Source organism: Balaenoptera acutorostrata, chromosome 20, assembly GCF_949987535.1.
Source record: "Balaenoptera acutorostrata chromosome 20, mBalAcu1.1, whole genome shotgun sequence".
Lineage (NCBI taxonomy): Eukaryota > Metazoa > Chordata > Mammalia > Artiodactyla > Balaenopteridae > Balaenoptera > Balaenoptera acutorostrata.
The window spans coordinates 46,775,106-46,845,970 of record NC_080083.1 but is presented as its reverse complement, the minus strand read 5'-3'; the positions used below and the strand labels follow the sequence as shown (position 1 = coordinate 46,845,970).

At 48.8% G+C, this 70,865-nt stretch overlaps 1 protein-coding gene across 5 annotated transcripts; it reads left to right on the top strand.

Annotated features, from left to right (window-relative positions):
- Window positions 1-28,293: 28,293 nt before the first annotated feature.
- On the top strand, window positions 28,294-47,374 carry GOSR2 (golgi SNAP receptor complex member 2). 5 transcript variants are annotated; one of them, XM_057536788.1, is made up of 7 exons: window positions 28,331-28,383; window positions 32,132-32,220; window positions 38,211-38,275; window positions 39,893-40,001; window positions 41,009-41,141; window positions 43,660-43,800; window positions 46,959-47,374. In XM_057536788.1, exons 3-7 carry the CDS (start codon window positions 38,236-38,238, stop codon window positions 47,118-47,120), a joined length of 585 nt encoding a protein of 194 aa, XP_057392771.1. In that variant the 5' UTR covers window positions 28,331-28,383; window positions 32,132-32,220; window positions 38,211-38,235; the 3' UTR covers window positions 47,121-47,374. The 5 variants fall into 5 exon arrangements, with proteins under 5 accessions (XP_007175914.1, XP_007175913.1, XP_057392771.1 ...); XM_007175852.2 differs by lacking the exon at window positions 32,132-32,220 and having other exon boundaries at window positions 28,294-28,383; window positions 39,896-40,001; XM_007175851.2 differs by lacking the exon at window positions 32,132-32,220 and having other exon boundaries at window positions 28,294-28,383.
- Window positions 47,375-70,865: the final 23,491 nt, after the last annotated feature.

The window sequence follows — 70,865 nt, the reverse complement described above, 5'->3', positions numbered from 1 at the left end:
ATCACCCTGCAGGGTAAGAATTGCTACCCCCATTTTACAGATGAGGAAATGGAGGTTCCGGGAGCTTGAAACATTCACTGAGTGAGTGGCAGAGCTGGGGTTCAAACTCAGGCCTTTTTCATGCCTGAGCTCATACCCACTGCCTTCTAGAATCTTCTCCAATTCCTGGGTTTCTTCTCTGATGACTTAGCTCTGAGCAGGGGGGGAGAAGCCATGCCTTCTCCTGATGGAATTCCTGTAGCAGGTGGGGAAGGCGTTTAGAGTAACACCGGTGGGGGGTCAGGAAGGGAGATTTCCATTCTTGCAATCATGAGACAGCCTTGCTCCAGCCTCCCTGACCTGCCTTCCACCTTAGAGGCTCAGCAGTGCCTCAGCCTCCCTCTTTGCTGCCCCTGGGGGCCCCTCACCCCTGCCAGCCCCACTCTGTCCTTGCTGGGCTCCCGGCGCTGTGGAACATGACTGTGGTGACCCCAAGTCCTGGAGCTGCTCAGATGGGCCCAAGGTTGATGACTGCCCAATGACTCCTAAAGACACGTGGAATGATCCCCTATGTCCGATTTCCATTGGGGAGATATGGTCACCGTCTGGCCAGCAAGCATATCCTGCCTAAGCTCTGCTCTAGAAGAAAGGCCAGAGGGATGACCTGTGATCGGAGTGGGGACATTCTGGAGGGAGAGTGGCAGTGGGGTCCCCTGCCTACCCCGACCCTCCCCTTTCACTTATTTTATTTTTTAAAAAAAAGTTTATTTACTTTATTTTTGGCTGCGTTGGGTCTTCGTTGCTGCACGCGGGCTTTCTCTAGTTGCGGCGAGTGGGGGCTACTCTTCAGGGGCTACTCTTCGTTGCGGTGCACGGGCTTCTCATCATGGTGGCTTCTCTTGTTGTGGAGCACGGGCTCTAGGCGCGCGGGCTTCAGAAGTTGTGGCTCGCGGGCTCAGTAGTTGTGGCTCATGGGCTTAGTTGCTCCGTGGCATGTGGGAATCTTCCTGGATCAGGGCTCAAACCCGTGTCCCCTGCATTGGCAGGTGGATTCTCAACCACTGTGCCACCAGGGAAGCCCCAACCCTCCCCTTTCATTTCCCACTCTTTACTTACACATCTCACACCTGGTACCTTCATGGAAACGCTCACTCAGCGAACACTGACTGGCCACCTAAACAGTGTGCCAGGCACGTGCCAGGGTGCCGTGGTGACAAGACTTAGGCCCGGCCTTCAGGGAGTCACAGACAAAGAGACAGACAAGGAATGAGATCCCTAGTGGTTAAGCACTGTGACAGGCGCCCGACTACACCGAAACCCTTGCGCCATCTCCCTGTATTATCTCATTTAACGGATATGGCAACCCTAGGGGTACGTACAACCACGACCCCATTTTATAGAGGAGGAAACTAAAGCTCAGAGAGGCTCCCTGACACGCCCAAAGCCCTACAATAAATAGCAGGGCTGAAAATTAAACGGCCTCTTCGTGCGTCTTCTCCCACAGTGTAGAGCACAGTTTGTGCCACGGCCTGGACGCCAGGGAGCAGGTGGCATCGGGGAACTGCAAGGATTCAGCCTGGCCGGTGGCATCTTCCTCTCCTTCCCTCTCCCTCTCTCTCCTCCCTGCATACCTGCAGAGCTGAGGCTGACAGCCTCTTGGGTGTCTTATCCCCTCTACTCCCATCCGTCCTCGAGTCCCCAGGGGCTGTGGGGCCCACATTCCTCCCTGGCTCTCTCGGGCCCATTAGAGTGTTTACGCTGGAGCCATCCCGGGGGAGCAGAGCCGGGGCACTCCCACCCCGCCCCCCACCACGGAGAGCAGGCAGTTGTGAGGTGGTGGCTGGTCAGAGCCGCAGGAGAAGCTGACCCAGCATCCGAATTCCTGCCCCCCTGTCCGAACAAATCCCGGGCGGCCAACGGTAGCCCCTGGGGTCCCCGCACCCCTTCCCACACAGCCCCTCCCCTGGCTGACAGGCCCTAATCTCAGCTGTCTTCGTGCAGCCGGCCCTCCAAGCCTGGGGTCACCTGATGCCGACACATTTTAATTCAGAAGCTGATTTCTGCTTGTTGGCAACATGTCATTTCTGAAATTGCTTTCTCTGCCCAGAGGCAGGAGATGTCAGAGCTGCGCAGGTGTTACAGTGGTGCCGCCCCTCACCCCGCACCCAACCCCCCCAAGTTCAGGAAGGATTAAGGGGCGTGGGGGGCACCCATTAGATCCTCAAGCTCTGCTTCTCATATTTCCCCAAGGGCCAGGGGGGCCAGGGATGGGGGATGATGGGAACAGCCTCTGCTTTCCTCTCCGCCCAAAGACAGAGGCCCAGACTTGGGGGGAATGAAGTTGCTGCCACTGCTGATACTGACAATATCAACAGCAGATCATTCTGAGCATGTGCTATACAGGGGCCAGGCACCCTGCAAAGTGCCTCTCATGCACTGTCATATTTGAATCTCACGACTACCCTCCAAGTCGGCGTCGTCCCTACTTTACAGCTGAGAAAATGGAGGTTCAGAGAGGTTAGATCACTTCCCTGAGGTCACACGACAAGCACGTAGCAGAGCTCAGACTCAAACCCAGTGAGGGCAACAGCTGGACCGGGATTTGGAGGTCTGGGAAGAGATGGGCCACAGAACCGGGGAGGACTTGGGGCCTGATTTCTCCTTTGCTTGCTTCATGGCTTGACCTAAATGTCTTCAGTGAAATTTGCCTGCTCCCTTAACTTCCCCACTCCTGCAACCCCCCAAAGAGTTATTTGCTCCTTCTTTAAACTTTTGTCGCCTTTTGCATATACCTGTATCTTGATTAGCAATTATCACAACACTGGCATCCTTGGTTTTATTGGATGAATGAAGCAAAAGATGAACAAATGAATTTATGAATCTTGCTCTGTGTCCTGTTCCCCCCTTCTCCATTTCCCTCCCCAGCAGCACCTTACCATAGCAGGCTTCCTGGAACCGTGTCCCTCCCTGACACACTGGCTCCTCACTAGCCATGCTCCCTGCCTTTTTCTCTTCTCCCTTTCCTTCCCCTCCCTCCCTCTTTCCTCCCCTACCCAATCCCCAGAATCCCTGGCTGTCTCAACCACCAGGAACAAGGCCATGCAGAAGCCTGAACCTGGAGTTTCCACAAGATGCGGGCTGCTTGCTGAATCCCCAGGCCGGGAATGAGCTAATCTAGCTGGAAAGCAGCCTACTGGTCCCGTGGTACAACCCACCTTCCCCAATGTGGTCCTCACCACTCAGCTCTACCTGCTTCCCCAGGATGAATTTCTCCCTCCTGCCTCTCCCTCCAGCTCTTCAGAGGACCTATGGCTGTGTGTGCTTGACCCTTGACCTGGGCCAGAGCTAGGAACATGGCCAGATTGGCTGACGAGGAGAAAACTGTCCTGACCCACATCATACATTTGTTGCCTTGGTATCAAATATTAGCTTTAATCAAAAGACTTTCACAGCTATCATTTCATTTAGTGCTGGCATAAAACAGCATCAGCCGGAAGGGGTAAAGACAGAGAAGACCTAAGAGATCCATAGAACTTCAGACCTAATGGGTCCCGTCCCATTTTACAGAAGAGGAGCCTGAGGCCCAAGATGAGTAGCCACAGCAGCAATAATATCCTGGGGCTACAACACTGGGGCCAGGATCAGGCAGGACCAGGGAGACTTCTGAAGTATGCTGATGCTCTGTTTCCTGAAACATGGCTCTTTGCTCTGTGATAACTTATCGAGGGGTACTATTTCTGTTCCAATTAAAAAATTAAACTTAAAAAATGAAATCATTTCACAGGACGGTCAAAAGTCCAAGAAGAAGGGACAGGTGGCCTCTAAAAGTCAGATAGGGGCTTCCCTGGTGGCGCAGTGGTTGAGAATCTGCCTGCTAATGCAGGGGACACGGGTTCGAGCCCTGGTCTGGGAAGATCCCACATGCCACGGAGCAGCTGGGCCCGTGAGCCACAATTGCTGAGCCTGCGCGTCTGGAGCCTGTGCCCCGCAACGGGAGGGGCCGCGATGGAGAAAGGCCCGCGCACCGCGATGAAGAGCGGTCCCCGCACCATGATGAAGAGTGGCCCCCGCTTGCCGCAACTGGAGAAAGCCCTCGCACGAACCGAAGACCCAATACAGACAAAAATAAATAAATTAATTAAAAGTCAGATAAACAGGGAATTCCCTGGCGGTCCGGTGGTTAGGACTCCGTGCTCTCACTGCTGAGAGCCCGGCTTCAACCCCTGGTCTGGGAACTAAAATCCCATAAGCCGCATGGCAAGGCCAAAAACAAAAAGTCAGATAAACAGAGTCCCTGGGTGAGCCCTGTCTCGGGAGCTACAGCCAAGCAGCCAACTTAACTTTCTTCTCTGAGCCTCATTCATGAAAACAAAGCAAAACAACAAAAAAGTCTGTATAGATATCTCTGAGAGAGAGAGAGAGATTATATACGTAGAACTTCTACTATATGCCAGGCACTGTGCTGGGCCCTGGGGACGAAGCAGTTAACAAGACAGGCCTAGTCTCTGCTCCTAAAGGACAGAAGACAGATAAACAAGTCATCACTGTTCGGTGTGATGAAACTGACAGCCCTGGGCCTCAGGCGGCTGAACTCAGTGGCTGGGGAACAGGGGCAGGAGAGCAGGACGACTTTCCACTGTATCCCTTGTTGTGGCTTTTGGATTTCGAATCATGCGAATGCATTGCTTACCCCCAAATAAATAAAATTAAAAATGGAATAAAAATAAAGTGTAATGAGGGTTAACAAAGGGTAAGTACAGGCTGCTGATGGGAGCCCTGCGTCGGGGGTGTGAGCAGACCTGGCCAAGGGGAAGTGAGACAAGGCTTCCCAAAGGAGTGATAGCCCAGCTCCAGCCTGAAGCTTAATGGGGTCTTGGCCAGGTGAGGAGTTTGAGAGGGAGGGGGATGCAGGTGTCAGCGGGAACGTTATGGCATGGGGTGATAAAAACAAACTTGCAGGGTCATTAGGAGCATTAGAGGGTGTCTCTAGAAAGTGACTGGCACACAGGATGTGCTTAATGCATGGTAGCCACTGCTATTATTATTCCCCAGTTATAGTTGCTGCCGTTGGCAGGGGCTAGGGAGAGGGGGCCCTCATGCTGCCACTGACTCTGACATATTCCTGGGCATCTAGGGGTCCCATGGTGGCAGGAACTCCTGGCACTGCTGCAGCATGTTACGGTTTACGTGCATCCAGCCCTGGGGCAGGAAGGCAGAGAGAAGGCCTAATCTCAGGGCACATTGTGCAGGGGGAGGCCTTGGCTCTTCTAGAATCTGCTCTGCCTAAGACACAGCACCCAAACAAGCCCAGACTGTCTGACACAGGGGACAGCTGTCCAGGTTGTTTCATTTCACGTCACAGACCAAGAAACCTCCCCAGGCTGGGAAGAGAAGGAACGGAATCCCCTCCTAGCCGCAGGCTCAAGGGGGTACATAGCATAGCAAATGAGAACCAGTGCTGTGAGCACGAATAACGCACTAACTCCTCATCCTCACAGCCACCCTCCCAGGAATGAGGTACTAAGATTACTACCCCCATTTTCCGGATAAGGACACTGAGGTGTGCAAGGGTTAAGGAACCTTCATGAGGTCACATGATCAGGCTTTGACACCCCCCCACCCCACCCCAGGCGGCCTCTTAGCCCCTTACAGGCCCTGAAGCAGAGCTCCCATATCTCAAATTTTCTCTGCTTGTCTGCTTAGCACGTCCCTGCAACAGGAAGAAAACCATTTCCTCCAACTCAGTAAGCCCACTAAGCATAAATGAAACCTTCTTTGTGTCCTGGATGTAGAACCCATGATGACATCAATAAAATTGTGAACATCTGATTTCCAGGGAGGCCAGATGGTCAGGAGCTGACTCCATCTAGATGCAGGATGGCGGAGGGGGGGGAGCTGGTACACTGCTCACTTAGAGGTGTTCCCTTCAGAATCAGGCCCCGTGGGGCAGGACGGCCTCAGCCCAACAGGAAGTGCGTCCCTCAGGAAGGGCTTCAGCATGTCTCCCCCGGTGGCTGGGGGCCAGAGAGGAAGAGCCTTGACCCCAGGGAAGCCATGCTGGTGACCATGTCCCCTCTCTCCTCGGTAGAAAGTGGGAGTCACATCTTAACCCACCACTTCAACATGGCCTTGTCAGAGTTCAGCCAACTGTCACTGGTCATGGCCTCCAGCCCCTGGTTGGCTACATGGACCTCTGACCTCTGACTCCTAAGGGCTAATGAAGACCTCTGACCTCTGTGTTCCTGGTCCCTCCTCTCCCTGGCACTCACTTGGCCCCCATCATTCAGGCCTGGGTGGTGGTTATGAGTGCATGTCCTTTCTTCTGTTCCAGACCCTGGACAGGAGGGGCCCACACAGCCAGCATCTCACTGACTCCTGAGCTAGGCCTTTGACTTTTGACCTTTAGACAGAAGAAGAAGGCCTCTGTGAGCAGCCAGACCCCAGCCTTGCAATTAGGATGGGTGTTCTTTACTGATGGACCTCTCTGTTCCATAATTTTTACACTGTAAAAACAGGGCAGTAATACTAACACCTACATCGTGAGGATTACATTCGTTAATACGAGCGCTTGGAACGGAGTCTGGCTCATTGCAGCTCTAAAGAAGCAATAGCTGCTATTATTATTATTATTATTATTATTATTATTATTATTATTATTTTAGAGCAATAAACACCTAACTGCCAATTACATAGAAATCCAATTCTCAATCATTCTTTTTATTTATTTATTTATTTATTTATTTATTTATTTATTTTTGGCTGTGTTGGGTGTTCGTTTCTGTGCGAGGGCTTTCTCTAGTTGCGGCAAGTGGAGGCCACTCTTCATCGCGGTGCGTGGGCCTCTCATTATCGCGGCCTCTCTTGTTGCGGACACAGGCTCCAGACGCGCAGGCTCAGTAGCTGTGGCTCACGGGCCTAGTTGCTCCGCGGCATGTGGGATCTTCCTGGACCAGGGCTCAAACCCATGTCCCCTGCATTGGCAGGCAGATTCTCAACCACTGCGCCACCAGGGAAGCCCTATTATTATTATTATTATCATCACCATTGCTACTGTTACAAGACTGTCCCCCAGTCTCCTGGGCAGACCCTCTCACACCACCTCAGCCCTGCCCGAGTCTCCAGCCCTGAGGTCCTGCCTGTGTCTGCTCTCTGTCTTTCGTCCCCGTTCCTCCTCCTCCTCCTCCTCTCTCCCCTTCCCTCCCTGCTATCCGCTGCTCCTGCAGCCCTCGGCTGGCTAATAATACTACTGTCAATTCAGATTAGAGCCCGTTACGTTCCTTCATCTCAGCTTAACATTTTTGTGGTTTCCCAGCTCTGCCTAAAGTGCTCCACGAGAGGCAAGGGCTGCCCCGCTGGAGGAAGCTTTGGGAGGAAGAATGCAGGTCTGTGAGTTCCCCAGGTGGGCTTTCCTGGATTCCTGCCGATCAGAGATGCGGCTGGAGTTGGCTGGGGTGGGGGGGGGGCACCAGGAGGAGCGACCCCTCTGTGGGCTGCGCTCAGGACACCAGGGAACTGGACGTCTTAGAATCTTGGCCTCATTGCCCTGGGGTAGACTCCCAGCGCAGGGTCCCGTGACAGATAGGACCCCACCGAGGACTGTGTCTTGGTCACTCAGTCTGAGAAGTGTCCCAGAGTTGTGAAATTCTGCACCTGGGAGGTTCCCAGCAAGACCACTGGTCCTGGCCCTCACTCTGGGGTCCAGCTCCTTCAGCCACTGATGTGGCTTCTCTGCTCAGACCTTCTCAGACCTCACCACAGCCTGCCTTCCTCAGGCCCAAGCTCCGGGGATCTGACCGGCCACAGGGAACACTAGGGAGGCTCCCAGGAAGTGACAAAAGTGGGCGCAGAGGAATGGGAGGGGCCTGAGCACGAGGAGGAGGAGAAGAAGACAAACAACCACTCTGGTGAGTGCTTTCAGAGCCTGCAGTCTGGCCCTGCCCCTTAATTCCCACAACCGCCCCCTGGGGTAGACACTCCTGTCATGGCTGTACAGGTGAGGAAACCGAGGCACAGAGATAAGAAGTGCCTTGCTCAAGGTCACACAGCTAGAAGGGGAGAAGCAGAATGGGAACTCAGGTTGGTCGGTCTCCATTGCAGAGCATCTGATGAGGAGAGACAGAAGGAGGGCCCCCAGTGGAGTCCGGGGCTCTCTCTGGCTAGCCCTAGACCCTAGCAGATCTGGGTGAAGAGCCCTGACCTTCCACGTCTGGGTTGTCCCTGCTCTGTGACTCAGGTGTGACATGTTCATGATCACAGCTGGCTTTTGTGCAGGGCATTCCCACTTACAAAGCATCTTCCATGGCTCTTCTTCCTTTGTTGACCCCGCCGCCCCCCAATCCCGTACTTCACAGGGTAGATAGAAACTTATCATCCCCTTTTGCAGATGAGGAAACCGAGGCTCAGAGAGGTGAAGACCACCTTGCCAAGGTCACAGGTGGAAGGTGACTGAACCAGAACTCAATCCAATGTGCAGAGTGGAGACACTGCACTCTGATTTCCCCACCCTCTGCAGAGTTCCCAGCTGTGCTGCCCCAAGAGCTGAGAGGCTTCCCGTGGGTACACGAGCAGGGGTGGGATCTCGTCTGGGCCCCTCAAACCTTCTCCTCTCCCAGTCCATCAGTTCAGTCAGGAGGCCATCAGCTTGCCTGTAGAGAACACCAGGGGGAAAATTGCCAGGAAATATCTCCCATTCCACTCATCCCAACAGCCTTCCCACTGGAAACGTCCTCACAGGTGGCCCCGTCTCGCCCTGCCACCAGGTCCCAGTTCTTCTTTGTGCTCTGCTCCCATGGGCCAGAGGATCACTCTCTGCAGGGGCTTCAGGGACCCCAGAGCTTTCTTAGCTCTAAATGAAATGGTCTCTGCTTTTAGTGAAGGTTAATTCCAGTCCTCAGAGTTTCTTGGTAGGTGGACATTTCACACCCCTGCTTGAAAACCTTGGCTGTTTATCTCCAGGCGAGCTCCTCAGCCCCTCCCTGCCCTCCCGGTCCACGCCTCTGGGCCCTGCTCAAAGTGCCCCACGCCCCATTCAGCTGAGCCACTTCATGTCTCCCTGAATGTGGCCCATTTTCCCACCTCTGTGCCTTTGCCATCCAGTTCTGCTGAGAATGACTCTCCTCCCTGTGTCCACCTGACTCAGTCCTGCTCAGCCTTAAAGACTCAAGTATAAACTTCCCACACTCCCCAGAGTGAATCACTCTCTCCTCTGAGACTGTTTTTCTTTTCCATTTGCACCAATCCCCCTGCACTGTGGGCAATTGTGTGTCCACCTCTCTCTTTCTCTCCCCCACTGGACTGTGAACTTCTTGTAAACAAGGCCTGACTCTCATCCACCTCAATTCCTGAAAAAGTTCTTCCCCTTCTTCCTTCCTTCTTCTCTCCCTCTCTCTTCCCCTCTGTCCTTCGATACATATTTTTCAGTCTTGCAATGTGCCAAGCCAGGTGCTGGGTTTCAGAGGTGAACAAAAAGACACAGTCCTAGTAGTCATGGAGTTTACAATTTAGTGGAGGATGTAGATAGATCATCAAATACTCATACAATTAATCAAAAGATTGATTAGCATTGTGGTAAGTGGTCTGTTGAAGATGCATGCAGGGTTATACGGGCCAGGACTACCTGAGCTTTCTTAAGAAGCACCTGATGGTGAAGAGCAGGTTGCTACCTTCAAATCTTTCCTAGCAATCCAGCATCCTGTTGGTTTGACTCAGAACATCCGTGTGGCCAGTGTAGTTTCAGCTTGTGGTCCTTTATGAACCCCAGATCCTTTCTATCTATTCTTGCTCAGACTCATTCATTCCCCTCACCTGGCATTTCTAGGGGATCTACTAGCCTGGTCTAGACTAGGTCAGTGGGACAGTGTATGGGAAATGCTGGGAAGTCCAGGGCCTCTTTGACTTGGACCGGTCTTTACCTACACATCGTTTGTGGGATTTGCTCACCATGGGTAGAGGTGAGAACAGCATCAAATTCGAAGTTGAGGTTAGAAGCCTTAAGAAATCAAACTGGAGAGGCTCTGGCTTCTAGAGGCTGGGAGGAGAGAAAGAAGCAAGGAGCCTAATTCATTCTCCTGGGCAAGGGCATCTCCTCAGAGCCCAGTTGGCCAAACAGGCCTGTGGATCCCTAGTGGAGCCAGATAATGGACATCATGCTTCCAGGGTCTCCGTGGGGGTGGAGAGGGCTTAGTGGACATCTTTGTCAAGACACACATAGTGAAGACTAGCGCAGCTGGATTGGCACAGCTGGCTGCCTCGACACCACCTGCCTATAGTCCGTCTGCATGTGGCACTCAGCAACCCACTCCCCACTCGTGCCTCGGTTTGTCCTGGTGACTCCAGACCATGGTACTCACCTACACCCATTCTTCATGGCCAATGAATTGGCTCCGAAGATTTGGAGAATGTTCCAAATGATCATTATGCTTCTTGGGTGCAAACTTTTTATCATCCACACAAGCAACAAATGCTCATTGAACACCCACTGTTGGGTTCAGTGGCATAATGAAGTCACCTTGGCCTTGATTACTCTAAGCTAATAACCCCAGTTCCCTTAACCTCAATACTTTAGGTATAAAGAGGAGAATTAAAGATGTAGCCCCTATCCTCAAGGGACTTACAACCCCATGGGACTAACCACATGGCTGCCTGATTGCTGAGTCCCTTTACTTCTCTGGGCCTTGGGCTCCTGCTCTGTAACAACAAGGCGGGTCAGACTCCCTGACTCTGAGTCCTTGCCAGGCCTCATATAATTCCAATGTAGGTTCTACACTTAAGGTCACTGGGTGATGTGCAGGAATCATTTAAGTCCCCCTAAGACAGGTGCCAGGAAACCTACCAATTGGATAATTAGGCTTGCCCTGACCCCTCATCCCTTGAGGAAGCAGATGTGGACCTCAGCTGCACTCCCCACAGGGGCGGAAGCGCCGGGCGCCGCGGGGGTCCCCTGGTGGAATGTGGCCATGGTGGGCGCTGGGATGGAGGGCTCGGCTGACAGATCTAAGGCTGCCGCCTGCCACCAGGTCTCCATAGGGCGGCCTCCCTCCTGTGGAATGACGAGCCCCGCTCCCCCCTACCTGGCGTTTAATCTTTAATGCAGCCCCAGCTGCCCTGGGGCAGGACCCATCAACCCACCCGCTCTGATAAAAGCGATAATTAGCTCTTTTTCAAGTTTTCACTTCTCCCCCACCTTCCACTCTGATGTGTGAGCATTGGGAGAATTCCAGCTAATGGGCCTGCCCTCAGCCAATTCTCGGGCCCATGCAGGCCGGAATGCGCGGGGTCATTAGCCGGGCCTCCCGGGCAGGGGCCTGCGCTCGGACGTGCTCGCCTGCCCGCTCTGGGGCGTCCCAGCCACCCGGGAGAGGGCCCGGCCTCGGCAGAACAGACCTGCCCAGACCTGCTGGATCCCACCTTCCTCAGCAGCAGCCCCTTCCTGTACCTCGACAGAGCCCACTGGGAGGTAGCCTCAGGCTCCCACGGGGCCAGGCCGAGAGGACACGGGACCATCCGTCCCCAGGCATTGCCCTGCTTCCAGGGCAGGGAGCCCAGCCTGGGTTCAGCCACCGGTCAGTGCGAAGGCTGCTGGTTGGGATCCCCCCGGCCCCGCCCCGTCAGTGGCTTATAATAACTAACTTGTGCGCGGGGCCTGTCCCTTACGAAGTGCTTCCAGATCGCTCAGCTCAGAAGCAGCCCTGGCCGAGGGCTTAATCATGCAGGCTCAGGAGCTGCACCCCAGGAGCATGGGGCGATTCTGGCCAAGCTCCTTTTCTCTTCTTCTCCAACCAGCCCAGGTGAATGCCCACAGACCCGTTGGTCACCTAGTGCCAGAGGCTGCCAACACCTAGAGCCATGGGGCCTCCATCACTAATGCCACTGGGTCACCAGCACCCAGATTGCCCAGGGCTACCAACATCTAGAGCCACCACCTCCTAGGGTCATAAACATGTCACCGATGCCTAGAATCAGAGGTTACCATTAGCCAGGGCCACCTTCACCTAGAAACCCAGGGCTAACTTTGCCTGGTGCTGTTGACACCTGGAGCCACTTAGACCCACAGGACACAGGCACCTGGATCCCCAGAAGGGCTCACCCAGGGCGGCCGTAAACTAGACCTTTAGAGTCATCATGTTGAGTCACCAACGTGTCGCCCATCCTTGGACACATACTGGACTGAGGAACTTTGTAGTAAGCTCCTGCTGGCACTTAGTGAATGGTTTTCCTCAGATAGGCTCTGGGAATATTTCCCTTTACTGACTCTGCTCGGCAATGAAATATCCCGGACACTCCTGGGCCACTTCTTCCACTGCCTGAACCGAAGGGCTCCTCGCCTACCTGGGTCCTGGATTCTCACTGTGAACTTTCCAGAGGGAAAAAGAGGTGGCATGTGTCACATAGGTGGACCCTGCACACCCAGTGTCCATCCCTGAGTGGGGTCTGTTCAGCAAGGGAGAGAGTGCATGGCCTCCTAACGTGGTCCCCTCTTTTTCCAGAAAGTACTTTGGGGAGTAGAATCAAAGGACTTCCTGGAGGAGGCAGCATTAATGCCCCAGAGACACAGCAGAACATTATCAGGGACTGGTCACTGGGACCAGGACCTCTCTAAATCATACCCTCTCCATCCCACCCACCCCAGGGCCAGCCCTTCTCCATACTTTTCAGCCCTGGACAGTGCTGTGACCTTGCTGAGATACCCCAGGGAAGATGTGGGAAAGGACTTTTCTCTTTCCACCTCCCCACCCTCCCCCAGCCAACAAATACACAGCTTCAAAATATCACAAATGTGCACAGAAAAAGTTTCAAGCTCTTAACTGAAATCTTAGTGATATTGATTTTAATGTACGTTTTAATCCCACTCCTAGGCATATATCCGGAGAAAACCATAATTCAAAAGGATGCATGCACCCCAATGTTCATTGCAGCACTATTCAGAATAGCCAGGCCACGGAAACAACCTAAATGTCCATCGACAGAGGAATGGATAAAGAAGATGTGGTACATATATACAATGGAATATTACTCAGCCATAAAAAGGAATGAAATAATGCCATTGCAGAGACGTGGATGGACCTAGAGATTGTCATATAGAGTGAAGTAAGTCAGAAAGAGAAAAACAAATATCGTTTGTTTGTGGAATCTAGAAAAATGGTACAGGTGAACTTATTGGCAAAGCAAAAGTAGAGACACAGATATAGAGAACAAACTTATGGTTACCAAGGCAGGGAGAGAGAGGTGGGATGAATTGGAGGATTGGGCTTGACGTATCTGCACGACTATGTATAAAATAGGTAACTAATGAGACCCTACTGTATAGCACAGGGAACTCTACTCAATGATCTGTGGTGACCTAAATGGGAAGGAAATCTAAAAAAAGAGTGAATATATGTATACGTATAGCTGATTCACTTTGCTGTACAGCAGAAACTAACACAACATTGTAAAGCAATTAGACTCCAATAAAAATTAACTTAAAAAATAAAAAATAAAATTGTACATTTTAAATAATTCCCATGTGGTGCCTTGGCCTGCTATCCCAAGGGTTTCCACTGCCAAGTTCAAGGGTTCCCCAGGAAGTGGGGTACTCAGCTTCTCTCCTCCCACTCTGGCCATGGTCTGTGCCCATGGCTGTTCTCATGAAACCTGGCCGCATCTCTGGTCCACCAGGGCCTTCAGCCACCGCATGGTGTATGAGCAGGGCACAGGTGAGAACCGTGGGGAAAACAGGATTGGGGGAGAGTTAGCGATTAGGGCAAAGAGGAAAGTAAGAAGGCGGGTGAAGGGGAGAGACAATCAAACAAAAATAAAAGTCATGCTGGGGGTTCTTGCCTTGTAGAACCTCAAAATTCAGGAGGCTCTAGTCAACCGTATATTTCAACAGTAATAACAAGAGCATCCCTCATGCACTGTAACCCTCCTACACTGCTGGTGGGAGCATAAAATGGTGCAGCTGCTTTGGAAAACACTCTGAATATTCCTCAAAATGTTAAACATAGAGTTATCATATGACTCAGCAATTACACTCCTGGGTGTTTACCCAAGAGAACTGAAACATATGTCTATGCAGAAACTTATATAGGAATGTTCTCAGCAGCATTATTCATAAGAGTGGAAAGCTGGAAACAACTCAGAGTCTACCAACTGGTGAATGGATAAATGAATGTGGTCATTAGGCCATCAAGAAAAGAAGTACCAGGACTCCCCTGGTGGCGCAGTGGTAAAGAATCTGCCTGCCAATGCAGGGGACATGGGTTCAATCCCTAGTCCAGGAAGGTCCCACGTGCAGCGGAGCAACTAAGCCCGTGCGCCACAACTACTGAGCCTGCACTCTAGAGCCTGTGCTCTGCAACAAGAGAAGCCACCACAATGAGAAGCCCGCGCGCTGCAACGAAGAGTAGCCCCTGCTCGCCGCAACTAGAGAAAGCCCGCGTGCAGCAACAAAGACCTAACGCAGTCAAAAATAAATAAATAAATAAATTTATTGAAAAAAAAAAGTACCAATGCGTGCTATAACATGGTGAGTCTTGAAAATATCCTGCTGAATAGAAGAAACCAATCACAAAACACCACCTATTGAATGATTCCATTTATATGAAATGGATAGGACAGAAAAATCCATAGAGGCAGAAAATAGAGTAGTGGTTGCCTAGGACTAGGGAAGAGGAGGGAATGGCAGTGATTGCTAATGTACAACCTCAACTCCACCTTCTACTAGTTCAAGGACCTTGAACAAGTCCCTTGACCTTCATGAGACTCAGAGTTCTCATCTGTAAAATGGGCACACTGATTTGTGTGCTACACACACAGCACAGTGCCTGGAGTGTGTAGGCATCATTATCATTAGAGATGCTTCCTTCACACCGTCCTCCCATCATTTTCTATTTCTCAAGCCTCCTGAAGTGCAATCACTCTTAGAGGAGAAGGAGAAGCATTTATGAGAAAGTCTTCCACGTGCTTCTCTCTGTCAACTCACTCCTGTGTGATCAGTATTGCAGGGTGGGGAGACCATAGTTGTAGCTAATCTCTATCAGGCACTTTGGAAGGAGATTTACATTTATTCTTTGCTGTTGTTGTTGTTTTTCATTTCATCCCAGAAAAGTGGCCTGGGCTGGAACATCATTAATTAATTCATTGTTGACCACTATCTACAGGCCAAGTTCTGTGTTCCAGGATAGGGTTGGGACCAAGACAGTCCAGGGTCTGGCCCTCATAGGGCTTCTATTCTAGTGTGGGGGGGTAGTAGATAATAAAGAAGTAAATCTGTAAAGAACGTATTTTCTGATCAGTTATAATGCAATTAAAGTAAATCAAACAAAGGTGGAAGGGACTTCCTTATCTAGGTGTTCAAGGAAGGTTTCTCTGAAAAGCTGGCTTCTGAGCTAAGATAGGAGGAGGGCATTTGAGGTAGAGGGAACAAGCCTGGCACATTTAAAGAACACCAAGAAGGCCAGGGTGGTTGTAGCTAAGGCAGCAAGTGGGACTGAGCAAGGGGAGGTCCCGGGGTAGGCATAGGTCCTGTTACACACAGCGAGCAAGTCTGCATCAGGGGCTTGATTTTTGTTTTTAGTGTGCTTGGCTGCCACGGGAAGGTTCTCTTAGACTTCCTGTGACAGGGAACTGAAAGGGAAGAGTAGCATCCCAAGGACTATATCTAGCATGGTGTCGCTTTATGCTTATGGCAACGAGGTAAGGGTTGAGTCATTCACAACAAATCTTTGGGTTTTCTCCGCAATGTCCAGCTGCCATGCACTGTCTCTGGGCTGGATGGAGCAAAATATTTTACCACTGAGATTCCTTTTGGTGCTTGCTACGGATGCAACTGGATAAGCAGCCTCCCTCCCCTGAATGTTGTCCCATAAGCATCTTCCTTCTGGATGGGCCACATGGAGCACATGACGTTAGGTGTCGTTTTTCCTTTGCTTTAGATCACGTCCAGTCTTTGGCTGTGAGTTGTTTATGAAGAAATGGAGGCTCAAAGATGCCGACTTGTGCAAACCTTGTCAGAAATAAATGGTGGTGTCTGTACTGGGGAGGGAGCAATGCACCAGAACAGGCATGTTCCTCATGTAGATGTAGGATTTAGAGTAATTCAGTGGACACCTAGATTGTGTGTGTGCGTGTGTGTGTGTGTGTGTGTGCGCGCGCGCGTGTGTGTGTTGTAAGACTGAGATGGGGAGAAAGAACGCCATGGCAGGAAGTTTTCACATGGCCAAGTTTTAACAACAAACAAAGAGCAGTTTGTGGCCAAGCAGTCAGTCTAGAGGGAAAAACAAACAGATCAGGGGCTGAGAAAGGCAGGGATGGGTTTCCCAAGCTGCTCATGGGGTGGGGGAAGAAACACAAAACGCTGGGATTTTTCTTCTGGTTACCAACAGGTACTATGAGTAGCCAACACCTCCTTCTTCTTGGTAAAGAGAACCCCAGTTCTGGTGGGATAGTCATCCTCCCTAAGGAAGGGATCTCCACTTCAGGGGTAAACCCTGATTCACCTAAGCCTGGTGTGGTCATCCGTTTTCAGAGATTAACTTGAGTTTGGGCAGGTGATGAAATGCCAGCCAATGAGAGTTGAAGGCAGTTTCTGCTGGGGTTTGTGGGAAAGGTCTCCTCTCCCTTAAAAAGGGATGCAAGAAGAAACTGTTCCTCTTACGCTTCAGTAGTTTACAGTATTGGCCTGCAGGACATGGATGTGTGGCAGCCACTTTGACACCATGAGGTGAGTTGGCAGGCACTTGGAGGGTAGGCAGGTGGAAAATTTTTTAAAAATCTAAGTTCTCAGTGAACCATTGAGTCCCTAAATTGACCAATCACAGAGCCTCCTTCCTCTGGCCCTCTTGCCATGTGAGATAAGTTTTCCTTGTTGTTTGAGCCATTTCAGGCACGGCCCCCAGGTACTTCTATCCTAATCAATGTTGTCTTCCTCACTGGAAAACAATTTGAAAGTAAGGACCATGGCTTCCTCTCTTCTGGATCTCCAGCACCCAATGCAAAGCCTGGCTTATTGTGGGTGCTCAGCAGAGGGATGGATAGATAGACAGACAGATGGATAGAGCTCACCATCTCCCACAGCATCTTTGTTCTAGCATTTGCTCTTCTAGTTTGCATTTTATCCTTGATCAAGTTCAGAGGGCCCTGAAGAAGCATAAAGTCTCAAACTTGGGAGACCTGCATGAAGCCTCCACGTGAACACAGGCCTGAGCTGTGCCTGGGCCTGCCAGGAAAACCATGATCTTCCCAGCAAAGATCTCAGAAAGAGCCCCTTGCCCAGAACTGTCTCTCCCCTGGAGATAAGGCACTCATGTCTCCTTGGGGGTCCCCTCCCAGTGTGCAGAGCAGGAAATGCCCACCCCTACCACAAAGGAACCAGCTCTGGAATCTTGGAGCTGGTCTCTATGTGTCCCAAAGCCTCTGTTGCTACATTGAATAAAGGGGAACCACAGTGGTCCTAGTTAGATGACCTTCTTAGATAGCCTGCATCCCAGCATCCAAAGGTCCCCTGTGAAGATGATGCTTGGACTAACCCACCCCCAGCCAGAGTGGGCAGCAGCAGGAAGACACAGTTTTCTCTTTCTACTGAGTCATGAGCTGATCCCTTTTGGACATGTTACACATGTGTGAGAGAGCAGGCTCTGGTGCAGGGTGACGTCTGTGACTATGGGAGAGAAGGAAATCCATGGTCCTATCTAAGGATTGACCCATGACCTTGACCTCTTGGGCAATGAACACTGACAGCTAAGCCATCACTCCCAACAGTCTATTTTGCATCCGGACAGTGGGGCCTTGCAGCCTGGGACAGCCCAGTGGAATGTCAAGCAGACGGCCAAGTCGACAACTGGTTACTTCATCCCACAGCCCCGGGACTGTGCGTATGTGTGTGTGTGGCGAGTGGGGCATTGTGTGCCTGTGAGTGTGTGCCCAGCCCTGCAGACCAGGGTCCTCCAAGGGGCCTGCCCCAGTGTGAAGGAAAGACCCCGCCCAGCAATGACGAAGTGGCTAGGACATCTTTCCACAGCATCTGGGAGGAATGGGCAGGGCCGGATGTGGGCCACTGACCTTCTCCCTTCCTCCTAGAGAGGAAGCTCCTCCTGCAGCCACCTTTGTGCTGACCACTGGGCGGTTACCAGTGTGTCCCCTGCCTGACGGTCTCTTCCTGAGCCGTGAGAAGCAGCTTGTCTAGCCCAGCCCAGCCCCCACTCGCGAGAAAGGCAGCGCAGGGAAGGAGCTGCAGGCCCTGGCTTCTGACCAGTGCTCATGGGTGGGGTGGGAGGCAAGGACCAAGTGACCAAGCCAAGGCGTTCACCCGGCCTCTTCTGGAGCTCTACTCACTCCCCATCCTATAAAAAAATAGATACAGGGTCAGAAGGGACTTCCCTGAACAGGACGGTTTCTGCAAAAGGCCTGCACGGGGGCCAGCAGATGGATGGTGAGCATCTCTGGGCAGGGAAGCTGGTCAATAAATTTCATTTGACAAAACATTGCTGCAGCTTCTATCATGTGCCCTTTATAATTCTTACCTTATTTAAACCCCACAACAACCCTAGGAGGAAGGTGCCATCATTATGCCCATTTTACAAATGAGGAGCCTGAGGCACAGAGAAGTTAAGCAACTGGCCTGAGATTGCCCAGCCAGTAAGTGGCAGAGACCAGATTTGAACGCAGGCTGCAGAGTTATGCTCTAAACTGATACGCAACCCTACCTCCCAAAGATATAAAAATAAGAGCACTGCCTGAACACCATGTGTGTACTAGGCGCTATCACGGGATCCTGCCTGGAGCCCACCACTCAGGAGCCAAGCATATAACTATGCCACAGTTACACTGAAGTTAGCGGCAATTAGTGTGATTGGAGCTATATTGTGAAGGTATCAAGGGAAGTAGGAGGGCGGGAGACAGAAGGATGAATTCCACCTGATGGCAGCACCCACTATGTATTGTGCCAGGTACTTTCAAATACGTGATTTCATTGAATCCTTGCAAAAACTTCATAAGGAAAATGAAGGTCAGAGTAGTCAAGTGACTTATTCAAAGATGCATAGCTAGCCACTGGCCCAAGCCACATCTCTCTGATAGCGAGGCCAGATGTCTTTCCACTATACTAGGAGTATACTAGGAGCACACCAATTAAGGAAATGGAGCTCAGAGAATTCAAGTAGCCTGCCAAGGTCAAAGGGCAGCAAGGGCCTGAGTCAGGATTCAAACACAGGCCTTTCTGATGCCTCAATGAGCAACTGCCAAGGCTTGGGGGTCTTCTTGGCCCTGCTGTAGTCAGGACTGCAGTCCCCCAGTCGGGGCTCCCTTGGGAGGGAAGGCGAGACGGGAAGTCCATGCTCTTGTCCTACCTGGCAGGAAGGGCCTGGCCGTGGACGTGAGCACTCAGCACATCTGAGGCCGGCTGACCCCTGGTGCTTCAGGAGGGCGAACCAGGTGCAGGTGTTAGACCGGGTGGGGAGGACAAGCGGTCCTCTGCTCTTATCTGAGGGACCCTTCCCACTCTCCAGCCCCACTCTCCAGCCCCAGCTCTTGGCATAAACAAGCCTTTGGAGACCCCCCCAGTGCAAGCCAACTCTCCTGATTTTAGAAAAAGAAAAGATAGTCAAGATTGCCTCTCAATTTGTGTGCTATTTTCTTAAAAGCAGGGGCAGACAAAAAGGCCCCACCAATTTCTATTTTGCCCTGGGCGCCTTAACCACAGCTCCAGCTGCTGGGTGGCGGGGTGGCGTATAGGAGATTTGTCCTTGCACAGTGAGTAAGCAGGACGGAGCGGGGCCGGGGGGGCGGCCCAGCCTGGGTTGCCGACCCCCTAATCCCCCACCAATGGAATGTGCTTGATTCCGGGAGGCTAAGGTTTGGGGGGTTGGGGGGTGCTGCAGAAGGCCCCTTTAAAAAGCCAAATGTTCAGGCAGGCCTGTGGCCCTACTGTTTGACGGTTCTTGATGGATGAGCCCACGACTCTCCTGTCGAGCCTCCTCGTCCCCCCTCCTCACGTGCCCCCCTCACTCTGTGAGGTCTGGCTTGTGCGAGGAAGCCTGTCAGTGTTGGGACACGTTGGCCGCATGGCCTGCAGCAGGACGGAGGCCTCTGAGGGACGCCTGCTGTCTGGCCCTCGTCTCAGAGGGCTCCTCTAGCCCCAGGCCTCGGGGTTTTGGGTGCTTCCCTTTCAAAGCTGCAAAATTATCGCCATTAATGCAGCTTGTCTCCTGGAGCGCACTGAAAGTAGGGCGAGGAGGCCCTGACTACTGAAGATCCGGGCTTGATCTGGCTCTTTGGGGCCGGCGTGGTGGCTGTTGGGTGGGGCTTTTGCCCATGCGAGGCGTGGGCTATTAGGACCACCCTGGGACGGCGGTGAGCTCCGCTGTGGACCTCTGTGGCCATGTGGCTCCTGCCCGGGTCCCACTGAAGGGACCGTATTGGAGCCTGACAGGGCTGGGAGCAGGGCGAGCAGCAAGCAGAGCACCCGGGCTCAGCCCCTGCGCCACCCTGAGAGTGAGCTCCTCCTTAAATTTTGTGAGCAGTGCTGCTTTGAGGATCTGGCTTACTGGAGGGATCATTGTACATCCATGAGTTGTCCAAGCCAATACCTGGCTTGCCTCCTCCCGCCCTGAAGCCCCCTTCGCCTCCAACAGGAAGCCTGCCTTGACTGCCTTCATACCCTAACTCTGAGACTCTTTGGATCTAAGCGGACCTCCGAGGAGCGCACATGGAGGGGCTCTTCAGTCTGGAGAACTGGGGACACAATCTGTGCATCAGCATGTGCCAGGCCTGGGATGCCAGGCTGGGAAGGGGTGAGTTGGGTAGAGGAAGAACTACCCCAAGTCAGCTCTCTGCGCTCAGGAGCCTGCAGTCTCCTAAGGAAGCCAAAGGGTATCCCCTAGATCAGCACTGTCCGACAGAAACATAGCACAGGCTACAAATGTGGGCTACGTATTTAATTTTAAATAGTCTAGAAGTCGCAATAAAGAAGGAAAAAGAAACAGGTCAAGTTCATTTTAATAATATATTTTAGGGACTTCCCTGGCAGTCCAGTGGTTAAGACTCCACGTTTCCACTGCAGGGGATGCGGGTTTGATCCCTGGTCAGGGAACTAAGATCCCGCATGCTGCGTGGTGTGGCACAGCCAAAAAAAAAAAGAGGAATAATATATTTTATTTAACCCAAGACATCCAAAAATGTATCGTTTCAACATGAATCAATGTAAAAAAGTATTGAGGTATTTGACGTTATTTTGTACTAAGCTTTTGAAAGCCGGTGGATATCTTACACTTACAACACAAGCCGATTTGCACTGGCCACACTTCCAAGTGCCCAATAGCCACGTATGGCTAACAGCTAGCGAGCGTATTGGACAGGGCAGCCCTGGACCAGGTGGCTTAGGCTATGGTGACAGCACCTTCATTTCAAGGGAAGAAAAAACCAGACAGGCCGCACCAAGGTATGGCAGGTTTAGGGGCTTTGGAGAGGGGCTTAGAGATTCCTTCTTGGAAACTTTTCAATCTGAGTGGGCCTACTCCACCTCCTGGCAGGTTAAAGGCTATTTCAATGGGGGAGGCTGGTTCCCAGGCCTGTACTTCCGGAATCCCTGCCTGCGGACCTTGACCTGTGTGTGTCACCCAAGAGATAGTGTGAGGTAGGAAGCTGAGCCCTGCACTGGAGTCAGGACATGCAGGTTCCAACCCCAGCTGGGCTTTGAACTCTGTGTGATATGGACAGGTCACACCCCTCTTGGGGCCCCAGTTTCTCTCTAGGAAGATGAGCAGGCTGAATGGTCATCAGTTCATTGGTTATCAAGGGCATGGAAGGAAAATTCCTCAATACTCCTGCTTCCCACCAGAATCCCTGAGGACTTATTGAATGGTGGAGATGAAAGGGGATGACACAGAGGCTCCTGTATGCTCAGGGCAAGCCCTATGGGCTGTAGAATAGAGGGCTTCTAGGTTGGTACTCTTGGCCAGGTCCCACAAAGTTGCCACCAGCCAAAAACAATCCCCGCCTCCATATTGCCCTGCCATGGCTCAGATCAACTCATGGATGTACAATGATCCCTCCAGTAAGCCAGATCCTCAAAGCAGCACTGCTCAAGGGGCTCACGTGGCAGCTTAGCCACTCTCCTGACTTGTAGATGGATGGAGTCCTGAGGACATCCCCTTAAGCTCACTGCCTCTCTAGCCTAGATTTGTTGAGCAGATTCTTTGAAAGACACAGACAGGTCTTTGTCCTCAAGAAGCTGATGATCTAATGTGGAGACTGGTTATGCATGGAAAGCCAACATGCCTAGGAAGTGAATGCTAAGGAACAGAGAATGATAAAGACAAGAGGGTGGAGAGGGTGCGACAGGATGGGTGGTAAGGAAGCCAGCTGGAGGAGGGATTGGGATCTGAGCCAACTTGGAAGAGGGGACAAATCTCTACAAGGAGCCAGCCCAGGCCCACAGGTATGAGAACACACAGTGTGTTTAGACATCTCAAGTAGGATCCGTGACTCAAGCCCATGGTGGGGCAGGGGAGCAGAGGCTCCAGCTTTGGGAGTGGGAAGTGAGCCAGTTCTGGAAAGGTGAGTTTCAGGTCAAGGAAGCAGTAGCAGGGAGACACTGATGGTTCCGGAGCAGGAGACATGCATAAGGTGGTATGTTATGCATGTGAATCTGAAGGCAATATTCCTGGAGAGGCAGGTGGGTGAGGAGGTGAAAACTAGAGGCAACAAATTCACTCAGGAGGTCCCATGACAATCACTGTGAAATTAACACTCAAATCACTTGCAAAGCCCTTCTCATTTAATCCTCCTTCAACCTGGTGAAATACTGAGAGTGGATATTAGTGTCCCCATCTGACAGAAAAAGAAACTGAGGCTCAGAGGAATTGATTGATTTGGCCAAAGGGACCAAGTTGGAAAATCAAACTCAGGCTCCCTGTATCAAACTCTGAACTCTTTCTATCCCATGCTCAGGGGTCCAGGAAAATGGGGGCCCAAAAGGAGGAGACAGAGATGACCAAGGAAGGCTCCCTGGAGGGGTGAAGTATATTCAGAGGAAAGCTGAACTCACTTGATCTAAGCATCCCTTGAAGTCTTCACACTTAAACACTGATGTGGTGCATCTGGTCCAACTGACACTGCAGTGCCCAGACTGGGAGTCAGCAAGGCCTGAGTTCAGGTCTCAGCTGGTCACTCACCCAGTGTTTACTGTGGACACTTAACCTCTCTGGACCTCAGTTTTCTCATCTATAGATTAAGACACCTGCCACACAGGGGGTTGTAAGGAATGAATGAGATCATTAGAGCCCAGAGAGACCAAGCTCTCAGTCAGTCCCTCAAGTCTAAATTAAGCCAACCCATTGCTCCATGTGCTGACACCCAAGCCTCCTTCTCCCCTACAATTAAGAGGAGAGCACCATTCTCCCCTACAACCGCCCCAGCCTCCTGCTACCTCTGCCTTCCTCAGACGACCTCTCTTTCCACAGATGCCTCCACATATGTCCTGCTCCAGGTGGCCCCTGGGGGGGCTCCGAAGGCATTTCTCCAATCTGGCAGAGGGCTTCCTAGAAACTGTGCCGAGCCCCACAAATGCCTAATGACCATGGAAATCACTTAGCAGGGGGAAAGGCAGACCTCTGCCCTGGCTCCGCTCACAGGTGATGGGGTTAATCGGGAATTCTCTTTCCCTCCCTCAGGGCTGCTGGTGGGGGTCCAGCTCCCCGATGACCTGGGGACACATTAGTCAGTGATAAGTGGGGCTTTCCAGCCCCTTTTATCCTGTTTACAATACACTGGCTCTCCTCGGACCAAACCCTGCTCCCCCGACCTTGCTCCTGGCTGTTATGGCTACATGAGACAATTTGCTGATGGACTCTCTGTGGAGGGCGGCTTCCCTGGAGACCTCTCCCCACCTCCCCCAGCACCTGGGGCAACATCTCCTCCACCTGGTGGGTCCTGGAAGGGGCCCCCGATGCTTGTTGTGCTCAGCTCATTGCAGCCTCTGAATTCAGAACTGTCATCCTTTCTGTCTGCTCAGCTTTAATCGAAGGGGTTAGGGAGAAAACCCAGAGGCGGTGAGATTATGTTTCTCTGGCTTTGGGGGCGGGGGTGACTAGGGTTTTGTTGCTGTCCGAAGCAGAAGCCATCAGAGGTGTTTTATTTATCTGTGCAAGGCCCTCGGAGTCAAAAAGGCAGGATGACAGAGCAGCTACCTGGAGGGCGGTGTGTGACTGCAGCCTAGACCTAGTTCCCCTCTCCCACGGTCAGCTTAGGCAGGCAAGTTAATCTCTGAAGCTCAGGATGCTTGTCTAGAAAACCAGGATGGTGATGTCTGTCCTGCCTCTGACCGGGTGGTTATGAGCACAGGACGAGAAACTGTTGTGAAATCGCTTAAAGAGGAGACATTTTGTTTAGCACTCTGCACTGATTTCAAGTGACAAGGCTTTCAACAAGAACGGCACTTCTGGGCTTCCCTGGTGGCTCAGTGGTTAAGAATCCACCTGCCAATGCAGGGGACATGGGTTCGAGCCCTGGTCCGGGAAGATCCCACATGCCGCGGAGCAGCTAAGCCCGTGTGCCACAACTACTGAGCCTGCGCTCTATAGCCCACAAGCCACAACTACTGAGCCTGCAAGCCACGACTACTGAAGCCCGCGCGCCTAGAGCCTGTGCTCTGCAACAAGAGAAGCCACCGCAATAAGAAGCCCTCACGCTGCAACGAAGAGTAGCCCCTGCTCTCCGCAACTAGAGAAAGCCCACACGCAGCAACGAAGACCCAACAGAGCCAATCAATCAATCAATAAATAAAAGATTCTGTAAAAAAAAAAGAATGGCACTTCTGATGCAGGCAGTTTATAATTGTCTAAAAGTCAACTTTCAAATAATTCTGGGCTTCTGAAATGGCAGGCAGGTGGAATACTTAGGAGAGTGAGTTGATTAAATGGAGTCCATTTCAAGGCAACAAGATATTTAACAAGCACCTACCTTATGCCAGTCACTGAGCTGGATGCTAGGAAGATACAGGGATGAAAGACACACCCCCTGCCCTTGGGCTGGTGGACAGAGAATTGGGATCCTTGTGATAAGTGCTGAGAAGGAGCACCAGGTGCCAGAGGAGCACAGGGGAGGAGTTCAGATCCAGCCTAGGTGTCAGAGGCCCTCCCCAAGGGAGGTGAAAGCAGAGCTGAGACTTGAATGAGTTCATCAGGCTTGAGGCAGAGGGAAGGATGTTTGAAGCACAGGGAACAGTGCATGCAAAGGCCAGAGGACACAAAGGCCCTTGAGAGAAGAACTACAATTACTCTAGTTAGGATGGGGGAAGTGGCCAGAGATGTGGCCAGTAAGGAGAGCTCTGTCTGCCAAGATAAGAATTTGTTACTGTGTTCTTTAGGCACCAGGGAGCTATCAAAAGGCTCAACATTGAAGAGAATGATTGGAAAGGGGAGGGAGTGGTTGAGCAATGATGAGGGCCTCTCAACAGGCTCTTAGGTTTGGTAGGGGAAGTGGGACATATTCAGAGCTGGCACCAATTGTGCAAGGTGCTGCACGAGCATTGACACAGGTGGGATAGACAATGGGGGCGGGGGGCTTAGGAGGCAACAGGACAGAAGGTGCAGTGGGAGGGGGGTAGACACCAGGGCAGGGGCAGTATAGGGGGCAGAGATGGTTTGGTAGAAGGGATAACAGAATTGTTCTATTCCATCTGATTGAGTTGACCAGAGAGACACAACAGATTAATGGCTTCAGAGAGAAGAATTAAGTTCCTCAAATTGGACACATCAAAAATACTCTTCAGGGACTTCCCTGGTGGCGCAGTGGTTGAGAGTCTACCTGCCAATGTGGGGGACATGGGTTCGAGCCCTGGTCCGGGAGGATCCCACATGCCGCAGAGCGGCTGGGCCCGTGTGCCACGGCTACTGAGCCTGTGCTCTGGAGCCCGCGAGCCACAGCTGCTGAGCCCGCGTGCCACAGCTGCTGAAGCCTGAGTGCCTGGAGCCCGTGCTCCGCAGCAGGAGAGGCCAACGCAATGAGAGGCCTGTGCACCGCAGCGAGGAGTAGCCCCCACTCGCCACAACTAGAGAAAGCCTGTGTGCAGCAACGAAGACCCAACGTAGCCAAAAATAAAAATAAATAAATTAAAAAAAATACTCTTCAGAGTATTGAAGTTTATCATACCACAAGGGGAAGAAACAGGTGGAATATGGATTAGTTTACCAAATCCTGGAACAGTAGAACTTTGGGACACCTCTTAAAGTTCAGATAAAAGGAGAAGGCATAAAGTCATCAAATTGATTTTCCTGAAATCACTGGAAACTTGATTCTATTACCCAAGGCTCAAAGCCCTCCAGATGTTCCACAAGGTGGAGGCAAAGCATCTTTCCTGTTTGTGCATATTCCTCTACTGCAGAAACCCTCTGCTCTAGCCAAGAGGAACCACACAGACTGCCTGGGACTACCTACAGCTTCTGAAAATTTCTCTCTCTGCTTGCCAAGAACTCCCTGTGCCTGCATCTCCATACATCTTAATCCTTCTTGTACTTCAAGGTTTAGCTGAAATCTCATCTCTTCTGGAAAGCCTTCCTTCATCACCAAATTGAAAGGGATCTCTTCCTTCCCTACGTTATGACAGAAACTAATTGTCTTTACTACTCATTACACATTCATACATTGTCTTGCACTGTTACCTTTTCCTAATCCCTGTACCCTGTCTCTCTAACTCGCTAATAAGCTTTTTGAGGTCAGATATCTATTGCTGCAAAATGAACTACCCCAAAATTTAGTGGCTTAAAATATCACCCACTTTACTATATCTCTTGATTTCCTGGACAGGATTCAGGCACAGTCTCAGTTGGGCAATTCTTTTGCTCCATGTGAAGTCTACAGAGGTCACTTGGTGGGAGTCAGCTGACAGATAGACTAGTATTGAGGGTACAAGATGGCTTCACTTACAAGTCTGGTGCTTGGCTGGAAGAGTGGGCTCAGCTGGGCATGTTGACTAGAACACATATAGACATGGCCTTTCCAGCATGATGGCTTCCAGGTAGTCAAACTTCTTCCAAGGTGGCTCAGGATCACCAGAGTGAGTGCTCCTTTAGAGAGCTGAGTAGAAGCTGCAAGGCTTCTTATGACTTGGCCTTGGAAATCCTAGAATTTCACTTTTGCTACATTCTGTTGCTCAAGCAAGTCACTAAGGCCAGCTCAGATTAAAAAAGAATGGAATTAGACTCCACCTTTTAATCGGAACAGTAGCAAAGAATACGAAACCATCTTTATTCTACCACACAAGATTGTCCTAAGACCTAGGCAAGCAAAGTCCCTGGCCCAGGTCCCAGGCCTCAGGGTGTCCCATGCTTTGGAGTGCTATTTTAAATTTTTTCTAAGTTCTCCTTAAGTGGCTGGGACCATTCTAGTCTGTTTCTCTAGGGCTGTGTCTTACTTGTATTCCTCCCCCCCAGTATCTGTGCCTGGTAATAGTAGGTACTCATTAATAAATATTAGAATAAGTGTGAAAATAATGTTAGGGAAAGAAGGTACATGGGTGGACAGTCCCTTGGGGCACAAAACTGGGTGGGATCCAGGATACAGGAAAATAGAAGCATCAACTTGTCAAAGGAAGAGGAACATCTCCTCCCTTGGGAGGAACGGTAGATAAGCCTGGGAGGATGGAAACGGATTAGGTCTACGTGGAGAGGCCGAAGTGTCCAAATCCTTCAAGTCCTAACTCAAATGCCACTCCTACATTGTCTTTCCTGAATCTCTCACCGGAGCCGACTCCAGCTCGCTCAACCTCTTCAGACTTTCTACCTTGTAGATGTTTATTTGTACACACATCTTATTTCCTTTCCTATACCAAGACCTCTTTGAGGGCAAGAAGAACCCGTTTCCCCCACAGCACATGTGATACATGGTAACCACTCATTCACTCTGGGTTTATTAGATGGATAAATGGGGTGGGGGACAAGACAGGAGATGCCTGCACCAGAGACTCCAGCGAAGAGCGAAATCTTCAGACCCACAACTAAACAGTTTGAGGCGAAGCCAAGCAGGAATCCTCCCAGACTTCCTCCCGCAAAGATGAACTGCTGTCCTCTGGCCTCCAAACTTGCTCTGAGGACCCCACGTCGGTACCTTGCGACTGCCCTTACCAATGCCTGACTCAATACTGGAGACAGCCTCCGGCCAAAACCTATACTTCCTCGTCCCCCATCTGAGGCAGAACCTCTGACTACACTTAGCCTTCTTCTCCAGGCCCCTCTACTCGTTTCCCTTCTCCTTTCTCGCAGTCACCACCAGTAGGGTGTGCGTTGGGGCAGCCCTAGCCGGCAGGGAAGGGCGGGTCCAGCGACCGGAAGCCGGAAGCCGGAAGGGGGCTGTGAGGACGTGTTCTGTGGAAGCCAGCGCGGGACCCGGCGGGGCCGGCGACATGGAGCCGCTGTACCAGCAAACGCACAAGTGAGGGACGAGTCGGGCACGGGCTGGGGCAAAGCCAGGTTGGGCGAGGCCTGCCCCCGGGCTGGGCCCTCGGGCGTCCGCCAGTATGGAGGCCGAGTCTTTCCGCCCGGGCGCTGCAGCGGGGAGCAGCTCGGAAGTGCTCAGTCTTTGACGGGATGCCCAGGTAGCGGCGGCCGGAGGGTCCGACCTGGTGCCCGAGGACATTGGGCCGAATGCCTCCGGGGATCTTGGAGGCCATGACTGCCCGCTGGGTAGACTAGGTGAAGGGAAAGTCGCACTTTGTCCAGCACCGGCCAACTCTATGGTCCGATTTGGTAGAGCTAGTGGGGACTCAGGATCCCGGCACAGAGGAGTTTACTGGTTAGTTGGAGAGTCAGGACGTGTACGAAAAAAGGTCTAACGTGTGGCACAATGAGGTGGAAGGTAAATGAGCAGTACCAACAGGATCTCCTTAAGTAATTTAGAAGGATCCATCACTGGGATAAGGTCGTCAGAAAAAGTTTAATTAATAGCTCACAGCTCCTAAATGATGTTAGTCCCTAGTCTTCATTGACTCAAAACTTGTTGCTTCTACACTGTGATTTTTTTTCTTTTATTCTGATGTTGGTTTATACTAAAGACCGTATTTTTATGATACAAAGAAATTGTTCAGATAGCATTCAGTATTATTACGGTGCTTGCTATTCATATCTGGTTACAGGCCACCTTTAAGGAAATTGAGTTTTGGTTTAGCTTCTTATAACTTAAATTCCTTGGTAGTGTCCTTTATTCATATTGTCCTGCATTTTTGGAACTTGCTGAAATGTGTAATTGAATATGAAAATAAGATCATACCTATCGTATTTGGGGGGATGATTTATCTTTTATGATTTATCTTTTATTGTGGTCAAACATGCATAACATAAAAATTTACCATTTTAAAGTTAACCATTTAATTTTTTTTTTTTTTTTTTTAAATTAGAAGACTATCCTTTATTTATTTATTTATTTTTGCTGTGTTGGGTCTTCGGTTCGTGCGAGGGCTTTCTCCAGTTGCGGCAAGCGGGGACCACTCTTCATTGCGGTGTGGGGACCGCTCTTCATCGCAGTGCGCGGGCCTCTCTCCATCGCGGCCCCTCCCGTTGCAGGGCACAGGCTCCAGACGCGCAGGCTCAGCAATTGTGGCTCACGGGCCCAGCTGCTCCGTGGCATGTGGGATCTTCCCAGACCAGGGCTCGAACCCGTGTCCCCTGCATTAGCAGGCAGATTCTCAACCACTGCGCCACCAGGGAAGCCCCTAACCATTTAATTTTTAATTGTTAACAGTATCATTTAGTTTGCCATTTAAAATTATAATCATTTCTTTTTTTATATTTTATTTATTTATGTATGTATGTATGGCTGCATTGGGTCCTCATTGCTGCGCGCGGGCTTTCTCTAGTTGCGGTGAGTGGGGGCTACTCTTCGTTGTGGTGTGCAGGCTTCTCCTTGCGGTGGCTTCTTTTTGTTGCAGAGCTCGGGCTTTAGGTGCGCGGGCTTCAGTAGTTGTGGCACACGGGCTCAGTAGTTGTGGCTCGGGGGCTCTAGAGCACAGGCTCAGTAGTTGTGGCACATGGGCTTAGTTGCTCCGCAGCATGTGGGATCTTCCCCAACCAAGGCTCAAACCCATGTCCCCTGCATTGGCAGGCAGATTCTTAACCACTGCGCCACCAGGGAAGTCCCTATAATCGTTTCTAAGTGTACAGTTCAGTGACATCAAGTACATTCACAGTGTCGTGTAACCATCAACATTATCCATTTCAAGAACTTTTTCATTATCCCAATCAGAAACTCATGTACCCATTAAGCAGTACCTCCCCATTCTTCCCCAAGTCCCTGGTAACCTGTTCTGCTTTCTGTTTCTGAATTTGCTGATTCTATATATCTTATATAAGTCGAATAGTATATTTGTCCTTTTGTGTCTGGCTTATTTCACTTAGCATAATGTTTCCAAGGTTCATATATGTCATAGCGTGTATCAGAACATCGTTCCTTTTTATGCCTAAATAATATTCTTTTGTGGATACACACACACGCACACACACACACCACGTTTCGTTATCCATTCATCTATTGATGGACACTTGGGTTGTTTCCACCTTCTGGCTGTTGTGAATAATACTGCTGAGAACATTGGTGTACAAATATCTGTTTGAGTCTCTGTTTTCAGTTTTTTTGGAGTGTATGCCTATATCTATCCTATTCTAACAACTTCCAAATTTATGCTGTAGTTTTGTGCTGATGAAAACACTTAAAATCACACCTCCAGGGCCTGGGAAAGAAAGAAAATGGGGACCCACCTCTCTGATGAATTCACAACAAAAGCAATACTTTGGAGCATTAGAATAAGAGGAAGATGATCCAATTATTGTTTCATTTTCTAAGTTTATGTTTCATTTTCATTTATGTTTCATTAAGTTACTCTTTCATTTTCTACTTTTCTTTCTTTTTACTTTATTGATTATGTGTTTGGTTTGAGTGGGTGAAAATGTAGAGCCTACTTTGTAATAGTATTGAAATGACAGAATTGGTCTTACACTGGGGAGCCCTATTCTCATATAATAATTATAGGAAGGAACTTTAAAAACTAGATCTGTGAGTCAGTTGGAAAAGGAATGAAACAGGAAATTATACTCATGTTACTAAGAAAGGGCAGATCTTTTACAATAATAAGGCTCAATGGACTGAGTAGTGCTTTGAAGTTGATCTGTGATGTACAGTCTCATCTGGTTAGTTAATTTGGTTAAAGGATGTTGCTAAGGAGGCCGCGACCCAGTTTATTTTTAAGAATAATTTTGTTGGGGCTTCCCTGGTGGCGCAGTGGTTGAGAATCTGCCTGCTAATGCAGGGGACACGGGTTCGAGCCCTGGTCTGGGAAGATCCCACATGCCACGGAGCAGCTGGGCCCGTGAGCCACAATTGCTGAGCCTGCGCGTCTGGAGCCTGTGCCCCGCGACGGGAGGGGCCGCGATAGAGAAAGGCCCGCGCACCGCGATGAAGAGCGGTCCCCGCACCGCGATGAAGAGTGGCCCCCGCTTGCCGCAACTGGAGAAAGCCCTCGCACGAACCGAAGACCCAACACAGCCAAAAATAAATAAATAAATAAATAAATAAATAAGAAAATCCTTTAAAAAAAAAAAAAAAAAAAAGAATAATTTTGTTCACAGAGTCTCAGACTACCTGTTGTCATTGCAGCAGGTAGCTGATCACATAGTAGACTAGGAAGCTCAATTCTATGTGAACTTAGAGGAGCAGTACTCAACGGTGTCCCAAACAAGATTTGTGGAGTGTAGATGAACTACTTACCTCTGCAGGCCTCCAATGATTTACCCTCAAACTCTGGAGACCCTTAGAGTCTATAGCAGAGCTCGCCAACTTTTTCTGTCAAGAGCCAGATAGTAAATATTTCAGGCCTTACAGGCAGTACGGTCTCTGTAGCAGCTGTTCAACTCTGCTATTATAGTGGGCAAGCAGCTATAAGACAATATGTAAACAAATGAATGTGACTGTATTCCAATAAAACTTTATTACAAAAACAGACAAGGGGCAAGATCTGGCCAACCACTGCTAGGCCTTCTACTATGCAGTCGTTCATTCATTCAGCGAATATTTATTGAGCACCTGCTCTGTGTCAGGCACCATTCCCAGTGCTAACTGTACAGCCCTGCCCTCAGGGAGTTTACTTTGTTTCACGCTGCAGTATATTCTGATCTGCCTCCTTTCCCCTCAGGGACTGAACCAGGACTGGGGATTGTGGTTCTAGACCTCTTCACCTTGTTTTCCTCATCTGTAAAATGAAGGTTTTGGGCTGATTAAACTGTAAGTCTCCTTTCAGCTCCATAATACTGGTGATTGAGTGTCTTCAAAAGGAAACACACAGAATCCTGTGCGCATCAGCAGTTAACTTTTGCAATTGCAGAAATTAATGATTGCAGCTGAATTGACACAACAGTAACTGAACGTATTAATTTTACTGGAACTTTGAACCCAATTTGTAGTTATCTCTTGCCACGTCACTGAAAGTACATTGAAATTAGATCAACATTTTAAAGTGTGTATCTTGAAAGCGCCTGAACTACCTGAACAATGAATGAAAAGAAAAAAAGATGAAAAACAGGTTAAACATTTTGCACTTAAATAATACTGTGTTAGGATGAACTTTATAGAGGAGCTAATAGCCAGGCTTCTATTTTTGAGATCCCAGTGCTTGGAAAGGTGCCCATATTTGTCCAGGATCATTCAGTGCCCTGGACCTTATTATCAACTAGAGATTCTGATTCAATAGGTTTGGAGCACAAGAAGCTCTATTTTTAACAAGCTCTCCAGGTGATTTTGATGAACAGCTGGGTTTAAAGACTGCTACCTTATCTCAAAACCAGCTTTTCCTTTTTTTGATTTTCCCTTCTGATGAGAGGCTAAATATAGTAGAGGCAAAGTGGGTGAGTGAAAATGCCCAGATGGTTCCCACAACTTTTAAGCAAAGCTAAGTAAAAACAACAAACTTCTGTATGGGTTACACAGCAGTTTCGTATTGCATTTGGATCTACACTTTAAATAATTACGATTATCAGTACCCCGTTTTACAGTTGAGAACACCGAGGCACCAAGGAATTAAGTGACTTGTTCAGTGTCCCTCAGCTACTGCACAGTGGCACTAGAACTTCAACTCAGATCTTTTAACTCCAAAACCCTGTTTCCTGCTCAGGTTGGTCAGAGGCAGCATGGTTGCAAAGTGGATGTATATGATGGGGCTGGGGTAGTTCCATGGACTTTTAAAAAACAATTCTGTTTTAAAGTTCTTCCTAGATCTTCTACAGACTGTTTTTTTTTTTTTTTTTTAATCAGCAACAGTGACCCTTGCTTATTTGCTACTAGGTCTCTGCTTGGTTATGTCTTCACCCAAGCCCACCATGGACCCCATGCTAGGCAGGGCTAGGACTTCTGATTTCTAGTGTCCACACCCCCAAGTCACGCTTGTGTAGCAGCTGTTCCGTATTGGCTTCAAATGTGTGTCCGAATTCTCAGTTCAGTATAAAACAGATCTGCCGCTCGGCACAGCAGTTCCCACCATGCCATTCATGCTTGCTTTGTTGTTTTGCATTTATTTCCTCTCTGGCATGACATGTAGAGATTGTATCGCTTTATTGGCTCTAACTTTTTCAGTTCATTCAAAGCAAATAGAGATTGGATGGAAAAAGTCAGTAACGTTTCCCTGCAATTTAAAGTTTATCCATTGTAGCTTAGAAAACAGTAAAAGCCAGCTGAAGAGTGGTTATAGGGTTTTGTGGGTATGGGCATCATCTCTCCTGCTGTCATCATAGAATTTCAGAAATGAAAGTGACTGGCAAGATCTTCCATTCCAACTCACTTTGGTCGGGAAGACCCTTTATAAAACTCAAGGTAGTTCATGTACTCTGTGTTTAACATGCTGGAGCTCTTCTTTTTTACCTCTTCTTGAAGAGAAAGTTTGTAATTGTTCTCATTTTTCCCGGGGTTGAGCTGAAATCTGTCATCTTGAAATTTGTACCTTTTGGTTCTGGGTCTCCCTTAAGGAGCAGCAACAGAGAACAAGCCCACTCCTCTTTTCTGTATGTCATCTCCAGATACTTGAAGAGCCCCAGCTGCCCCATTTTAGTTTAGTTTTTTCTTTTCTTTTCTCAGAGGATCATTATCACTAGCTCTTTTGACCATTCCTCTTCATAACTTGACTTCTAAACTCTTTTCCAGCCGTCCTGTTCATCTTCCATTGGGAGAAACCTTTAATTGGTAGGGTTCCTTTAGCAGATGGCTCCCAAAGTTGAATGCCATTCTATATTGTGCATTTGACTTTTTTTTTTAACCTCAAGTCAAAATGTGTGGGTTTTTTTTAAACATCTTTATTGGAGTATAATTGCTTTACAGTGATGTGTTAGTTTCTGCTTTATAACAAAGTGAATCAGCTATACATATATATATATATATCCCCATATCTCCTCCCTCTTGCGTCTGCCTCCCACCCTCCCTATCCCACCCCTCTAGGTGGTCACAAAGCACCGAGCTGATCTCCCTGTGCTATGTGGCTGCTTCCCACTAGCTATCTGTTTTACACAAAATGTGTTGTTTTTTTTTTTTTTTTTTTTTATTTTATTTATTTTTATTTTTGGCTGCGTTGGGTCTTCGTTGCTTCATGCAGGCTTTCTCTAGTTGCGACGAGCGGGGGCTACTCTTTGTTGCAGTGCGCGGGATTCTCATTGCGGTGGCTTCTCTTGTTGTGGAGCACGGGTTCTAAGCGCGCGGGCTTCAGTAGTTGTGGCTCACAGGCTCTAGAGCGCAGGCTCAGTAGTTGTGGTGCACGGACTTAGTTGCTCCGCGGCATGTGGGATCTTCCTGGACCAGGGCTCGAACCTGTGTCCCCTGCATTGGCAGGCAGATTCTTAACCACTGCGCCACCAGGGAAGTCCACAAAATGTGTTTTATCCCTGACAAATTCATCTTACTACTTTAGCCTAAATGAAAAATGTTAATATATGTTTTGTGGTACAATATCCTAGGCACTCACTAGAGCACAGAATCATGTGCAAATTTCATAATCAAACGTTGATTTTTTTAAAAATATTTATTTATTTATTTATTTATTTATGGCTGTGTTGGGTCTTCGTTTCTGTGCGAGGGCTTTCTCTAGTTGTGGCGAGCGGGGGCCACTCTTCATCGCGGTGCGCGGGCCTCTCACTGTCGTGGCCTCTCTTGTTGCGGAGCACAGGCTCCAGACGCGCAGGCTCAGTATCTGTGGCTCAGGGGCCCAGCTGCTCCGCAGCATGTGGGATCCTCCCAGACCAGGGCCTGAACCCACGTCCCCTGCATTGGCAGGCAGACTCTCAACCACTGCACCACCAGGGAAGCCCTCAAACGTTGATTTTTAAAAAACACTGAGCAAAACACAGAGCCAAAGGCAGTCCTTTGGTGGAACCTGGAAGTCTTCCCAGGATCCCTTGGGGACCATGGTTTTGCCTGCCATGAGTCCCTCATCCTTAAAGTTTAAAATATTTGTCAATCTAATGGGAGAAATATGATGTCATTATTTATTATTTTTTTAAATAAATTTATTTATTTTGTTTATTTTTGATGGCGATGGGTCTTTGTTGCTGTGTGCGGGCTTTTCTCTAGTTGCGTGAGGGCTACTCTTCGTTGCGGTGTGCGGGTTTCTCATTGCAGTGGCTTCTCTTGTTGCAGAGCGTGGGCTTCAGTAGTTGTGGCACACGGGCTTAGTTGCTCTGTGGCATGTGGGATCTTCCTGGACCAGGGCTTGAACCCGTGTCACCCGCATTGGCAGGCGGATTCTTAACCACTGCACCACCATGATGTCATTGTTTTTAATTTGCATTTTCCTGATTACTAGAAGAGTGTCTCTTCATATATTTATTGGCCATTTGGGTTTCCTTTTCTGTCAGTTGCCCTTTGCCCATTTTAAAAATTGCTTTGTTTGACTTTTCCTATTGATTTGTAGCAGTTCCTTATACATTCTGAATACTATTCCCTTGTTATCTGCTGCAGGTATCTTCCAGTCTCTGCCTGTCTTTTTTTTTTTTTGTAAATTGTGCCTTTGGTGTAAAAAGGTTTTTGTTTTAATGTAGCCAGATCTATCAGTCTTTTCTTTTGTGGTTTGTGGTGTTTTGGGGGTAGTTTTGGTTTTTGTCTTGTTTAGGAAATCCTTCTTTAACCTGAAGTCATAATATGCACGCCTATATTTTCTTCAGAAAGTTCTAAAGCCTCACTTTTTACATTTAGGCTTTAAACCATCTTGAGTTTATCTCTGTGTACTGTTACGTGAGGTGTCTTTTTTCCATATGGATAACGAGCTGAGCCATCAGCACTTATTGTAGTCCGTTCTTGTCCCACTGCCGTTAGAAGTTCACCTCACTGCCCACATCCAGGCCTTCAGGGAAGTCCCAGTTCTCTTTTCCATCTCAGCATTGCCATCCAGTCCTCTCTGGCTGTTTTCACGGTGGCCCTGATCCAGATGTTGGTTTCTTCAAGCTGCCTTTCTACATCTGCCTCCATATCTCCACGTGCCTCCATTCTGAAGCATCCGGACCTGCCTTCCTGAAGTAGCAGGCTCTAGGAGTGATTTCCTGCTGCCTCTCAGGACCATGGGTCTTGCCCAGGAGCGCTCTGAGAGTCGTTAGAGAGCTGCTCTTGCTTCTGGGGCCATGGGTCATGTTTAGAGGCCACGGGGACACCCTGGAAAAGACTAGAGGCAAGTTCAAATGAAATTTGGGCTCCTGGCTCGCATTGGTAAATTCGGGGTCACAGTTTGTGGTGCTCATGGTGGAGGATGGTTGCCGACCTTTCCCTCAAGGGTTGGTGATGATGGAAGAGCTCACAGGCCCCTCTCATGTGGCTCTCACGTGGGGAGACCAGAAGCACCAGGAGGCGGTTGTTGGGGTAGGATAAACAGTATCCCCCGGACTGATCACAGAGGACGGCTCGGAAGGGCTCAGCGGGTAGGTGACCTTGCCCAATCCCCGGGGAGCCTCCAAAAGATGCTCTGGGGCCTGATGTCCGGGACCATGCCAGAGGTTCTGGGTGCAGTGTTGGCGTTTCCAAATGAGATGGCAGTCGCCTCGTATTGCCAGGGAAAGATGTTGACCAAACAGGAGATCCGTATCTTTCAGGGCCTTCCTCTGATGGTTTCCTCCAACTAATCACCTCATCCCCTTCTCCCCTCTGACCCCAACCCTCAGGCAGGCCAGCCTGCTGGTAACCCACGTGACGTGCCTTGCAGGCCTTTTTTAAAAATTTTTTTATTTTTATTTTTTTTATTAATTTATTTATTTTTGGCTGTGTTGGGTCTTCGTTTCTGTGCGAGGGCTTTCCCTAGTTGTGGCAAGCGGGGGCCACTCCTCATCGCGGTGCGCGGGCCTCTCACTATCGCGGCCTCTCTTGTTGCGGAGCACAGGCTCCAGACGCGCAGGCTCAGCAATTGTGGCTCACGGGCCCAGTTGCTCCGCGGCATGTGGGATCCCCCCAGACCAGGGCTCGAACCCGTGTCCCCTGCATTGGCAGGCAGATTCTCAACCACTGTGCCACCAGGGAAGCCCTTGCAGGCCTTTTTGCACGTCTTTTTCTCCACATCTTCCTTCACCAAATCATGTCTGTCTTCTTCAAAATGATGTTGAGAACTCCCTTCACCCACAAAGCTTTCCCCAGCTCACTCTTCTGTTCATTGCCTTTGCTTAGCACTGCTGCCCGTAGCTCCTCAGCTTTCTTTTTGTTTACACTTCTGTGTGTTCGTGTTCTCTTAAATCTTCTTGGGACTTTACATGTCTATCTGGCCTGTCCTTCCTAATTACACTGTTTCTCAAGGACAAGGATTATATCTCTCTTGCCCTTTGACGCTCCCTAGTACAGACCAGTGCTCAGCACATTGGGTCAAAGAACAGAGAGTGGGATTGGCTGGGTCCAGATCGAGGTTTATCACTTGGTGTGTGACCTTGAACAAGTTACATAACCTTTCTGGGCTTCGGTTGTCTTATTTACAAAATGAGGATGATAATAGTACTTTCCTCATAGGGTTATTGACTTTGCAGAACGTCTCAGATGCAGTAAGCACTCACTAGATGCTGCCTGTCAGTATTATTATTAATATTAATGTTAAAATATTAGAAACCGTGCCAAAACGTGTGACCTGAAGTGCCACGTACAAATTTTACAGTTCAGCGATACTGTCAATTTAAGTCAGTTAGATGTTGGCATTAGAAAAATTGTCTTTCCTGACCGAAGCGCTGTTGATTACTCCTGTCTCACTCATTTCCTCCCTCTTCCTTTGATAGGCAGGTCCACGAGATCCAGTCTCACATGGGACGCCTGGAGACAGCCGACAAGCAGTCTCTGCACTGTGAGTAATTAACTATGGAGACCAGAGTCCTTTCTCTGATGACACGGTGCTAATGGGCTGGGTTTCCTGACTGCGTTTCTGCCTCAGGGGCTTAATGATTCAGCGTGGAATGAGTTCTGTTGTTAGGGTGGACAGAAAAACCCTATGGCAAAGTCACTGATTTCCCTGATTGTGCCCTTTGGAATCCCACAAGTCTTATCCCCCATTACCCCTCCACTCAACCTGACATGGCCCTATGGGAATGGAAGTCCTTTCCTCCATCTGTCTTAATCTCATTACCTAGTCCGTAGAGGAATGTGGTCCATAAAATTTCAGAGATGTTTAACTGGAATTGGCCATTTCTTCTGAGCTGAGAACTGTGGCTTTTCAGGCGGATTATTCAGAAACGACAGTATTAATTGGTTTAGTTCCCACACCGTGATTTCCTTTGAGAAGAGTGCTGCTTTCTGTGTTTTCGTTTCTTCTCTGTTGTAAGAAAAGGTCATTTTTCTGAGTCGGTCACACAGGCATTGCTGATCCCCCACCCACTGCAGATGCGGTCCCCTCCTCTCACTCCTCGGCTGGCGCCGTGCCCGTTTCTCCTGTTTTCTCGCGTCCGCTTTCTGCAGCTCCAAAAGCACCTCTGCTCTTGGTCCTGTGCCCCACCTTGTTCTGAGCCGTGCTTGTTACCTGTGGGCTACCCTAGGAAGGTGACATTTCTGTCTCTACTATCGTTTCTTTTTTGGGCAAGAGGCAATCTGGATGCCTTTTTCTGCACACAGTTTAGCTGCTTCTGTCCGTTGACTTTGTTTGCCTTCCCAGCAATCTCATTGGTATATGATTAGAAATGGAAAAGTGGTCATTTTGACTGTTTATCGAAAGGGATAAGGTAAATGACTATTTATCATATCGTTACCTCTGTGGATTCTTTCCTGTTGATATTCGGTCTATTCTGGGGACTCCAACATCAGTCTGCCCATTCTTAAGGGAACTCTTCCCTATGTTTCACATACTAAATCTTTCCCTTTGCGCTTTTTTTTTTTTTTTTTAACCTCATTATGTTCTGTAGGGAGTTCAGTTGGCAGTCTTTCTACTAGATATTTATAACCCATATCTGAAAATAATCTCAAATGAAAAGAGGCCTCACTTTGTATCAGAAAATACTACATTTTGCTTAAAATATTTATTTGGACAATCTTTAAATGTTCATTTTATTTTCTAAAGGCAGGAAATTTATTTCTACAGATTTATCTTCAGCTTTTAAAAAAATTGGCATTGTTATGGCATTAACAGCTATATATATATATATTTTTTGAAACAACGTTTACAGTCACTTAGTATAATTTGAATTTTTTTCCCCATCATCATTAGTGTATGCATTTTTCTCCTTTTGAAATACATATTTTTTAGTTCATTTGATATAGAAAAAAGATATGTTTGATTTATTCCAATTTAAGTTCACTATTATTATTATTATTCCAGCAATTATTCTTTGACTTTGTTTGCCTTCCCAGCAATCTCATTGGTATACGATTAGAAATGGAAAAGAGGTCATTTTGACTGTTGATCGAAAGGGATAAGGTAAATGACTGTATTTATTATTTTTCCAGTAATTATTCTTTTTTCTCTTTTGTGCAGTAGTAGAAAACGAAATCCAAGCAAGCATAGACCAGATATTCAGCCATCTAGAGCGTCTGGAGATCTTGTCCAGCAAGGAGCCTCCTAACAAAAGGCAGAATGCCAAACTGTGAGTACTCTGACACCCCAGGCCTATCACGGCAGGCCTTTCTCCCAGGGGAGGCCATCACATATTCTAAAAATCCCATTTATACATTGAAAAACTGAGACTATGCAAAGATAAAGTCCCATAAAGAACACAATTCTGTTTGAGTGATACCCCCTCGGAATAAAAAGCCTGTGTTGTACAACACAGGGAATAGAGCCAATGTTTTATGATAACTGTGAATGGAGTATAACCTTTAAAACTTGTGAATCACCATATTGTTCACCTGTAACTTATATCATATTGTATATCAACTATACTTAAATTAAAAAAAAAAAAAAAGGAATAAAATGCCTGTCAGGTTAGTGGCTCAGAAGCCTCAGGTCTCCTTTTCTCGTTGGTGTCATTTAGAAATTTTGCCCCCGGTACTGTTTTTCTGACCAGACCCATGGCCACTTGAAACCTGATGCTACCGGGGAGTTTCACTCTGCTCTTTGGTTCCCGCTACATTCTTGGGTTGAAATATCTTGCTCTTAATCACTCCAATCAGTGTATTTATAATGAAATACTGATCTAATGTTTGATACACCCCCATGAAATTAAAGTGAAACCACCCTCACCATCTCTACCCCAACCCCTGCTCCCAAAAGTTTTATGAAACTTCATTGATGCTTTACTCCAAAGATGCCCTTGGGCTTCTTCCAGGAGAGCGATATAATCCCTGGAAGGTCAGGAAGAGGTCATCAAACCTGCTTCCTGTCACCTGTTCCCTGTCATGCATCCAGAATCAGAGACCAGCAGATATTTAAGTAAAGCTGCTGGAATCTCATGTGCTACCACCCTGCTCTAACCACAAGCTCTTTCTTTACTTTCAACATCATTGATCAAAATCAGATTATTTGAGGGGGGTGGATGGCATGGAGTGGTGTAGGGAGAGGTAAGGAAATGTCTTCTTTCCTGAAGGCAAAGCCTGGCTACCTCCAATCATGCTGCTCTTGACTCCTGGAATTTAATCTCTCTGTCAATTCTAGTCGTGTCGACCAGTTAAAGTATGATGTCCAGCACCTGCAGACTGCTCTCCAAAACTTCCAGCATCGGCGATACGCAAGGGAGCAGCAGGAAAGACAGCGAGAAGAGCTTCTGTCCCGCACCTTCACCGCTAATGTAAGCCAGGCGCCTGGGTGGGATCTGCAGGAACTCGACAGCTTGTGGGAGCTGCAGCTCAGGGCTCTGAGCAGCGGTCTTTTAGGGGGTGTCTGAAGCAGACTGATCGGACAGGAGGAGAGCAACTGGAAGTGACGGCAGACTTTGTGCGTTGCCACAGAGACTAGACCTAAGCAGGGAATCTTTCTCTGTCACAAAAACCTGAAGAGGAAGCAGTTAAATTGAGGGAACGAGCAGAGGTGAAAATTACCTGGTCTGACTGGTCCGATGCAGAGAGGTGGACGTTCACATGGTGGAAATGTTTTCCTGATCAGATCGAGACAGATGATTAGAACTTAGGCTATTTGCAGTGAGGGCAGCGTTTCAAAGCTGCCTTCAGGCAGTTGCCGTTGTGGGGGGGTTGTGGTGTGTGCTGTGTGTGTATGTGTGTGTGTGTGTGTGTGTGTGTGTGTTTTTCCAGTGTCAGATGCATTAAAATGTTTTTGCCCCTAGTCTGAGCGGCAGTTTGGAGGGATTTGTTAACAGATATTTCATTTTAGCGGGATTGCTTGACTCGAGCCTGTTTGAAAGTGGCCTGTTGGTTTGCATGTTTGATTTCTTAGAACACCCTTGTCCCTGTCCTTTGGTCTCAAGAGGATCATTTCCCACACATGACTGTAGAACATACTGGCCTTTGTCGTGTCCTGCATAATGTATTCCACCAAATTAGGTGGGCCTTGGGGGGGGAGAGTTGTTTGTTTGTTTTGTTTGTTTTTACAGAGAGTTTCATTTTCTAAAGAGATCGTATTAGCTTTCTAAGCCTATCATCAGAATTCAGATCAGCTCCCACTTTGCAGATGTTTAACTCTCTTTGCTGTGTCCACACTTGGAGTAATGTCCCCAGGTGCTTCAGAATGTGCCTATGTAGTTTGGTTTCTCTAGCGCAAGCAGTCAGGTAACTGTGCTTAACACTTCAGAAGTTCAATGAACATGTGTTGGTGGTATAATGGTAAGCAGAGCCGCCTTTCAAAAGAGTAGAGAACTGTATGACACACGAAAAGGTGGTGTATGGGCTTTTGCTAGCTGTGGCATTGGTTATTCCAGCCTTTTTAGGCCATGGATGATGGCTCAGAATTATTTTGTTTCTTACCAGCCTAGTGTGATGCTGTGCGTACAGTGGGCCCTTAATAAAAACTGACTGGCCGGATGAACTTCTTCCTGGTCTGTCTACGATTGGGAGGTATAATACATTTTTCTGAGAGATAACAGCCCATCAGCTGTACCTTTTCAGATGGGAGGGTAAGAAAGATTTGTATATAAAAGGCATTCAATAAATATTTGTCAAATAAATGAAAAGAAGTCTCTAATTGATTCAAACACTGGAGTCTTGACCCACCGAGCATCAGCTTATGCAGACTGCTATTTAAGGTACCGAGAGTAAAGCGTGTTTAAATTTAAAACCATGACTCCTACCTCTGAGAAACTCCCGTGTTAGCAGGGTGGGGGGACGTATACCTGAATGAAAAATGATTGTGAACTTGAGCAGCCAAGAAAAGGTGCTTTAACCTCTTCATGATGATGGAAAGTGGTAAAAGTGGCACTGCTTGGCAGAAGAGTTTCTAATGGTCAGGAGGCGGGAGAGAAGACAGTGCTGTGGCTGGTCGTGCCCTGCTTCTGTGTCCTTCCCACTTGCTGTGTAAAAGTGGAGCCCTGGGATTGGTCTTGCTGTTTCTCCCTACAGGATGGTTAAGAGGGCAGGCTCTGCACCCAGCACTGGGATTCGTGCCCCGCTGGACGTCTTAACCTTAACCAGCTCTGCGTACTCTTGAACAAGTCATTCCACCTCTCTGGGTTTCCGTTTCTTCATCTAAAACAGGGATAATATCATAACTACTGCGTACGGGTAGAGTGAGGATTAAGTGAGCTTAGGGTAAAGAGCATGCACAGTGGAAAGCACTGGATCAGTATTAGTTTTTTCTGCCTTCATTTCTTTATAGACTTTTCTTCCCTGCTCCGGTGGATAGACCCATCCTGAATACCGTTAGGCCTTTAATAGAAAGCAGTCTCTTCTCTACTTAGCCAGTCTGTCTAATTGGAGGGATAAGCTGTAGATAAAATAGCTGGAGGACAAGCAAACCTTTAACACTGCGCTGAGGGAAAGCCAAGTAAAGGAACATTTGGAATAAGCTAGGTTAACAAGGAGTCAGAGAAAGCCTTTAGGAGAAGCCCAGCAAGGTCTTAAAAGAATAGAGTTTTTCCTAAGCTGGGGGAATGATATGGAGGCAGGGATGAACAAGACTTGTGTGGTGGAACCCACTTGCAGAGTGATAAGTCTGAGAATTCCTTTTCCTCTGAGTGGACAGAGGCCACCCCAGATCTTTGCTTTTTCTTCTCTGTTAAGTTCCTCTGATTCTCGCACCATTCCCTCTGGCTGTTTTTCCGGCTTGACCTTGGCCAAGAGGCAGAGCAGTCAGATGTGGTGGGACCCCAGGAGCTGACCAACAAGCAAAGTAATCAAGTGCCTGCGTTTCTTTCACAGGACTCTGACACCACCATACCAATGGATGAACCACTGCAGTTTAACTCCTCCCTCCAGAAAATTCACCACGGCATGGATGACCTCATTGGAGGCGGGCACAGTATTCTGGCGGGACTGAGGGCCCAGAGACTGACCTTGAAGGTGGGGGCCCTTTTCAGGGACAGGGAGAAGGCCTTTTGTTTTGGCTTTATCCAAAAGTGTGGGACCTGCGTTTACCTTTTGATCGCATACCCCTAAATTGTGATACTGTGATAGTGAGACAGAGCCTTTGAGTTTGGGTTCCTTTCTGTTGGAATTGAATTATTATGAGTCCAAAAGGAGCCAAATTCCCTTTGCCAGTAGGTGTTTCTTGTGTTTGCAATGAAGCATAATGTGGCATCTCTTGGTATCCAGGTCTTTTTCCATTTCCTGAACTTAATGTAAAGTGACTGCTGCTATGAGAGGAAGCAATAATGGACTGGGAAATTCTGTTACAGAATCCGCTCTCACAAGAAGGAAGACGCAGCTGTACTTGGCCTCTCGCTCTCTCTCGGTTTTGTGGCCCCCACCGGTGGATGGCCTTATAGCCGAGACCTCTGTACTGAGGTCTGAAGGGGGTCTTAGGGCTGAAGGGGGACTGAAGCTGCAACTGAAGGGGGTCTTAGGGCTGCCTTGGTTGACTAGCAGTGGGTGCCTTCCAGAGCACAGGCTGGTGATCCCCGGTGACTCTTCACTCTCTCTTTAGCAACAGGTATTCCTAGAAGCCCTGCCCCATTGGCTGAGACTCAAAGCCCCTGGGAGTGGTTTACAGAAACATTACACAGCCTCTGATGTCAGTCATGATGTTTCAGCCTCAGCCCTTTTCCTGTATCAACCCTGATGGATAATGGGGTGTGGGCTGTGTCTGTTATCAGGGTGTGGTCCCCTGTGAACGAAGCCCTCCCAGCCACTGAGCTGTGAGAAGCAGTCACTCGGAAGCGTGAGCTTTATCTTAGTTTTTGTTGGACCGCGTTGAGCCTGTCAGCTCCACGGGACTTCTGTACATTTCTGAGCAGCGCCTGCCACCTTTACCCAGGAGAAGGTCAGGCGAGCTGCGAGTGACACTTATCTCTTGATGATGGCCGCAGCGCTTCAAATGGTCTGGGAGCGTGGTCTCCGACAGCTCCATGGGTGCCCCCCTTTCAGAACAGCCACCTGCAGTAATCTAAACTGATACATGATGGTTAATCCTCCCTTTCTTTAGAAAACTGCTGGCCTCCTTCCCATATCTCAGAAAAACAGTAAAACCCTTTTTAGGACGAGACTCACCATGTCACACTCAAGTTGACCCACTGGGGGTCAGAGCTTATTGTTAAAGCACATGTCAGCTTCCTCCCGAAGTCTGGTGTCACTGAGGAGTCCAAGCAACTTCTGCCCCAACACTGCCCCCAGAGGTGAAGCGCCGGGAAGCCTGGTGGGCAATCAGGGGCTGGAATGAGAGGTTCCTAATTCTGTTTCCTCTGCACACCTACTATACCTGTCTTTTGCCTCTTGGTTCCCTCCACCTGCCTCCTATCCCACTTCTGTCAGGGAAGTTTCTGCCCAAACCATTTGAAAGGAACATAGGAGGGAGCGTGAAGGAGCCGGGCCTTGATTTGGTGAAATTTGGGGTGGAAAATGAATAACATTTTTGAAATTTATGTTAATTTTCAAGTGATTTTCGAAGCTTGGTCCTTGAACTTCATAGCGTGATGAAATAATCTGCTCTTTCAGAGCTAAGCGGAATCTTTAGTGACAGTCTAGTTTATACCATCATTGTTATGGGAAAAACATGTCTCTGGTTTCTGGCAGAGATAAAGTTTGACCTGAGAGATCTCACTCCATGAGGCTTGTATATCATTGTCTGGGCAGAACGTGGGTCTTGATCTCCTGTCCGTGATGCCTTGTGTTGTTCTCACCTCTCTTGCATCTTCTCTCAGTTGCTCATTACTGTGTTCACTTAAAAAATGGATGCAGGACATTAGGTTAGATGCCGTCATACAGATGCAGTTGGTGATGTGTGTAAGTTAAGTTGGGGTCTGCCCAGCTTTCATTTATATTTGTTACTTCATACGAAATTGAATGTGCTTAAAAATGAAAATTAGAAAGCAGAGAGGAAGGGTGGCCTGGGTGGTTTGGGCTGTTGGTTTAGGAATAAAATACCCTTTTGTTTTGGGTGGTGGGCGGTGACATTTATATAAGGAGTTTTAGGTCCTTGGGTTGGTGTCTGCCAGTTGTGTTTCTGTGGTTCCATCTTGCCCACTTCAAACTCTCTTATAAACGTGGACACAGACCCATACGTTGTACTCAGCAGAATCCCTGAGGTTTCTACTCTACAGAGTACACAGGCTGAGAGCAAGCATTTTAGAGCCAGGGAGCAGAGAGAAGTTTTTTGATGTTGCCTTTTTTTCAATATAAAATATTCTAATTTAAAACTTTTTTTATGGAGGTATAATGTGCATACAGTGAGGTATACAGATCTTATTTGTACAGATCATTGAATTTTGACAAATACATACATCCGTCTTTGTAACTCACACTGCTGTCAAGGCAGAGGCCGTTTTCACCACCCCTGAAAGATCCCTTGTGCCCTTTCCCAGTCAGTCTACCCCTGCTCCCTCCCCCCGCCCCAGGCAACCACTGTTCTAATTTATTTCACCATTTATTAGTTTTGACTGTTATTGAACTTAATGTAAATGTATTCACATTACGATTTTGTGTGTGACTTCTTCCTCTCAGGAATGTTTTCCAGGCTCATTCATATTGTTACATGGTGTAATCAGGTCCTTTTTATTGCCCAACAGTATCCCATTGTGCACAGAACATAAATTGTTAATCCATCCTCTGGTTGATATACACCTGGATTGTTTCCAGTTTGGGGACATTCTTCTGTTTTCTTCTAGAAGCTTTATTATAGTTTTAGCGTTTTTGTTTAATTCTACGAGCGAATTAATTTTTATGTATAATATGAATCAAAGGTCTTTTTTAACACATATATATTATATACAGACATATATGTATGTGTGTGTATATGGTACATACACGTGATACTCATTATACAGCCATTTGTTCCAGCACATTTGTGGAAGACTTTCCTTTCCCCCTTGCTTTGCTCTGCAACCTTGACCAAAAGTCATTTGGCCATAGGAGCGTGATCTGTGTCTGGTGGCTGCTGCTGCTTGTATGCTTTAGGCATGACCAAGAGACTGTCTGTTGGTAAAGCCCCATCTCATGATGACATTCACCCATCCTTGGCAGAAGGAGTTGATCTTTGTTTTTCTTCCTCTTCTTGTCTGTCCCAGGGGACCCAGAAGAAGATCCTCGACATCGCCAACATGCTCGGCTTGTCCAACACAGTGATGCGGCTCATCGAGAAGCGAGCTTTCCAGGACAAGTACTTCATGATCGCTGGGATGCTGCTCACCTGTGTGGTCATGTTCCTCGTGGTGCAGTACCTGACCTGAGCCAGCCAGGCCCTGTGGCTGAACAGTGGTCCCGCGGCGTGGCAGTGTGTGTGAGTGTGAGTGTGCAGAGAGAGGGAGCCCCAGAGGCTGCCTTCTGAAATGTGTGCCCATCTTAACTGTGAAGACCACTCGGAAGTAATTGTGACCTGTAACCTGGTGGGAGTTTCAAACCTCTGTCTTTTGTGACATCTTGGAGGGGAAACTCGTGCTACCAAGATGTGGTGCTTAGGAAATGAACGAAGTGTCTGTTCTCTCTCATGCTCACTCTCACTCTCACTCTCACTGGGGGAGGAAGTGATGCAAGGGTGAGGGAGGACCAGGGAGAGGGGAGGAAGAGAATGGCCTTGGTGGTTTTTGTCCTCATAGCTGATGTGCACCCGGGAAGGCTTTCACGGTGAGCTTGCAGACAGGACTGTCCACTCTTTGCCATCCACTGGCCTTTCTGGCTCCTAGTAGGTAGTCTAGAGCAGAAGCAAAGAGAGGAGGGGAAAGAGGCCTTCTTTTCCTGCACCCACTACAGTAGGTGGGTTCACATGCTCTTGCTACTAGCCACCTTCCCCCACACCCCTCCAAAAAATAATGACATGCCAATGACTGACTGCTAATACTTGTCATCCTTCCCCGGAAGCAGCTACCTAGAGGAAACGGAGGCATTGGCGCTGCTGCTGATAGCAAGATTTTCCACATCACAGTTGTTGGGTGTTTCTCCTTTCTAAAGTAAGGCCAGTGTTAACTCCCTGGGAGTGGTCAGTCTTGAAACTGAAGACCCTAGTCACCGATTTTTTTCCCAGGAGTTAATGGTTGGCTTTTAAGACTGCAGCCTGGCACCCGTGCCCAGGCTTTGGTGGGTGTTTGCCCCTTATCAAGTAGCTGTGAGCAAAGGTTAGTGATTTGTCTTTTAAAGTCTCATCTCCAGTTTTAGTATCTCTAATTAATAATTGGCTCTCTTCCCTTCCTTGAAATATATTAGCAACTGCCAGCCAAGCCTCCATTCTGCCCAGCCAGTGTGGGCACGTGCCACCCTAGAGGCGTCTCTGGTGTGTATGTCCTTGTAAGACTCTGTTTTCAGGGACCAGGACTTTTTTCCTTCTCAGACCAACCCTAGTTTAAGGCTGTACCGGTACCCGGTGTATTGTGGAATTTATTGTAAAGCCAGTCTGTTCAAAGAGACTAATCACTGAAAGTACCAGAAAGACCTGGTTAGCCTATTTTTTCATCTGTCACAGGCCCTACCAGCCCTAGGCTCAGTATGGCAAGACATAAATAACACTCACAGTTTCCCAGAGGAACTGTAAACCTGGTCAGTATTAACCCCACCTTTGACTGTCTTGCCCTACCTACTTCCTGTCTTTGTTTCTTGTCATTTGGACTATCTTCTCTCATCTTTCTCTTTTCTGTGTGTTTTCTCTTCCACCTCCCTTCTTTACCACGCCCCCCCCACCTGTCTCTGTAGCAGTATTGATCTTTGTAGGCACATCTGTGGCATAGATCCCTTTTGGGGAAATGTTTCTTAACTGTCACAGATTTTTAACATGAGTTTCCTGGGTACTGATTTCACACTTTTGGTAGGATCTCTATTGCTCTTACTTGTCTGGGCTAAACAGGGGCCCTGGGTTTCCAAGGAAAGGGGAATCTTTGATCCCTTCATAAAAGGATTGAGGGCCCTGCCAGAGTGTGTCCATCCACATTGGCCTGATGGATGGACAGAGGGGTGGAAGCATCTTCAGACCTAGCTCTGACTTTGGGGAGGCCCAGTTGGAAATTTCCATCATACGCAGCACCCCTGTCATCCCAGGGACACAGCACAGGTCTCTTAGCAGTCCATGAAATGGGTTTTTAAACTGCACAGACTTGGCTCTGAGCCTGGGCACCTGAGGATCCCCCCAGACAGTGTGCTTTGGAAGAAGATGTACAAGGAGCAGCTAAGCCATTTGGACTTGAACTCTGGGGAGGCAGATGCTCCCCCCACCCTCTGCCCTCTGTTGGCTGATGTGACACCTATTTGTAATGTACACCAGTCTGTTTCCACACTTGCCTTTCTAGTGATTGTTGGCCTTGACGAACCAGAAGTAAGGCCTTCCTTCGTGCTGCACCTTCAGAGCCATTCTCCCTACTTTGTAATAAAAATCGAGGGGGCAGTTTGTGGGTCTTCACCACCCGGAGCTAAGGAACAGCAGCCACAGTATGTCTGGAGACCCTGGGGCACCTCGTGTCATCGTGTGCTTGCCCTTCCCTGTCACACATTGGCTTTCAATGCTCTGTGAGAAACACACTTTGTCTCCACAGTCCTCAGAGTACCGGGCAGGGTCCCCAGGCCAGGGAAGGAGCACCCTCTGGTGGAGTTGGGGGGAATTATCAGGTGCAAGAATCTCCAGGAGCCGCTTCTGCGACCTTGTACAGGATTTTGGTGTACCTATTGTGGTTTAAGACAGGTGGGTTGTCAAGGAACTTGGAATATCTTCATTCCGTGGATGTGTACTCCAGGTGTGATCACCTTAAGAAAAGCCGAACTCCACGACCAAGTAAGTCGGAGAGTCTTGATTTTATACAAAGCTTCGCTGCTGGGATTTTTCCTGTCCTTTGCCCTGATGAACTTAAATGGGTTTGATTTGCAAATTTGGCTTTACACTCATTGTTTTTGAAACACATCAGTTGAATAAAGTTGCTGTTTATTTTATTTAGAAAATTACATTTTGTAAAGGAATTTGACACTCATCGTCATAACTAATGACCCTTTTTTTCTCTCAGGCCAGAGATTCTGAAACACTGTTCCAAGACCAGGGGTGGGTTGGCTGCCTCAGCAGTAGCTGGGAAACTTTTTAAAAATTATGGATTCCTCTGGCCTACCCCAGACCTTCTGAATTAGAATATTTTTTAAGTCTCTAAGGTAATTCTGATGTGTGTCTTTTTTTAATTTATTTATTTATTTTCCAAATTTATTTAGGTATTTTATTTTTGGCTGAGTTGGGTCTTTGTTGCTGCGTGCGGGCTTTCTCTAGTTGCGGCGAGTGGGGGCTACTCTTTGTTGCGGTGCGCGGGCTTCTCGTTGCGGTGGCTTCTCGTTGCGGAGCACGGGCTCTAGGCATGCGGGCTTCAGTAGTTGTGGCTCGTGGGCTCAGTAGTTGTGGCTCGCAGGCTGTAGAGTGCAGGCTCAGTAGTTGTGGTGCATGGGCTTAGTTACTCCGCGGCATGTGGGATCTTCCCGGACCAGGGCTCGGGAACGCAGGGCTCCAGGCCCCTGCGTTGGCAGGCAGATTCTTAACCACTGCGCCACCAGGGAAGCGGTAGACAGAGGCTTTTGTTTTAATCAAAGACTATAGCATTTGAAAACATGCTGAACTAAGCATATGTGAGTGAAGAGCAAAACTTATCAAGTCCAAAATAAAGTCTTAATTTGTTTATATCTTATTCCAGGAAAGATTTGAGGAGACTTAGAGGAAATAACTAAGACAGTGAAATATAAAGAAGTGAGAACCAAGAACAAGTCAGTAGAATGTCAGTGCCAAGAAAAAGACACATGCAAGTCATGAAGCCCCACAAAAACACTCTGGGGAATCCCTGATTAGGCCTGGAGCCAAAGCAAAGAGAGAGAAGCATGATCTGTTACTGTCTGTTGAAGGGTAGGATGTCATATTTGCTCAGAGAAGAGCCCAGACCTTGACTACTGCTAGCTTGCCTGTGGCCCTTACTGGAAGTCAGGCATAGTTAGTTTCACGGGTCTTCCCTCTAATCGTCACAAACCCTCTGAGTTAGGTTATGTGTTATTTCCTTTGTGCAGATGAAGGGATGGAGCTTTAGTGACTTTTCTCAAGGCCCCACAGGGAGTCCTGGAGGAACCAACCCCTTCTCTGTACGGCTTCATAGCCCAAGCTCATAAACACTGCACCCATGCTCGGGATGAGATGCAGGAGACCAAGGCAGCTTTCTGGGATTGGGTAAAGGGCTGTAACGCATTTGGTGCACCTTACATGGCAGGTTCTCTGCTCTGAAGTATTTTCCTTATTTGAAGGGGGAGAGAGAATTTGAGGAGGAGCTTCTGGAGTGGAGAATGGGAGATGTACTCAGATCTTGCCACTAGGGAGCGACATAACCCTTTCTGGCTGGTCTGCCCAGAACTCGGCTCTGCCTTAGGCCTGGTGTACTTGGAAGAGGAGGAAATATCCTGATTTTAAGCAGATTTAGTTTGCTTCCTTTTAATAATATATATATTTTTTTCCAAATTTATTTATTTATTTATTTTTGTCTGTGTTAGGTCTTCGTTTCTGTGCGAGGGCTTCCTCTAGTTGTGGCAAGCGGGGGCCACTCTTCATCGCGGTGCGCGGGCCTGTCACTGTCACGGCCTCTCCCGTTGCGGAGCACAGGCTCCAGTCGCGCAGGCTCAGTAGTTGTGGCTCACGGGCCCAATTACTCCGTGGCATGTGGGATCTTCCCAGACCAGGGCTCGAACCCGTGTCCCCTGCATTGGCAGGCAGATTCTCAACCACTGCGCCACCAGGGAAGCCCCAGTTTGCTTCCTTTTAGATCCAGAAATTCCCTGCCGAGTAGCGGCTTCGGGCTGTCCCCTGGAGCTCTCAGGGTATGGCCCAAAATGCCTTCCGAAATCCTAGTTCGTTGTAGTGTCTAGGGCTCCCCTCCCCTTTCAGTCTTTCCCTCAGCACACGGGCATATTGCAGACAAGGGTGGAAAGTGGTCCCCGGTGTGGTGTCAGTTCCTTCTCCCCTTTTTGTGTCCTTTCATGTCATGTGACACATGGGAGAGGAGGGAAGTGGGATGGCGGTGAGGGGACTTTGCAGGTCCTTGGCCCGCTCAGGTGCAGTTGGTAAGCCCCCCACCATAGAACCACCTCTATGAGCAGGCCCCCCTCATCCCCACGTCCCGCTAGCAGAGGGCTCCCAACCTTGGCTCCACATCGGGATTCCCTCCAGAGCTTTTAAAGATACCTGTGTGTGGGTCTTACCCTGATCCATTCTGATTTAATTGGCTTGGGTTGCAGCCTGGCTATGGGGAGTTTTAAGGGTTGCCCAGGCAGTTGTAATGTGTAGACAGGGGTGAGAGAGACTGGTCTAGCACAGGAGGTTTCTACCCAAGGCAAGGCGGGGGACCGCTTCCCCAGACCAGCCGGGGATGGGGTAGAAGCTTACTTCTCCCATGTGGTTTGGGAAGGCGCCAGATCCCTCCCGGCCTGCGGACCCCCTCATTGACTGATTCCTCTGTGTCTGCTGAGGACAGTACCTTAGTGTGACAGGCCAGCCTGTCACTGCCCCCTCCAGTGTACCTCCTGGCCCTCCCTACCATCCCTGCCTGGTTCTCCATCCTCTCTGGACTGCTTGGCCTTCTGGGAACATGCCATGCCCTTTTGTACATCTGCATCTTTGTTTCCACCCCCAGCATACCTCCAGCGCCACATAGTCCCTGGGGAATGGTAGTTGTTGAGGTGTCCTCACTGCAGGGACCTTTCTTGTGCATCCTGTGCACACAGTAGGCGCTCCACAGGTACTGGGTCATGGCCTGTAGGAGGGCACTTGAGGAGCCCGGCCCAGGCAGCTGACAGACTTCTGAGAATGGAAGCCATGGACCAGCTGCGCTGCTGTGACTAGGCCAGGAGGAAGCCGGAAGGGTCAAGGCCACTGGTGGCACTGGCCTTGTGCTTGTAGGCCCTCAACAGCAGCGATGGTCAATGTGAAAGCAGGCGAGGCACGGGAGGGAAAAAGTGCCAACCAGCACTGTTTGGAGAGAGACAAGGGGGCAACTAATTCGTTCTGGCTTCGAGGCTGAAAGTCCTGAATCATGGTGACCTCCTCAGGCTGGAGTAAACCAGGATGGCTGGTCACCCTGTGGACACTAAAGTCTGTGACTGATTCAGGACACCCAGGAAGAGGGGACTGTGGCTGTGGAGGCTGTCTCCCTGGCCTAGCAGTTCTGTTGGTGGCGTCTCCCCAGCCCCTCCTCCTGGAGAGCTGACATAGACTTGCCCAGGCCCAGCAGGGAGGCCTTCCACCTCCTCAGCCTTGGGTACCCAGCTACCAGAGCCCTGGCATATGCCCAGCACCGTGTTAGCTGTTTCAGGGCAGACAGAGGGGTTGGGAGCAGCCTCTGCCCTCTGCGGCGAGCAGTAATTAAAGAGGCACAAGGCAGCAGTAACAGCCCTGAATCTAGGATGCAGACGCCTGGTCTCAAGTCGCAGCCCTGCTGGCAGCAGCCCCATGGCAGGCACCTCTCTGAACCTAAGCTCTCTCCTCTTAGAATGGGAGTAACACCTGTCTTTGTCCCTTCCCAGGGTGGACATAGAGCCCAAATAACCTAGTGTTTGTAGCAGACTCCAGAGGTCTGAAGCAGTGCTTCTCAGCCTAGGCCACTTACGGGGGAGCTTTAAAAAGTCTTGATTCTGGATCTTGCCCCCAGAGGATCTGAGCTACTTGATCAGGGGTGTGGCCTGGATTTCAGGATTTTTTTTTTTTAACCTTCCAAGAGATTCTCACATGCAGCCAAGGTTGAGAACCTCTGCTCTAAATGCCTTCCAGATGTTATAGGTTATTCCTGTTTAACTGGAAAGGCAGGAACTGGTCGCATGAAACAAGCAGAGTTCAAAGTAACATGCAGAACCTCCCAAGGTGGAGGGACAGCAGTTCAGAGTGGCTGTCTCAGTGGGGCGTTAACTAGGAAGGGCTTTCTGGGAGAGAGCGAGGTGATGGCTGCGGGATGCCTGAAGGAGAGGAAGAGTCGTGGGAGAAGTTGAAGGGGAGGGGGCTGGCATGGCGGAGTTAACAAGCTCTAATCAGCCTCTAAGTGTCAAAGGCGGGGAGGGAGAGCCGCTGGGAGGGCTGACTGCCATCGTCTGCTTGGCTCCCAGCTTCCTCGCACCAGCTCACAGCCTATCCGAGAAGTGGTTGGTGCTCAGAGGCTCAAGAAGCCTGAAATGGAGCTGAAGCCTTGGTGGGCTGTCGGTTATCAGGGGCGAGCAGGTGTGGGCTGTGCAGGAGACAGCTCCACTCCCCCTTCCCCTTTCCAGCCTGGGCCATGGCCCCCCATTCTTTCAACCAAGACATCTGGGGCAGGGCCTAGCCTCTGGCTCTGCTCACCTCCTGGCACCTGTCGGCATGCTCTGCTAAGAGTTCCTCATGCTAGGGCCTGGGCAGGGACAGGGGCAAGGGGTCGGAGAGCTGGGACCTCTGTAGGAGCAGAGAATAATCATCGCTGTCCTTTGGACCTCTCCATGTTGTTGTGAATATCAGAAGCTAAAATTCTGAACGCTGCTGGGTGTTGTCTGAGTTCTCGTTGCTGTATGCACGAGTGGGCGCAAAGTCAGCGTCCAGGATACCACTTCTTTCTTCTCCCTCCTTCAGCGCTGTGGCAGGGAGCAGCCTCTCTTACCTCGGCCCACAGGCCTTGGGAGACCCTTGGCAGGCAGCCCCCAGGGCAGAATTCCAGACTGGGAACCTTGGCCACCTCCTCGAATGAGAAAACATCTTGAAACAAATTTTCTGAGATCATCCATTGGGAGGGAACAGCGCTCAATTAAAGATGTAGAAGGGCTGGGATATTCACTTAAGGAAAAAAAAAGCTCACCCCTAGTATTGTACCCTTTTAACATAGGAAGTCGATTTAGTAATTACAGCAGATGTCACAGGGCAGGGTAGATACCCAAGATGAGAGCTTATCCAGATGGGGGTGGGAGTGGTGTTGGAGTGCTTCCTGGGGGAGGGAGGACAGGGGCCGGGTGGAGAATAGGTCAGTGGCCGAGGATGGTACTGACTGACGTCCTCGGAGGGCATCCCTCCCTGGGGAGGGGTGCTGCTTTGAAGGGGAGGAGTGTGAGCTCAGTTCTCAGCTGGCCGGGTTTCAGAGCAACCTGTGGAAAGAGTGGGAAAGTATTGGGTAGGAAGCTGGAGCTGGGGGTGGAGGAAGGCCCTGCTGTGAACGCAGATGTAAGGATCCTTAGTTGTTGTCCTGAAACCGGAGCAGTGGGAAGGATCCCTGTGCACGCCCTGAGCTCTGTGGACTCAGGAAGGAGGAGGGGGGACGCTCCTAAGCCAGCCTCGCCATGAGGGTCTGGGTTAAAGCCTGCTCTCTGGTGTAAGTGTACAGGAGGGAGGGTTTGCTGGGGCTCCGGGTAGCCGGTCTTTCTCAGGAGCACCCGGGTCTGGACGCCTCAGACATGGAGCAACCACCAAACGGGCACAGGTTGTGGAGGCGGCGGCTGGCACTGCCGCATACCCTGAGAGCTCACCACAGCTCATTTGTGACATGCTGATGAGACTTGGTGGAGAAGCTGTTAGTCTAACATGTGGTGTGGACAAGCTCAGCTCTCCTGGGAGGACCTGGCCACCAAGGACCTTGACGTGATCTTGTGAGATGCACCTAGCACGATGAGGGTGGTGGGATGGTATTTGTGATGGGGTTGGCAGACATGGCTTAGAATCTTGACTTTACCACTTCTTAGCAAGGTAACCTTGGGTTTAATTGTCCAAACCTGTCTCCTCATCTGTGTGATGGGAATAATAATAGCTACCTCATAAGGGTGGCTTATGTGCCCACATTTGAGGTCTTGGCAGTCAATGGAAGTGATTTGTTAAGAGGCAGAAGAGTTTAAGTGGTTGGAATCAAGCAGGCCTGGGTATGCAGCCCATCTCTGTCATTATTGTGTTACCTCAAGCAAGTCATATCACCTATCCCAAGACTCTGCTCTCTTATAGGGATAAATTACGCCCATCCCAAAGGGAGGCTGGGAGCCAGTGAACACTGCAGTGTATATAAAGTGCTTTTGCACAGCCTGGGACATAAGAAGATGGTAGCCGAAGGTTTTTTTTTCTTGTTAATTAGCACTGTATAAGACCTAGGTCTGGTCCATTCTTGTTCAGCTCATGTGGCTGTTAGTCAAGGACCCGATATCCCTAAAAAAACTACAGGAGACATTCACAGTGAGACTTCATTTGTGAACAGGTATGATGTCGTGGATATAGTATTGCATTTGGCATCGGAAGATCTGAATTCAAATCCCTGCTTTATTACTTATTCTCACTTGCTTACTCTCTCTTTCTCTCAGCCTCAATGTCCTCAGGTATGAAATGGGGATGGTAATAATGACCTACTTCACACAACTGTGGTGAGGACAAAGCGATCAACTGCGTGGACCAATGCTCTGGGCTGCAAGCACCAGCAACTCCAAGTAGCTTAAAGAACCGATGGAGCTGAAGTCGGCTGCAGGGTTGGTTGATTCAGGGCTCAGTGATGTCATCCAGGGCAGGCTTGGGACTGCCTAGGTTCCCTGAGAGCAGGGGAACTCTGGGGAGAGGATGTAGGAGAGGTGAGAGCGATGATTGAAAGGTTAGACTAGAATTGTCACCTGCTGAAGTTCATTCATTCAGTCATTCAGTAAATACTAATTGGGCACCCACAATGTATCATCATGGGGCTGGGCCTTGTAGTACAAACGTGATTCACGAGGTCCCACCTGCATTAGTTTTGCATAACATGTCACCACAAAACATAGGGGCTTAAGATAGCAATACTCCACTGTTACATCTCACCGTTTCTAAAGATCTGGAACTAGGACAGGGCTGGGATGGCTCATCTCTGCTCCATAATGTCTGGGGCTTCAGCTGGAAGATTCCAGGGCTGGGGATGGAAATCATCTGAAGGTTCACTCACATAGGTGCTTGATGTCCGCTGAGCTCCTTGGCTGGACCTGTCCGCTAGAACACCTGCACGAGGCATCTCAATGCAGCCAGGGCTTCCTCACAGCATGATGGCTAGGTTCCAAGAGTGAGCAACCCAAGGGAAAGAGCCTGGGGGGAGCTGTATCCTGTTTATGCCCAAGCCTCAGAAGTCACACGGCATCAGTTCTGCCATACTCCTTGGTCTGTGGCAGTCACAAGCCCCCCACTCCCTTTCGGAGGGAAGAATGTCAGTCACGGGAGCATGCAGGGGCAGCTGGGAGCTTCAGGAACGTCTGTCTGCATGCTCAGACACCCCCAAGCTCAGGAGCAGGATGGCCCCGAGCACCAAAGGCCAGCGGGGTTGGGGGCTGCCGCAGCATCTTACCTGTCTCAGAACCTGCTCAGCAGCAGCCTGAGAAGAGCCGGGACTGGTCTCTGTGGGGGACACCCTGTGCCCTGGTGGGGTAGTGCAGTGGGCTGAGACATGGGGCTGATGAGATCAAAACTGTCAGGTTCCAAATCCCAGAAGAGAGGAAAAATGGAGCTGGAAAGGGTCTTAGGGACCTTCTGGAAGAGTGACTTGCTAGGGATCACTCAGCCAGTTGGTAATAACAGATCTGAAATCAGAATGGAGGTCCCCTACTCCCAGTCCAGTGCTTCTGCCATTTCACCCCTGCCATGGGCAGTCTCACCTTGCCAGCTTGTCCTAATCCTAGTCTGTGGCCCTCGCGTGAGCTACAGTCCCATTGCCTGGCACTGTACCATACTCTTGCCTGGCACAGCTAACAGGGTGTCAGGAGCCATGCCAAGTCTTTTCTGATTAGGGGGTATCTCCCCAGGCCCCTCAGATATTGATGTGACCTGGCACGCACATTGCCAGATTGTGATGTCCCTAAGAGAATGCAGACAGAGGTGGACAGAGCCCACGAACATGGCTGAAACGGCGCTTCCAGAGGTGCCCGCTTGCCGCCCACAGTGAAAGCCTGGTGGTGGGTGGCATTCTCCCCTCGGGTTACCCATTGGACCATGTTTCATCCTCCCAGAGTCAGTCTCCATGGAAACAGCAAGTTCCTTTCCCATCATTTTCATCTTTAAAGATTCCCACCAGAGCTGTCTGTGCCTGGGCTCCTCGCCCAGCTGCTGCATCAGCCGGCTCCAGATCCCAGGTTTAATGGTGAATTGTCAAGCTGCCAGGTAGAGCCGCCTGGGATGTGTCTGATAACTGGCATAGCCCTTAAAAACGACCATATAATCACTTCTTAACTGTGTTAGGAACTTGCTCCCTGTGGCTCCCTTTTGCTCCCATGTCAGAGCCACCTCCCTTCTCTCCCCTGCAATTTGGCATTGGAGGTCTTCCCTGTACCCCTCTGCCCCACCTCCCAGGCCAAGGTAATTCTTTTTTTTTTTTTTTTATCTTATTTTTGGCTGCGTTAGGTCTTCGTTGCTGCATGCGGGCTTTCTCTAGTTGCGGCGAGCGGGAGCTACTCTTCGTTGCAGTGCCCGGGCTTCTCATTGCGGTGGCTTCTTTTGTTGTGGAGCATGGGCTGTAGGTGCGCGGGCTTCAGTAGTTGTGGCACACGGGCCCTAGAGCGCACGGCTTCAGTAGTTGCGGCACGTGAGCTCAGTAGTTGTGGCTCGTGGGCTCTAGAGCGCAGGCTTAATAGTTGTGGCACACGGGCTTAGTTGCTCCGCAGCATGTGGGATCTTCCCGGACCAGGGATCAAACCCTTGTCCCCTGCACTGGCAGGCGGATTCTCAACCACTGCTGCACCAAAGCCAGACACTGACCCAGGTGGGAAAGGGAAGCCTCCAGTTTTCTGGGGACCAGGTGCACTCAGGGAGGAACCCCACCCTCACAGCCGCAGGGTGGGCTGTCCACGCCTCCTCCCCTCTCTCTCCCAGCCAGCCCTGTTCCTGGCCTCTGTGTAGTGCTTCTCCCTCTGGGCTGTTGCCTCCCTGCTCCTCCTCTCTAGCCATCACCTCTTTCACACTCCAACTCCAAGTTCACTCCCACCAGGATGTCTTCCTTTCTAAACCATTTTTCTCAGTGCAGCTCTATTTGGTTCCTGCAGTATAACTTTGTATATATTGTGTCAGGGAGAGGAGGAGATTCCTGAAGCTATTTTTCTTCTTAAAGCTTTTTTTTTTCCCCCGGTATATTTTCTTTCTATACTGGAGAATTCTTGTCGTGGGCGTATGTTGTTTATCTGCCCAGCATCCCCTCTTTGGACTACAAGCCGTTATCCCCTTCTGCTGGTAACATAATCTCTCCTTCCTATGGAAAAATCTATTCCATGGGATTCAGCTAGGGCTGCCTTCTTCAACAGGGGGAAGCCCCTGAAGCAAGCCTGGCCAATCAGAGGACTCTATCAGTGGGCCCTAGTGGTTGGTTCAGGGATGACCACATGACCATGCAGAGCCAATAAGAATCTTCCTTGGTATTCCTATAGACAGTGCTGGCTACCCCACCAATGTCCTTTCTCCCTTTGGTTCTCACTAACAAAACGCTAATTTTATTGGAAGCCCAGTTGAAAATACTTGCCTCTGCAGGCTTTCTTGCAGTGGGAGTAGTTATGTCACCCAGTTCTGGTCAACAGGATGTGGGGAGAAGTTGCTGGAAGGGACTTCTGGGAAAGTTTCAAAAGGAACAGACTCAGACTGGCATGGCCCCTTTAGTACTAATTCTAACTGATCACTGCCTCAGTGAGAGGTTAAGACATCTTAACCTGGAGCTTTCGTTCCAGCCATGTGGAGAGGCTGCCTGAGAATGAAGCCCTCTAAGAGGAAAACACAGCCAAGAGATGGAGAGGGAGGGAGGGAGAGAGGAGAAAAGAGGGGGTGGGGGGAGGGAGAGAGAGAGGGAACAATATCAGTTAAGCCCCTGGGTTGAGCCATGCCCTCAGAACTTCCCGATTTAGGGAGCCAGTAAATCCCTTTCCTACTTAAGCTGGTTTATACTGGGTTTCTGTGTCTTTCATTGAAGGCTCAGAAGGAAACCCTCTACAAGACCAAAGCCATGCCTTTGTCTGTCTCTTTTCTCTCCTCCCAAGCTATTTACATTATAAGATGCTAGATGCAAAGCTGGCACACAGTAAATATTAACTCAAATAGACCTTGAGCCCCCCAAATTTTTGTCTTGACAGGAGTCAAAGTAGAGCTTGGAAGGACTTGATTTCTGAACCAGACTCATTAAGGAATACACTCATAAATTCTCTGTGGACGTCTCAGGCCAAGCACACCTCCGATGCAGTGCATGGCTTGGAATCCCTTCTCTTCACCAAACCATTCCTTCAGCGCTCACCTCCTCCAGGTAGCCTTCCAAACCAGGTCTTAACTTCATCACCATTCCTCCCTTTGTGACTCCTTGCTTTTGCTAACACTTTGGTCCAGCTGTACTTGGTTAGATGTATTATTTGAGCGTAGCTGTGTGTGTGTCATCCCTCCCACCTCACCCCTGGCCAACTGACTAAAGAGCTTTTTGAAACAGGGGGTGTGTCTCCACCATCAGTCTAGGAACCTTCTGGGGGTGGGGACTCTAACTCCCCTATTAGATTGGGGATCCAGATGCTGCCTCTCCTCACATCAGACTAGGCACTGCGCAATCTAGAATCATCTCTCCATGCCTCATGAAGCCTCATCAGCAAGGCAAGAAAATACGGTCTGACCTACAACCCAGTAGAAATGGAGAGTGGGAGGAAGAGGGGTAAGAGTGACCCTCCTCACTCGCAGGAGGGTCCATCTTAACCTTCAGGGGAAAACTGATGAAAAGCCCATAAGATTAGTCCTGGATCAGACTGTTATTCAGCAGCTCCGTAATATTCTAACTCAGCTCCTGTTCCCTCCTGTGTAGCAGCGTAAACAGAAACCTCCCCACACAAGGCCAGAATTCTGCCTTATAAGCCTTCTTGCTTCCCTTGTTCCTTGTCTGTTGGGTAACAATGAATCCTTTATTGGGAAGCTTGTCAAATCTGCGTAGACACCGAGGGGGTGGCCATATGTTTTGTGTCTCGTGGCTCCTGTTGGATGGCAGCCCTGGAGTAGCCTGTGTAGCTGACAGTGCTGGTGGGACACAATACCACCCTCCCGCTCTCGTCAACATGCTACCCTGTCTTTGTACCTCCTGCCCCCGTTCCAACACTCAAGCCTTTTCCACAGCAGCTGTGCCGTGAGCCATTGTGGAGGACGGATGCTAATGTAAGTTCTCGAAGAAGGTGATGGATTCCCAGCAAGGGTCAGAGAAAGTCATTCGGGGAGGACAGAGCCTGAGTAAAGCCAGTCTGAGCAGGGTGGGTGAGGCTGCTCTCGGAGAGCTGACTTGGAAGTACAGAGGGCAGGGAGCCAAGGTGAGGAGGGGTAAGGTGGAGAGGGCATGAAGGGCTGGTTCGTTTGGTGGGAGAGGAAGGAATTGATGAAAGCCCTTGAATGCAAGTTGAGTCTGTATCTGGTAGAAAAAGCAATGGGGAGATGAGGCCAGATCTTGGATAGGAAAGAGACGTAATAAAAATAGTGCGAGTGATCCAGTCATCTGCATGTGGGAGGCTGAGTGCTCGGGGAAACGGAGGCGAGGTGCTAAGCCTGGATTCTGCGGCAGGATTGGTGTGCCTGGTGATGATTATGGAAGTGGGTTGGAGCTGGGGTCTAGGTGAGTGACTCCTCATCTTTTAGACAGGCTTCATATCTTGGAGGAAGGTTCTGGGAGCTCTGGCTTAATTCCCCAAGGGGATGATGGCTCCAGGGATGTGGGCTACCGCTTTGGGGATCTGTTGCTGCCAAAAGTCAGTGGATCTGGGTGATCCCATTCAACCCATGGAGAGCAGGTCTCCTTGTCCTCAGCTGCACCTGGCTGAGCTCTGCCAGAGGTGTGTGTAACCTTAGAAGCCACGAAGCATTCTGAAAGTGTTTCCATTCCCACGAGGGATAAACACATAGAACAAGAGGAATCATTCTTACTGAAGCCACTGAAGTATGTACTTAAGGATCAATAAGATTACTCTTACAGATCTATGCTTATTCAACATTCATGCAAGAAATAGTGATTAAGTGTCTGTTATATACAGGCACATTGCTAAATACTGTATATGTAACTATGAGTAAGACTGACATGGGCCCTCCCCTGTCAAGCATTTTGTAATTTATAGAAGTAGGTGTCTCTGAACTTGTCCAGGACCTTCTTTCCATTGGCAGCAACTGGTCAGAGACCTTGATGAAGACAGAAATGGGATGCAGGCTGCCAAGAAGCTTGGGGCCAGGTAAACCAACTTGCATGGCAAGGGCACGCTTTCAGCCTCCCCATTTTACCCACATTCATATCACACACCAAATAAGGAGAAAGATGGGACACATTTGCACAATAACTCAAGACAGGGTCTCCATGGCAACAATTACCCAAAAATCTACTCCTGACAGTCGCAACAGCAGGAGCTAGCAAAGAAGACTCTGGGGGTGGGAGATGTGCGTGGGGACTCAGAGGATGGCTTCCTTTTATTCTTAAACTGAAGGAAGTGCTGGTGGCAGGAGCCAAGGCGTCTCAGAGCCTGACTAAGCCAAGAACCATTGGAAGGGGGAGCTGGAAGGAGACTTAAAGGTGAGCTACTCTGAGGCCTAGCTGCAGAACACTCCAGGAGGATGTGCCAGCTCAGGGGCGAGGACTGGGCCATCAGGGCATCGTCCTTCCCACCACCCACTTCCGGTGCACAAGAGTTCTCCCTGCCTCCAGAGGTCGTGGGACGGGGACAAGGGGTGGACCCAACTTCCTGGGAAGTCAGGGGCTCTGGGGAGTTTGAGTCTGCCTGAAGACTGAGTCCAGTCCATGAAAACCCCACACGTGGACACGGGTTGAGAGAACATGGGCTCTAGCCCACTCCGTCCCCCAACTTGCTGTATGACCTCTCAGTTTCCCCAACAGTGAAATGTACAACCTACCTACCTTGAAGAACTAGTACAAGGCTGAATGAGTAGTGTGAGATGGGAAATGCTTTACCAAAGCAAATTCCAATGCAAAGACAAGAGGTCTCCATGTGTCCAGGCAGGACAACTTGACAAAATTAGGTGTGCCCAAGGCTCTCCTCCACAGGCAGAACATCCTAGGACAAGTGAGTCAGTGTCAGGAGTGCAAGGGGAGACCTAAGTGTGGCCAGAGAGCAGTACCAGGGAGCTGGTGGGAAGGTGGGGGCAGAGGGTGCCTTAGCAGCAGAAGCATCATCTGCTTCCTACCAGCAGACGGATGGACAGACTGACTGAGAGCAGTCAGCAAAGTGCATGACCTCCAGTCTTTAAATTTTTAAGAAGAGGTTTGGCTCAAAAGGAAAAGTATTCTGCTTTCTTTTTTGGAAAAACCTAAATCTACCACTACCACCCCACCCCGACTTCTAAGTTTACTTCTCTTTGTCTGGTAGTGCTCAAGAGCCACTGACTATTTTTCAGATCCTGTAGATCACGGCCACACTTAGGTCCCCCATTGCATTCCTGACACTGCATTAAAAACCCTGGAGAAATGAGAAGTTCTCCATCTTTCTTCGGGGAACTAAGAAAAAAGGCAAGTTGACTCTATCTCTAGAGCAAAGAAGGCTCTGCTGCATTTGGAAATAAAACTTCTCTACTAACCCCCACAGATAGCAATCCCTTTACACTGAATTATGGTGAGAAGGGATTAAGCTAGAGTATTTCCTGAACACTGTTTTTGTTCCAGGCTCTCTCCTTTGCCCTCCCACTCTCCACCCCCAAAACTTTTCTCCTCCCTTTTTATCTCTCTAACCACGGAAAGTCCTTCCATCCCTGGGGGTCCCCAGAAGCCAATCCTCCCACCCTGGAGCTGACTTCCCTCCCTCACCTTCTGGACTGAGCAGGGAAGAGAGAGATGCAAGAGACGGGCCATCTGAGGAAGGTTGGATGGGCCCTCAGGCAGGACCTCACAGGGTGGACTTCAGAGCGACCATCATGGTCCAGGCTTCAGTAGGGTCCAGAAGTTGGGCCAGGACCCTCAAAAGTGGCCAGCCTCTCTGGACTGACCAAACTCAATGATGAGCAACCAGAACACCACTTCCTAAACTCAGGATGGAAGGGATGGAGGCTGCCTTTTCAGTCACTGGACTACCCATGCTCACTATTCTGGGGACTCCTTTCTTGGAGTCAGGAGACCAGGGAAGCCAAAATAAAGATCAGAAAGCCACTTGGAGAACAGAGAGCCAGAGCAAGAAGGCAATAGACCTGAGTGATGCAAAACCCAGACCAGAGTGAGTCACCTCTTCATTCACTATTATATCATCCACTCAACAGACATCTGTGGCGTCCCTGCCATGCAGGTGCTAGCTAGGTACTGGGGACACAGCGGTGGTGGGGGTGGCAGTGGTTGGGGGAGGTATGGAACTCTGTGAGAGACTGTTAAGAGAATGAAAAGGCATAGGCTGGGAAAAAATATTCACAAATCACAATCGGCCAAAAGACTTGTATCCAAACTATACAGAAGTCAACAATCAGAAACTAACAATCCAACTTTTTTTTTTTTTAATATTCATTTATTTATTTTTGGCTGCGTTGTGTCTTTGTTGCGGTGCGCGGGCTTCTCATTGCGGTGGCTTCTCTTGTTGCGGAGCACGGGCTCTAGGTGTGCGGGCTTAGTAGCTGTGGCTCGCGGGCTCTAGAGTGCAGGCTCAGTAGTTGTGGCTCACGGGCTTAGTTGCTCCGCGGCATGTGGGATCTTGCCTGACCAGGGCTCGAACCCTCCATGCATTGGCAGGTGGATTCTTAACCACTGCGCCACCAGGGAAGCCCACTCCAACTTTAAAAATGAGCAAAAGACACTTCACTCAAGAAGACATGCAGATGACAGATGAGCCCATGAAAAGATTTTCAACACCACCATTCATTAGAAAATACAAATTTAATTCAATGAGATATTGCTACACACATACTAGAAAGACACATGTACAAATAAATAAAATACAAAAAATAATAATAACCCTGACATTACCAAGTGCTGGTGAGGGTGCAAAGCAACTAAAACATTTGCACATTGCTGACGGGAATGCAAAATGTGACATCCACTGTGGAAAACAGTTTAGCAGTTTCTTGTAGAGTTAAGTATATACTTTCTATATGATGCAACAATCCCCCTTCTAGGTATTTACCCAAGAGAAATGAAAAGTTTTCGTACACATACATACAAAACTACATGATTGTTTGTGATGGATTTTTCATAATCACCAAAAACTGATACAACCCAAATGTCCTTCAACTGGAGATAGATAAAAATCAAAAATTAATTTAAAAAATCTGTGATGCATTCATATGATGGAATACTACTCAACGATAAAAAAGAACAATTTTTTTGGGGGGGGGGGAGTTTCATTGATACTTCTCTTTATTTATTTATTTATTTATTTATTTATTTATTTATTTATAATTTTTAGCTGTGTTAGGTCTTTGTTTCTGTGCGAGGGCTTTCTCTAGTTGCGGCAAGCGGGGGCCACTCTTCATCGTGGTGCACGGGCCTCTCTCACTATCGCGGCCTATCTTGTTGGGAGCACAGGCTCCAGACACGCAGGCTCAGTAGTTGTGGCTTAAGGGCCTAGTTGCTCCGTGGCATGTGGGATCTTCCCAGACCAGGGCTCGAACCCATGTCCCCTGCATTGGCAGGCAGATTCTCAACCACTGCGCCACCAGGGAAGCCCAGAACGAACTATTGATACACGCAGCAATGTGAATGCATTAAGCTAAGTGTAAGAAGCCAAACTGAAAAGGCTATACATCTTATGGTTCCATTGATTTGACATTCTGGAAAAGAAAAACCATAAGGACAGGGAACAAGTCAGTGATTGTCAGGGGTTAAAGGAAGGAGGGAGGATTTGACTACAAAGTGGCAGCATGAGGAACTGTGTTTGTTTGTCTGGTAGAACTGTTGTGTATCTTGATTGTGTTGGTGATTACACACCTCGAAGCATTTGTCAAAACACCTAGTACCATACACCAGAAAAAAATGAATTTCACTGTATGTAATTTTAAAAATAAAAAGACATTTATAACGACTATTTTGGGGAGAGTTAAAAAAAAACAAGGTGGAAATAAAATACTAGACAAGAAAACTTGGTGGGTGAGGTAATCAGAGTTTAAACATTTGAAGTCTTTGTTTTATCCAGGATGAAGACAGAGATATTGATTAATTTCAGAATCTTTCATTAAGGATGCTGTTAAAAATTGAAGGTAACTGCCAGAAGAACAGAAATAAAATGCATAACTTCCAAACCAATAGAAGACATGAAAGAAGAGGGGGGAAAAGCAACAAATAAAAAGAGTAATAAAAACAGAACACTAGATAAGACGATAGAAATAAATCCAAATATATTGGTTATCACGATAAATGAAACCAGAGGAAACACACCACCAGTGAAAAGATTATATATGTTTTAATCCAGCTGTATTTTATGTACCCAAAATATATTGACAGAGAAATCCTGCAAGAAAAGGGTTGAAGAAAAGATATGCAAAGAAAATATTAACCCAAATAAAGTTGGTAAAGAAATATTAATATCCAACAAAGTGTGAAGCCTTTAGTTAATACCTACTGTATGCAGAGCCCTGTCCTAGGCCTGTGGGGTGATATGTGAGAAAAACATGACACCTATCCTAGGGGACTGTAGTTAGGGCGGTGACCACGTAACTCTAAATTACTCTATATAGTCAACAAAATACTTGTTCAGTAACTCTGTGCAAACCCAACAAGAGATGATATTTCTAAGAAAGGGATAAGGGAGTGGCATACTTGGAATTTCAAACATAAAAATTATTTATTGATCAGTGTAGTGGTTGGTTTCCAAAGACACTCCCCAATGAACCACGCCTCCTGATATTGATGCCCTTATATAGTCTCTCCTCCCACAGTGGATCTGGACTGGCCCTGGGACTCATATTAATAAATAGGATGTGGCAGAAAAGAAATATGCCAATTCTGAGCCTAAGGCTTATGAAGGCTTGGAAACTTCTGCTTTCACACTCCTGAGAAGAAAGCTGACATGTAATAAGTCCTGCTGTAGAGACCATGGGAGAAGCACATGGAGAAGGAGATGCCAGAGACTACTAGGAAAAAAGAGAGGTCCAGCCATTCCAGCTGAGCCCTGACTTCCAGCTGTCCCCACCAAGGCATCAGACTTGGACACTAGCCAGATGACCTCTAGATGGCTGCAGTTCCTGCTGATGTCACGTGCAGCAGGGGAACTGCCCAGCTAACCCACGGTTGCCCAGTCAACCCACAGAACCATGAGAGATAATAAAATGGTTATCATTTTAAACCATAAAGTTTTGGGGGTAGTTAGTTATGCAGCTATTAATAACCAAAGCGATCACTTTCAATGTGTGCTGACACTGTGCTTGCTAATCATTTTCATAAACGATGTTACTTAATCCCTTCAGCAAAATTAAGAGGTACGTGTCATTAACGCCCATTTTACAAACAAAGAAACTGAAGCTTGGAAAGCATGTCTTATAGCTAATAAGGAGCAGAAGCAGGGCTTGAATCAAGGGCCCTTCTTGATTATGGACTCCACACTCCCAACCATCCCATTATGTCGACAAATGGGGGAGTTGAAGGGTGAAAAACATGTTTCAGAGCGAATTGTGGTGTCTGTGTCCCTCCTAGTGTGAACTCCCTTTGAGCTTTCCTTTCTTTGTCTTTTTCATCCTGTGATACTGAGGAGTGAAGCAGATTCTGGAAAGATAATCAGATAAGTAGGCGGATGATATAAGTTGGAGATTTTATTATAGTTTTGACACATTTCATAACAAGCACTAATCATCCTCAGTGTTCAGTTGTCACTTGAGAAAATGTAAATGCTACATCTGCTCACGGCCTGTCTTTTCTTCCAGACAAAAGAACATATGTTCCTAACAAGGGAGTGTGCTTTGTTCATCATCCTCAGTCCTACTAGAAAAGCCTGAGCCTTGGGACAGGTGGGGATTGGCTGAATATGTATGGGCTCTCCTGCCCCCTGTAGCCCAGGCAAGCTTCCCGGGACTCTTCTGGCCCATCGGGTGTTAGGGATCATCTTAGTCCCCATCTTAGTCTCATTGATGAGAAAACAAAGGTCCACAGGGAAGATGTGACTTCATCAAAAACCCATTGACAGCAAATGTCAGAGTCAGGCTGGGACCACATCTCCAGATTCCTCCTCCAGTGCTCTCTGAACTCCAAGACCCTCTGGAGTCTTCTCTCCAGCTGCAAGCAGGTCCCTAGACTCCTGATGGAGGTGGCCTGAATCCTCCAGTCTCTGGGAGTGCTGAGAATACCCATGATCTATTGAGAACAGGATGTGGCCCAGGAGCTCAACAGACAGATGTTCAGCACCATAGACAGCTCCACTGGCCTAATTTACTTGAGAGGCTGGTTGCCCCTCGAGGCAGAGTGTCACGGGAGAGAGAAAAAAGCACTGGAATGATCTTAGAGAACACCTAGTCCAGCTCCTCGCTTTGTATGGGAGGAAACCCATGAACAGATAGAATGACTTGTCCAAGGTCACACGGCAGGTCAATACAGAGCCAGAGAGGAGGGCCAGCGGCCCTCTTCCTCACACCTCTTCAGGGCCCTCAGATACCTGATTCCCATGACTTATTAACGACACAGCCAGAGCTTGAATCAAAGTTTTCAAAATTTAAATCCCTTGCCTTTGGGGATGGCAAGAAAAGAAAAGAAAAGAAAAAAAGTAGTAAAAAGAAACTGAAAGAGCACCCGGCCCTGATGGGAAGGTCTGTGATTTGGCCTCTAACTTCAAGTCTTTGACAGGAGCTTCCTACTTCCCCAAGGTGATGCAGCATTTTAGAAACAGTTTTTTTTTTTTTTACCATGGCAACCTCATTCCAGGTTTCATCTCCATGGCAATTCATTGGAGTTTTTCACCCTTTTGGTAAGTACACATGTGACTGCCGATACATACATTGCAGAAAAGTTAATATAAAGCCACATTTTTATAGCTACTTTATTTATTTATTTCTTTATTTTTGGCTGTGTTGGGTCTTCGGTTCGTGCGAGGGCTTTCTCTAGTTACGGCAAGTGGGGGCCACTCTTCATCGCGGTGCAGGGACCGCTCTTCATCGCGGTGCGCGGGCCTTTCACTATCGCGGCCCCTCCCGTTGCGGGGCACAGGCTCCAGACGCGCAGGCTCAGTAGTTGTGGCTCACGGGCCCAGCTGGTCCGTGGCATGTGGGATCTTCCCAGACCAGGGCTCGAACCCGCGTCCCCTGCATTAGCAGGCAGATTCTCAACCACTACGCCACCAGGGAAGCCCCAAGCCACATTTTTAGAAGTGGAGCATCTCATTATCTAAGTCTGCAGTCAGGAGCATAACAAGGCAGGTTCCAGGGTAGACAGGGCCCATGGCATCAAGGACCCAGAGCAGTCTTTGGGGCAGGTATGCCCTCTGACTGCCATTGCAAACCTCTTCTAATCTTTACAGATGAGTGTATCTTAAGCTCACCATGGCCATAAATAATTTCTCCTTTTCTGTATCATCCCTAGTGCCCTGCTCATGACAAAGCCTCAGAGTTGCCTCTGATGGCAAGAAGTGGTGCGACAAGGAGAGAGGAAGCTGATTCTTCTGACTACAACCTCTGCAGTAACCCGGGAGTGACTCCTCCTGCTTCCCTTGCCCATGCACCCCAGTTTGGAGCACCCTGGAACAGTTCCCACCTTTTGTGGCAGACCTTGCTTTCCTGATCTGTGAGCTGTGAGTACCCCTTCCAACCTGACCTAATCTGCCACCTATTTTCCAGGATATCTTCATGGTTTCTAGTCCAGTGAGGGCACGCCTTATGTTTTCCTGCAATGCTATAGATTTTCTTTAATATCTGTCCCAGTGTTTATAATGACACAGAGCTGGATGGAGTGAGTATATAGTCAACCATCTCGACATAACCCTCTCTTTCCCTCTCTACTTTTAGTGTTTTGGGTAACTTTTCTTGTCAACTTATAGTCTGTTTAGTGATGGTGCTGAGTCGTTAATTTCTCACCATCATCACCAACATCTTCATCGTCAGTAGCAGTACTATTTCATGACTAAGGAGTCACCATCACATTCTGCAACAAAGAAAAGTGAGAAGTGCTCCCCAAAATCTCCCCACATCCTGGACAATGAAACAGAAAAATCAAGGCATGGTTTAATTTCAAAGTTTCAATCAAAATCATAAAATGTGCCAGCTCGTCACTTTCCAAATATCTTTTGAACTCAGATAGACTTGAATGTGGACTCTGGTTCCATTGATTCTTAACTGTGGTTTCAGAGGAATGACCTAACAGTCTGAGCCTTGTTCTCTTAAGTGGAGATGACAATAATCTCTGCCTTACAGGAATTATTAGATCTGGGTTATGAAAAAAATAGAAAGGATTACGAGATAAAATATGAAAAGTGCTTCACACCATTCCTGGCATGTGGAAGATCTTCTCTAAATGGTAATATTAGCACCTAAAAAGGGAATCATTACTATGAAATTTTATTTGTATCTGACTGAAGTGAACACTTACCCTCCTTGTGTTTTGTTTATTTGATTACATGTCTTTGATCCCTATGATGCATGACACCCCTTGAAAGCAGAGGCTGTGTCTTCAATTCAACCAAGTTTTGTGATGTTTCTAAACAGAATAAAGCATCATGCTTGGCACCACAGAAAATACACACACAGAGAAGACAGTTCTGGTCCTCGAGGGTAGTGTAGTGATGGAGCTCTATCACACCATAGAGCTGCAGGGGTAAGCAGATGCTGCCTCAGGGTAGGGACCCCACACCCCCGCCCCAGCTGCCATCTCAGAGACCTGGACACTTGCCTGGTTTGGCCTGCCCTGAGCCGGGTTCGGGGATCTGGACATCCCATGTACCTGGTAAGATCTTGATTGACAAGAGAGGATCGTGAGCTGCACTCAAGGAATGCTACTCAGAGATCCCACCAAATTCCTTGGTATAAAATGTGTGACACACACATACCCACACACCCACCCCCCGACACACACCCCTTTCCCCCAACATTGGAATGCTGGATGTGGCCATTTTTTGTCTGCGCCCACCACTTCTCAGGCTTCACTGTCCCATCTAAACCTCCCCTAACACTCCAG

Coding starts and splice junctions, on each gene's coding strand:
- GOSR2 (XM_007175851.2), top strand. CDS start 28,355: ATGGAGCCGCTGTACCAGCAAACGCACAA. Junction 38,276..39,892: donor CGACAAGCAGTCTCTGCACT/GTGAGTAATTAA, acceptor TCTTTTGTGCAG/TAGTAGAAAACGAAATCCAA. Junction 43,801..46,958: donor CCCAGAGACTGACCTTGAAG/GTGGGGGCCCTT, acceptor TGTCTGTCCCAG/GGGACCCAGAAGAAGATCCT.